This window comes from Brachypodium distachyon, chromosome 1, assembly GCF_000005505.3.
Source record: "Brachypodium distachyon strain Bd21 chromosome 1, Brachypodium_distachyon_v3.0, whole genome shotgun sequence".
Lineage (NCBI taxonomy): Eukaryota > Viridiplantae > Streptophyta > Magnoliopsida > Poales > Poaceae > Brachypodium > Brachypodium distachyon.
This window is the reverse complement of record NC_016131.3, coordinates 41,818,693-41,886,276: the sequence shown is the minus strand read 5'-3', so window position 1 is coordinate 41,886,276 and position 67,584 is coordinate 41,818,693. Positions and strand designations below refer to the sequence as shown.

At 47.9% G+C, this 67,584-nt stretch overlaps 8 protein-coding genes across 14 annotated transcripts; 2 read left to right on the top strand and 6 right to left on the bottom strand.

The window, feature by feature from the left end:
* Positions 1-5,964: 5,964 nt before the first annotated feature.
* LOC112270905 lies at positions 5,965-9,873 on the bottom strand. Of its 3 annotated transcripts, XM_024459510.1 has the most exons (4): positions 9,507-9,873; positions 9,302-9,452; positions 7,005-7,186; positions 5,965-6,932 (listed from the first exon to the last, which is right to left on the bottom strand). In XM_024459510.1, the coding sequence occupies exons 3-4, from the start codon at positions 7,184-7,186 to the stop codon at positions 6,635-6,637; spliced, it is 480 nt and encodes a 159-aa protein (XP_024315278.1). In that variant the 5' UTR covers positions 9,302-9,452; positions 9,507-9,873; the 3' UTR covers positions 5,965-6,634. The 3 variants fall into 3 exon arrangements, 2 of the variants coding, with proteins under 2 accessions (XP_024315278.1, XP_024315277.1); XR_002963508.1 differs by lacking the exons at positions 5,965-6,932; positions 7,005-7,186 and adding an exon at positions 7,459-9,214; XM_024459509.1 differs by lacking the exons at positions 9,302-9,452; positions 9,507-9,873 and having other exon boundaries at positions 7,005-7,056.
* Positions 9,874-14,142: 4,269 nt separating this feature from the next.
* On the bottom strand, positions 14,143-17,419 carry LOC100835309 (putative cysteine-rich receptor-like protein kinase 20). Its single transcript, XM_010229469.3, has 7 exons — positions 16,344-17,419; positions 16,105-16,203; positions 15,828-16,009; positions 15,443-15,653; positions 15,007-15,247; positions 14,756-14,906; positions 14,143-14,632 (listed from the first exon to the last, which is right to left on the bottom strand). Exons 1-7 carry the CDS (start codon positions 17,143-17,145, stop codon positions 14,330-14,332), a joined length of 1,989 nt encoding a protein of 662 aa, XP_010227771.1. The 5' UTR covers positions 17,146-17,419; the 3' UTR covers positions 14,143-14,329.
* A 9,859-nt stretch (positions 17,420-27,278) lies between these two features.
* Positions 27,279-34,882, top strand: LOC104581590 (proline iminopeptidase). 5 transcript variants are annotated; one of them, XR_002960737.1, is made up of 5 exons: positions 27,280-27,602; positions 28,201-28,337; positions 28,429-28,602; positions 28,805-29,331; positions 29,417-29,719. XR_002960737.1 is itself a non-coding variant. In XM_024455472.1 (4 exons), exons 1-4 carry the CDS (start codon positions 27,314-27,316, stop codon positions 34,865-34,867), a joined length of 723 nt encoding a protein of 240 aa, XP_024311240.1. In that variant the 5' UTR covers positions 27,279-27,313; the 3' UTR covers positions 34,868-34,882. The 5 variants fall into 5 exon arrangements, 3 of the variants coding, with proteins under 3 accessions (XP_024311240.1, XP_014755862.1, XP_024311253.1); XR_002960781.1 differs by having other exon boundaries at positions 27,283-27,602; positions 28,735-29,331; XM_024455472.1 differs by lacking the exons at positions 28,805-29,331; positions 29,417-29,719 and adding an exon at positions 34,745-34,882 and having other exon boundaries at positions 27,279-27,602.
* Positions 33,497-34,734, bottom strand: LOC100837443 (cell number regulator 11-like). The gene is made up of 4 exons (XM_024455513.1): positions 34,420-34,734; positions 34,235-34,306; positions 33,947-34,156; positions 33,497-33,852 (listed from the first exon to the last, which is right to left on the bottom strand). Exons 1-4 carry the CDS (start codon positions 34,469-34,471, stop codon positions 33,770-33,772), a joined length of 417 nt encoding a protein of 138 aa, XP_024311281.1. The 5' UTR covers positions 34,472-34,734; the 3' UTR covers positions 33,497-33,769.
* An 805-nt stretch (positions 34,883-35,687) lies between the features above and the next one.
* On the bottom strand, positions 35,688-36,737 carry LOC100837134 (cell number regulator 11). The gene is made up of 4 exons (XM_024455550.1): positions 36,615-36,737; positions 36,428-36,499; positions 36,137-36,346; positions 35,688-36,057 (listed from the first exon to the last, which is right to left on the bottom strand). Exons 1-4 carry the CDS (start codon positions 36,667-36,669, stop codon positions 35,981-35,983), a joined length of 414 nt encoding a protein of 137 aa, XP_024311318.1. The 5' UTR covers positions 36,670-36,737; the 3' UTR covers positions 35,688-35,980.
* Positions 36,738-39,576: 2,839 nt separating this feature from the next.
* On the bottom strand, positions 39,577-40,441 carry LOC100836826 (basic blue protein). The gene is made up of 2 exons (XM_003560779.4): positions 40,120-40,441; positions 39,577-40,033 (listed from the first exon to the last, which is right to left on the bottom strand). The coding sequence occupies exons 1-2, from the start codon at positions 40,307-40,309 to the stop codon at positions 39,825-39,827; spliced, it is 399 nt and encodes a 132-aa protein (XP_003560827.1). The 5' UTR covers positions 40,310-40,441; the 3' UTR covers positions 39,577-39,824.
* Positions 40,442-44,185: 3,744 nt separating this feature from the next.
* Positions 44,186-45,007, bottom strand: LOC100835000 (gibberellin-regulated protein 5). The gene is made up of 3 exons (XM_003563925.4): positions 44,844-45,007; positions 44,696-44,738; positions 44,186-44,582 (listed from the first exon to the last, which is right to left on the bottom strand). The coding sequence occupies exons 1-3, from the start codon at positions 44,901-44,903 to the stop codon at positions 44,401-44,403; spliced, it is 285 nt and encodes a 94-aa protein (XP_003563973.1). The 5' UTR covers positions 44,904-45,007; the 3' UTR covers positions 44,186-44,400.
* Positions 45,008-48,357: 3,350 nt separating this feature from the next.
* Positions 48,358-53,038, top strand: LOC100834693 (SUPPRESSOR OF GAMMA RESPONSE 1). The gene is made up of 7 exons (XM_010229467.3): positions 48,358-48,513; positions 49,748-49,889; positions 50,337-50,523; positions 51,224-51,738; positions 51,821-52,018; positions 52,188-52,526; positions 52,616-53,038. Exons 1-7 carry the CDS (start codon positions 48,506-48,508, stop codon positions 52,670-52,672), a joined length of 1,446 nt encoding a protein of 481 aa, XP_010227769.1. The 5' UTR covers positions 48,358-48,505; the 3' UTR covers positions 52,673-53,038.
* The last annotated feature ends 14,546 nt before the right edge of the window (positions 53,039-67,584 follow it).

Below are 67,584 nucleotides of genomic sequence, written 5' to 3'. Positions count from 1 at the left end.
TGTCGCCGTTGGGATACGACTTGGCTTCGGTGCCTTAGGCCATGGTTACGAGCCATGGGTCCTAGTACCCTTGTGAGGGTCGCTATCGATATGCCGGTAGTGATTCGGACATTTCGACCTGCCGTTTGGGACATTTCATGCGGAATTTTCCCTCTTCAGACTTCAGGAAGCTATGGTTTCCCGCGATTATTATGGAGCCTTAACCCGGTTACTATCATGTAGGCCCGCACGCGACGTGTCGCATACGGGTAGCATGGTTCTCCGAGGTAAGTAAGCTCATGCATAACTCGCTTATTTATGGTTCCCCTTAAATGCGTTTTAAGGAGCTTCCGGCCCTCGGGGGACTTGGTTGTACTTGGTGGATGGCCTCGAGGCATGCTAGGATCCACCAAGGAACAAGTCGCTAGTAGCGACCTATGTCCGTGGACATTTTTAGAGGATGCTCGGGCCAATGGAGGCCTTTCCGCGTTCCTCGATGAGCGGCACAGGGGCAGCGGCTCTTTTACGACGATGAATCGTGTGAGTGTCTCGTGTCACTCTTAATTTTTCCTCAAGGACTTGCTTTATTTATCCTTGCTTCCTTGTCTTAAGGTATGGCCCGATGGGCACTTACAAGCCTTATGTAGACGTGGTCTCGTTGGCGCTTATGATCCCTCGAAGTTTCGTAGGGAAGAGGCCGGTTGGGCGCTGATGATCTCCTTTCGGGAGCGGCAAGGATTGCCCTTGAAGGTCCTCCTTAGGCGTAGAAACGCCGGAGCTTGTCGCCGTTCCAGGCATGGACAAGATTTTGCCATTTCATATTCTCGAGGTGGTACGCACCATTTCTCAATACTGCGGCGATGCGGTATGGTCTTTGCCATTTAGGGTCGAGTTTGCGCTGGAGCTTTGGGTCGACATTCTTTTTCAGTACGAGATCTTCTTCGGAGAAGGCTTGTGATGCTCTTCATTTTCGATGAAGGCAATTGGGGTGACTTCTTGGAGCCTTTCGACCCGAGGTGAGCGAAACTCGACCTCGGCGGGAAGAACTGCTTCGGCTCCATACACCAAAGAGAATGGTGTTCGGCCCGTGGAACGGCTTATGAAGGTGCGTATGCCCCAAACCACGCTAGCAAGTTCATCTCCCCATGCTCCCCTTGCTTTGCTAACCATGTGCTCTACCCTTCGGCGGAGTCCTTGGAGGATTAGTCCATTTGCCCTTTCGCATGCGCCGTTGCTCTTGGGGTAAGCTACGGATGCGAAGTGCAGATTAATCTCAAGGCATTCGCAGAATTTGATGAATTCCGCACAGTCGAACTGTTTGCCCTTGTCCACAGTTAGCTCTCGTGGGACACCATATCGGCATATGATGTTTTCCCAGAAAAAAATTTGAACGGCCTGTGACGTGATCTTGCCAAGCGGCACTACTTCTATCCATTTGGAGAAGTAATCAATCGTCACCACGAGGTACTTGCAGGCCCCGTTGCATGCGGGGAAAGGCCTGAGGAGGTCCATTCCCCAGCGTGCAAATGGCCATGTTATCAGGATATTCTTCAGAGAAGTCACGGGCGCATGGATTGACTTAGCCATTTTCTAGCAAGCTTCGCTTTTCCGCAATATGGTGATTGCGTCTTGCACCATGGTGGGCCAATAGAATTCCTGACGTAAGGCTTTTGCCGCGGTGGTACTTGGCGCAAGATGGTGGCCGCATATCCCTGAATGGATTTCCAGGAGGAGCTCGGCTCCTCGGTCAGGAGTTATGCACTTAAGCAACACGGCCGCTCCTTTCTTGTATAGGATGCCGTCGAGGAGGACGTACATCTTGGCTTTTGCGAGCAGAGTTTTGGCGCTTGGGCCTTCCGCTTCTTTGTCCACCTTGCCTTTCAAGGCGCGGATAATCGGTGTCATCCAAGAGGGTGGATCGTCGATGACCATGCTGGTCTTTGAAGTTTCGTCACGGGTGCCGGCATCTTCCTTTATGGATGGGGCACGAATTACTTCAAAGAACGCACCGGGTGGCAGCGGTTCTTTGGAACCGGCCGTTCGGGCTAACCTGTCAGCCAGGTGATTTTCTCCTTGTGGAATGCGTCGCGCCTCCATGCCCAGGAAATACCGTTCCATCTTGCAAACTTCTTCGATGTATTTCTTCATTCTTTCATCAAGGCATTGATATGACTTGTCCATTTGGTTTATCACCAGTTGGGAGTCTCCCTGGATGAGAAGGCGTCGGACTCCCATGGCCTTGGCCAGTCGAAGTCCGAGAAGTAGCGCCTCGTATTCTGCCATATTGTTGGTGGCATTGAAGTCAAGATGGGCGGCGTACTCCAAGATCTTTCAGCGTTGAGGCGCTTAGAGCCGTCGAACCAATGTGGTTTGATATGTATTATCCAATGTGGTTCGGGGGCCACGGTCTTGGATGTGATTTCTTCGGGCGAGGCTGGTGGAGCATGCCACTCGGCCACGAAGGCAGCCAGGACTTGGGATTTTTTGGCCGTTCTCGCCGTGAGTTCCAACGAGAAAGGCGCCGATTCCGTTGCCCATTTGGCGATTCTTCCGGTGGCCTCCTTGTTGCCGAAGACTTCCTTGAGTGCGAAGGTAGTTGGCATCATGATGGTGTGGCCCATGAAATAATGACGGAGATTTCGAGAGGCCATGAGCAGGGCGTATGCGATCTTCTCGATCTGGGTGTACCGACCCTTTGCTCCTCCCAAAGCTTCGCTCACGTAGTACACCGGGCATTGTGACCCATCTTCTTCCTTCACGAGTGTTGGGCTTACGGCGACTGGGGTCACGGCGAGGTATAGGAGTAAAGGCTCCCCCTGTTTTGGGCTCGTGAGAAGTGGAGGGGTCGACAAATAGGTCTTGAGCTCTTCGAAGGTCCTTTGGGCTTCGTCGGTCCACTCAAAGTTGTTGAGGCTCCTCAGGGTTTTGAAGAAAGGGAGACCCTTTTCGGCTAACCGGGTGATGAATCGTCATAGGGTCGCCATTCTTCCCGCTAGGCGTTGCACATCTTTGACAGAGCGAGAAGGTTCCATCTCCAGGATGGCCCGAATTTTTTCCGGGTTGGCCTCGATCCCCCGTTGGGAGACAAGGAAGCCTAAGAGTTTCCCTCCTCGAACTCCAAATGCGCACTTTTCCGGATTGAGCTTCACGCCGTACTTGCGGAGATTGTCGAAGGTTTCACGTAGGTCCTTGGGATGAGTTCCTGCAATTTGACTTTTGATGACGGTGTCATCAACGTATACTTTGGCGTTCCTCCCCAATTGTTCCTTGAGGATGAGGTTGACGAGGCGTTGGAAAGTTGCGCCGGCGTTCCTCAAACCAAAAGGCATCCTGCGATAGCAGAAGGTGCCGATGGGAGTGATGAAGCTGGTTTTCTCCTCGTCTTCCTTGGCCATGTGACTTGGTGATATCCTGAATAGGCATCCAAGAAACTCAACCTCTCGCATCCCGCCGTGGAGCCGACCAGTTGGTCGATCCGAGGGAGCGGATAGTCGTCCTTGGGGCATGCCTTGTTCAGGTCGGTAAAGTCGACACATATTCGCCACTTGCCGTTGGCCTTCTTCACCAAGACAGGATTGGCTAATCATTCGGGGTGCCAAACTTCTCGGATTAGCCCGGCGTCAAAAAGTTTGGCGATTTCTCGCTTGATGACCCTTCACGAAGTGATGGAAGAAGCTTCGGAGGGATTCCCCCGGCTTTTGTTTCACGGCGTATAGCTCGTGAGCCTGTAAGGGTTCTTTGAAATTTCCTTGAAAGTTGGCGATGAAGACCTCTTGGAGGCGTTCCCACGAGTGCACGAAGTTCTTCCGCAGGTTATAAAACCAAGTTTGCGTCATTCCAGTGAGCGTGAGCGGAAAGAGGTTGCACATCTCGACGGGACCTCTCCCAGCGGCCCGTATGGCGGTGGAGTAGACATCCAAAAATTGAAGAAGGTTCGACTCCCCGTCGTACAACCGTATTGTGGGTGTCTTGAACCTTGGCGGAAAAGGCACGTCTTGGATCTCCCGTATGAGCGGGTTGCAGGTCGGCCGATTCTTTTGGTTGCTTCGGTGGCGAGGTCCTCCCTCGTCGCTTTCGTCGCTAGAGGGGTCGCTTGGAGAATGATCTCGGCGTTTTCTTGGAGGGTCGAAGCGTCGACGGGAATTCCTTTTGCTGCTGGCACGGGCTCTGGATTCCGCCACTTGCTCGTTTCCATGCACGCTGAGGTCTCGTTCCCCGCGAGGCGCAGCTTGAGGTGGTACCTGGTGGCCGCCTTGTTCGACCCTGACGGGGGGAGCAAGGGGCGCTTGCGGGGCACTCGCAAAGCGAGGTTGATTTTGAGTGTGTGCGACTTGGAGAGCACATTGCGGTGGAAGCCCCCAATAAGGATGATACCAAGGAGCTCCTTGGGCGCTCGCGGCGAGCGCCAGTGGAGGTAATCCCGGGTTGGAGGGGTCGTAGGCTGGGACTCCATGGTTTTCTGGCGCGGATCCTCCCGATGCCACATTGTTTCCTCCCGAAGGGTCACCACCGGTTGTAGGGAAGGTGGCGCAAAGCCCATCGAGCGAGGCATGCCGAGTTCCATATCCCCTGCGGGGGCGGCAACCGTAGGCAGCTCGCCGATCCTTGCCACTACGTTGGTGAGTGTCGAGGGACCGCCTACGACGGTTTCGAGCACCTCGGTTCCTTCCGGGACGGCCGGTAGTGGAGGGGCGACCGTGACTTCTGTCGGGGCGACCATGCTTGCGGCGACGTCCGGATTTGTGAGGATTCCTTCTTCCTCGGAGCCCCCGAGGCACTTGCTTTCTTCGTTTGCAACCGTGTAGACTTCGTGGCAAGTTGGGGATCCGATGAAGTAGGCTTCGTCGGGGCCATTAAATCTTCAATTGCGGCGAGGGTTTCCCACGGTCGACGCCACTGTTGTTGTTCTCGACAACAATTAGAGTAAGGGGTGCCAAAGCTCGGTGGCACAAGTACGAGTATAATAGTAGAGCGTGTACGCCAACCTTATAGCGAAGGTCGCCGTACACTTGGACAAGTTGACACATCGATATTTTTTGAATAGGTTCGGTCGACCCTGCGGGTGCGACTTAGTCCTATGTTAGGAGAGGTTTCGAGGGGGTCGTTAGCCAAAGCGTTCAGGTCGATCGAGGCTCCCCGAATCACTTAGCGAGAGGTCGAAAGGGGTCGCCTCGTACTTGGGCCGAACGAGCCTTCCTAAGTAGCGAGGTCGAGATACCCTTAAGACTCTAACCTGATTTCCTCTCCTTCGGGCTCGGGCCGAATGAGGCTTCCCGAGATCCCGAAACTAGAGCTCCTCTCAAAGAGACTCTCTAGCTCTCTCCCCTTGAGTTTATTCAAGTGAGAGTGAATGGTACATGCCTCCATGGGGGGTATGTATAGCCTAGGGGTCCATGACAAAAGACCACGGCTACGCTTGGGGGTGAGAGAAAAGTGGGGGTAAAATGGTAAAAGTAGTTTCTTGGTCCATAACTTTTGTGTGCACCATGTGGGAAAAGTGGGGCTTGGTCCATGGTCCATCATGGACTAAGGGCCCCTCCTCACACCTTTTTTGCCCCCTACTCTACGTCATTTGACCCGTTGACCATGGCATGAGAGGTTTGACTGGTTGACTTGTCATCCTTTGCCATGTAAGATTGACCGTGCCACGTGGGCGTCTTGACTCGTGGTTGGAAAATGTTGACCCAGTCGTATCGCCACATAAGATTTACGGCCCGGCCCATATAGGGGTTTTATTGTACTACGACACAACCATATTCAAATACATTATTTCAAACCACGCATTTTGAATATAATTTTGAATTATTCAAAGATGAAAATTGCCGACAGTAGTAACAAAAGTAGTGCAAACAGTAGTGCGAACATCAAACATAGTTCAAACAAACACCATAATATGAAATATCACATGACACAACTACCGAGAACTATGCAACTCCCACAGATGCTCGACAAGATCATCTCTCAGTTGTTCGTGTGTTTGCCTATTCTTAATGCCCCTATGAATCGCCAAGAACTCCTCTAGTAGAAGTGGATCACGGTACCCATAGTCCTCTTTGAGTCAGCACATTTGTATCCTCTTGATCATAGTCGAACTCCTCCTCCTCACCTCGATCATCGTCGATGATCATCTTATGCAGAATGACGCAAGCGGTCATGACGTACCAAAGAGTATCTGGGTCCCACCATCTTGCAGGACCCCTCACCATTGCAAAACGAATCTGTAGAACACCAAATGCTCTCTCCACATCCTTCCTCACAGCTTCTTGCACCTTTACAAAATGCTTCTTCTTATTACCTTGTGGACAAGATATGGTCTTCACAAAAGTAGCCCATGAAGGGTAGATGCCATCGGCAAGGTAGTACCCCATGGTATACTTGTTACCATTAACCTCATACTCCACCTCCGGAGATGTCCCTGATGTAAGACGTTGAAACAATGGTGATCGTTGCAGAACATTGATGTCATTTAGAGAACCTGGGAGACCAAAGAAAGAGTGCCATATCCACAAGTCTTGTGATGCAACAGCTTCAAGGATCATTGTTGGACCATCCACATGTCCTGAGTACATCCCTTTCCAAGCTGTTGGGCAATTCTTCCACCTCCAGTGCATACAATCAACACAACTAAGCATACCTTGAAACCCTCTAGCCTTGTTCATAGCAAATAAACTTGTTGTGTCATCCACCGTAGGTGCTCTCCAAATTTCTCAACCACAGCCCTCACAAAGTGCTTGAATGCTTCATTCATAGTGCTCTCAACAAGGCTCACAACATCATCAACATTGTCAGCTGGAACACCATATGCAAGCATGCGGAACACACCAACAATCTTCTGAACTGGAGTCGCCCCAAGAAGACCTACTGCGTTCGCCCTCTGTCTGAAGTAATCATCATGGCTCTCAACCTCATCCACAATGCGCAAGAAAAGATTCTTGGACATTCTAAACCTTCTCCTAAAGAACTTGTCATTGTACACTGGAGGATTTGCAAAATACTAGACCACAATGCACAAGTTGGAACCAAACCTGTCCCTTGGAACCACTGTACTCCCCGGTATTGCTCCACGCTGCTTCTTCTTGTTCCTCTTTTCCTCTTCCTCGGCTTCGGCAAGAAGAGCAATGGAGATGTACAGATCATCATCAGCAGCAGCAATCTCCTCCTCTTCCTCCAACCATTGCTCAAGTTCATCATCACTAGAGCTGTCCATCTGCAAAAATTGAGCAATGTAGCCTTGAATTTATTCATCTATATCCATTCATTCACATACATATGAATTTAGTTACACAAACACACACACATATTGAAAAACAAAGATAGAAATTTCACCTGGCCGGGTCGGACGGGAGCAGCGGGCGCTGGGCACGGGGGCAGCGGGCAAGGGGAACGAAGGCGGTGTTGCGGGAGTGCGAGGGCGACGCAGCGGGTCGTGGTGGCGGCGCTGGGGTTGAGGGGAGGCGGCGGTGCTGGCGGGGTCGAGGGGAGTGTTTGGTGAGAAAAATAACGAAACTCTAAGGCAGAGAATGTATTTTCTCAACACTCCGGGGGAATGAAAAGGTGCGGGCGTGCCAGTGTACTAATGTACACAAATAAAAAAAGACAAAGTAGGAAAACATGTATTTTATTAATCTCATGTAGAGAAATGAAATTACATGTTCCCTTATGAAAAGTGCGCTCTGTGTGGCCTGCTAGCACGCCCAACATGACATGGGCGATTGTAGTCTCTTGGTTCACAGGGCCTCGGAAAGCTCCCGCTTAATTACGTCCGCTGGTCAAGCCTGCAGACCACCTCCGATTAAGCTGCTACAATGGTGTCGTCTTCAAGTCTTGTCTTCTTGTGCTTGGTGCAAAAGATGGTGGTGATGAAGAGGAAGAGAGGGGTGGTACGACCCCGCTCCGTCGATGCTAAGCCACGACCGTTCGACCGTGCAGGTGCCGAACGGCATGCCACGTCGTCTTATCGATGTACGATGAAGGGTCTAGCTGACACGCGCCTTGTCAGCTAGACAGGCTGATGAAGTGGCCTTCGCCTCGTCGGTACCCAGCCTGTAAAATGTCCGCCTCGTCGGACCGGACAGGATGTCTTGCTTTTGCCTAGCGTCGGTGCCCAGCAAGAGCATGTGATGTGGTGATGTACTTCATCGGTACGCGAACATGTCGGTGGAGTGGCTTCACCTCACCGGTGCTTAGTCGGTGTTGGAGAAGATGCTTGGATGCCGGAATGCCATCGGCAATGCGAATGAGGGAGTAGACTTGATGTTGAATACGATGATGTAGATGCTATCGGAGGTGCAAGACCTCGTCAGGAGTTGGTGAAGGAAGCTTGGGCGCCTGTATGGCAGTGTCTCGACGGACACCATGTAGAAGGCCGCCACGAGCGACGATGTACTGCAAGTTGGTGAAGAGTGCGCCAAGACAGGCGCCCTGTTTGGTGGTGTCTCAGCAGACACCGCGTAGAAGGCCGCCACGAGTGGTGGCGTACCGATGCCAAGTTAGTGAAGAGTGTGCCAAGCCAGGCACCGTGTATGTGGTGTCTCAACGGACACCATGTAAAAGGCAGAGCGGCACGATGCTAACCTGTGAAGGATATGCCAAGGGTGGCGCCCTGTATGGGGGTGTCTCGGCGGACACCAAGTAGAAGGCCGCCACGAGCCGTGGGTGTCTTAGCATGGTGATAACCTGTGAAAAGTGCGCCGAAGCGGGCGCCGTCAGCTGCGGTGTCTCAGCAACACCGCGTAGAAGGCCGCCACGAGCGGCACCGTCTTGCACGACGTCGAGTCGGTGAAGAATGCGCCAAGACAGGCGCCCTATGTGTCGGTGTCTTGACGAACACCAAGTAGAAAGCCACCATGCGCAGCGGCGGCACGACACCGGGTCGGTGAAGGAAGCGCCAAGACGGCTGGCGCCTTGTGTAGCGGTGTCTCAATGGACACCAAGTAGAAGGCTGCCGCTAGCGACGAAGTTTGACAGTTGAAGGAGACCTCCGGGCCAACGGGCGCCTCCCGCTGACTCGAACAACCTGTTGCTGATGACGGCGGCGTTCAAGTGAATGCCTCTCGTGCTAAGACAACCTGTGCGCCAACTCATCCTGTTCATTGAGGTAGCGCTCCGCGTGAAACGGGCACTATGTAGACGTCGCCCACATCCGCACCATCACGCATGATGGTGTTCAGGCGGACGTCGACGGGTTGTGGTGAAGATGGCGTCCCGCATCGGGCGGGCGCCAGCATGTGGTACACTGCCCGGACGGCAATCATGAGATTGCTAAGCTCCATGGCATCTACGTAGACGAGAAAGAGAGAAAGATAGAATGATCTTTACATACCTTGGAGGCTTGCACGAGCACGTGTCGTTGTGGGCGTGGCCGCGGTCAAGACGGCCACGTAGCCTTGATGTCCCTGGACCTGCTCGCCTTGGGGGCGCCATGAACCTGTTCGTCTTGGCATTGGAACCTGTCTTGCTCGATGGTTAATTACCTGTACTCCTGTTCGTCTTGGCATTGGAACCTGTCTTGCTCGATGGTTAATTACCTGTACTCCTGTTCTGCATATGTGGCTTGACGCCGGCGCAGCGAGATGCTGCCCTCCGTCTTGGTCCTGTGATCACCTCGATGGACCTGTCCTTCTTTCATGTGCATTGGGGTGTGCGGCGTGTGCCGCCGTCTTGAGCGCGTGAGGCACGCTGCCCCTGCGTTTTGCCTCCTCGGTCGATCCCTGTTTGCCTTTGTACATGCATGCTCATCGCCTGTCAGGCTGTCAGCCAGCAATCGGCGACAGGCGAGACGGCATGGCTTCGATGCTACCGCCAGGCGCCGGTGCCCGGCCCGCGTCAGTTTCCCTTTCTGCCCTGGGTCTCTTTGTGCGTGCGTCTGGCGCGACTACTGCGCTGCCTTCAAGTGCCGCTAGGGCCTCCCCCTTAGCCTTGACGCAACAGCGACCTGGAGAGGCCTTGCGTGATGCATGCGGCCGGCCGAACGGCCTCCTGATTTTCAGATTCCATCTGTTTGGATCAGACGAGATATGCTAGCTAGCTCTTTATTTAAACTTTAAACCACCATTATCTTTTCCTCTGTGCTTATCCGGGCTCGTACGTATACGAGACGACCTGGCCCATTGCCTAGCTAGAGGTGGATGCTTGTATCAAGCATGCAACTATCCAACCTGCCTAGTTTGAGTATGCGTACACGTATAGCTCGAGGCACACACATACACGTAGCATTTGCGTGTCCTTCCTTTTCTTCTTTACATATAACTATAGTCCCTACATGTAGCTGACATTTTTTTCTTCTGAGTGGTGTATTGATTCCGCGACGAATTTTGGTACAAAATCTCGTCAAACAGGGAGGCGGCCGCGCGGCGGGTCGACAGGAGGCGGCGTTGCGGGAGGGCGAGGCTGGCGCGGCGGGTCGAGCTGGCGGCGCTGCCGGGGTCGAGGGCGGCGACGGACGCGGCCGACGGGGGCGGCGCTGGGGTCGAGGAGGGCGGCGCGTCGGGTGGGCAAGGGCCGCGGCGCGGCAGGAGATCAAGGACGACGACGCTGCGTGGGGGCGAGGGCGCCGGCGTTGCGGGAGATCGAGGGCGGCAGCCCTATGCGAGATTGAGGCCGGCGGCTTGTCGGGGAAAATGGGAAGAGGAGAAGCAGACGCGCGCGGGAGAAGCAGACCACACGGGAGGAGGAGAGAGAGCGAAAAACAAAGATAGGGGCCTCGTAGGGAGCCCCGGGAATGAGAGCCAAGAGGTGAAATCTAGGAGCCTTCCTATTTTAGGAGCTTGGATAGGAGCTCTGCTGAAGGCGTTTTTTTGGCTCCAGCGCCTAAAAGTGAGGAGGGCCCCTGCTAACAGGGCCCTGCTGAAGAAGATGCTCTGACTCAACGCCAAACTCTTTCAAATTGAGCCTGGATCATAAAAGGGGCCGTTCTAAATCCACCAAATCTAAAAATCCGGCTATGAAATCCGTAATCCCAGGTTTGTGCTCAAATTTGGAGCCCTTAAAACATTCTGGCCGCTAAGCTCCACCTTTTTTTAGAACTCCAGCTCTAAATTTCATTCTGGGTTGAGTTTTGGACCGCCTGTGAGTTTTGGACCGCCTGTGAGTTATGGGCCGACCTGTTTGGAGTTGAGGCTGGCCTTTTGCTGTTTTTGGCCTGTTTGTGCGCTGTTCTTTTACCGGTGTATTTATTTTGTGTTGTTTTGCACTGTTTTATTTTTGGCACATATTGCTAGCTTCGACATGTGCTATTTCCAATCCACAAGTACAGATGAAAAATATGACCAGAAAATAGTACCCGTTGTAGCAATATATGTCCTACAAATTTTATTTGTTCATACTCCATCCGTCCTACTACCTCCAATCTATGAAAAATGTCACCCACTTAGTACAATTTGTGTACTAAGTGGGCGACATGTTTTATGAATCGGAGAGAGTATAATATTAGGCTTATTTGATTATTTATTTATTTTGACCAAGTCCTTGACAAATAATTACTTTATTAATATGTAATTTATGTGACTTAAGTTGAAATCATTGTATTCGTAGACAAAAGTACTTACTTATGGTTATGATTTGGATCAGATAAGTCACATGTTAACGGAGTAATTTTGGGGTCAAAGTCTTGGTCAAATAAAATGAAATAAAACCCACTATAGTGGGACGGATGGAGTAAATTACATGCTTAAAAACAAAGACCTAACAAATGGTACTCACTGTCCTTGAGCAATGACTCTGAACATATCCATGATAGAAGCACTTGTCTACCTGGAAAAAAAAAGATAGAAGCACTTGTCACTCTTGTTACTTCACTATACCTATCAAATCGCTTATTCTGAGGGGGTCAGGTGCCTAGGGGCGGAGCTGGGGAGCGAGGAGGGGTGAGACACCCCACCCCACCCAACCACCCACCCACCCCCAACCCCCCAATGCGTCGCCACCCCCAACAGATTTCCCGTGTACATGCACGGGTACTAATTATGCAATCCATGAACACTTTGTCAAAAGACTTTGTTATTATTCAATTTGAACACTCTGCTCGTGAGGCAAACTGTGTGGCCCATGAATTGGCAAAGCTGGCGAAATTTGTCAGGGAACTTGGCTGGATGATCCTTCCCCTTGTATTATTTCTTTTCTAGCCTCTGATGTAACTCTCCTAAGTGATCAATAAAGTGCCTGGTTTGCTTTCAAAAAAAAATTAAGCTAAATTTTTTTTGAGCGAAAAACACGGCTTTATTGATTAATAGACATAGGTACAATAGCATCGTTCCATGGCTTGATCAGCCAAATGTGTCTACCGTGTCGGAGAGAAAGAACACTCTTAACTAAACTATGAGCATCAACATTCGATACTTGACTCTCGTGAACAAAAATAACATCTAAAAAATCCCTATTCCGGACTGCCACCTCGCGTAAAATGGCGCTATACTAGCACCTAGTTCCTTCAAGGAGGCCCTTGATAACCGCGGAAGCGTCTGATGCAATGTAAAGCTTCTGGATTCCCAAGTCCTTCGCCAGCGCTCCGGTGTCGCCGGTTCAGTAATGGCCGGAGCTAATTAATTACCTGGCCTATTGCTAGCTACTCAGAGAAAGGCCCAAGAGAAAAGAAGAGCCCACGAGCTGAGAAATAGCCCATGCGCCTGATTCCCTGAGGTCACGGCCGCTCGGCAGCACGCAGCAGGGCATCCGCCAGTTAGACTTCCTGCCGTTACCTCGTATCCCTTCGCCTTCCTCTTCTCTGTTCGACTGTTTCTTTCATTCTTCCAATTCGCCTTGCCATCTGCAGACGATCGAGTCGCCGGACGCCGCACGCACGTTCAGGTATGTAACCTGCCCGTTTCTTTTAAGTCTTCCTCTTCTCTGTTCCTTTCATTCTCTCAATTAGATGATGTTCCGCACATTGTTGCAGAAATTTTTAGTAAACATATATATGAGAAAATTAAGTAGAATGTAATATTCAAAATTAAAAATATATAATGAAATTGTAGATTTTTCACTCAGTGGGAATAACTTGATGAAACTACCATGCATGCATGTGCAAAAGATATGAGTTTTCCACTAAATAGATGTGAACAAATTAATGGCTGATGATGTCGCATGCTTGCATGTTTAGAGAAACTAAATAGGTGTGAACAATCTATGCAAATCCACGACAGTTAATTTGGGACGGAGAGAGTAGAAGATTCACCATCAATTTTTACAAATTAGCTATTAATCTAAATTAGTTGCTGGCCATTAGGAGGCCTATTGCCCAAGACCCCAAAAGCCTAAAAGCAACAAACTCAGGGTTAGCTAGCCCCCGCTTGGAAGATATGACTGTGACCCCATCAATCAATGCGACTGTGGCCCATACTCAGAGGTATTTCACAACTCATGGCTAGATTTAAAACTCAAGGTTTGTCACATATTACAATTAGATTCACACGAACCACCGACTAATATTAAATTGCTTTTTTGCGGATATATTAGATTGGTTTTGAATTACATGTTACAGAACTATACATGTTTCTGTTATAAGTTTGGTATGATACTATAGTGATTTTTAAGATATTGCCGTGTTATAATTGTTGTTCGGCAAAAACAATTTTTTTGCTCCCCCCCATCCCTATATCTAAATCCTGGCTCCGCCCCTGCATGTGCCATTTTTTGCTCTATTTGAAAGTATTGTAATCATCTTGTCTTTTATAATAAAAAAATTCATTTTTTTACAAGACATTCTTTTAGCATCGCACTGGATGCGTACCTGATCTGTAGTACAGAGAACGGAGGCATGGGAATATGGGTGCAACCGATTGGAGAACCTCGCAAAGGACATGTTCAACCAGGTTGGATGGCGTGCTATCTACATGGTGCGTGCTACATTATTTGTTGGTCTAATGAAGAATTTTCCCTTTGTATGACACGCTATTAATAATATAATTGTTGATGCAAATACACTCTAGGCGGTGAACTTTGATAGGTTTTTTCTTTATATACTAAATCTTTATGGATCGAATCATCATATTTCTGAAAGAACTTAACATAAAAAAGCAGGCTTTAGTACCATCCATAACTTTTATTTGCTTTTCTATGCTCACCATGCAAAATGCGTTTAGTTATGTTAGATAGAAAAGGCAATACTAAACTATATACGCGCAGCTAAAATTAGGTTAAAAAATCGTATTGTAAAAAAAATAAACATAATAGAAAATCAACGTATATTAACAACTAGTTCTGTACTCCAGCTAGGTAACCTCTTTCGTAGCCTTGAGAGTACATAATCTAACATTTCAAACAGTCCTTAAACTTACACATTATATAGCAGCCGCAACAATATCGTGAATACTACGTTGGACAGTACTACAAATCACATGAGACGACCAAAACTCTATCTAGGAATTGTGACTGACATCGTCATTTCATTAATACTGCATGACTCAGAAGCAGCGGACACCTCTTCATTTCCCACCCTTACATTGAAATATGCTGGCTTCTTAGGCTCAACCATGATTGTAGTCTCACTGCTTAGCATTGCAACAACATCTGCCATGGTAGGTCGATCGACTGCATTCTCTTGTACACACAACAATGCTATGTTAATGTACCTCATTATCTCCGTTGATTGACTTTTGAGATCCAATGATGCATCAACGAGATCAATCCACCTTCCCTCTTCCCATAATCGCCATGCCTGTTTGCAATTTTGTCACAAAACATGGGGTTGGTATTTAAATATACCATTTTCTAAACAAAACTTTGGTTGTAGAAAATGAACAAAAAATTTGCATGCTTAAGTTTGAGTTTATAAGCTCACATATCCAAGGAGATTGATGAAATCTCCACATTGTTGTTTACCAGAATTCCGCTTTCTGCTAAGGATCTCAAACATAACAACACCAAAGCTGAAGACGTCAGATTTAACAGAGAAAACGCCCTCCGAGGCATACTCAGGGGCCATGTAGCCACTGAAATGGTATAAGATACATGTCAAAATCACTGCATATGTGGTTGAACTACAATATAAATATTTGTAAGTGGGTTTGGGTTTATTTCTGTGAAACTTACTATGTACCAACCACTCTTCTTGTAGTGTTTCCTTCGGTGTTATTTGTGATGAATATTTTTGCTAACCCAAAATCAGAAATTTTTGGATTCATTTCGCTGTCCAAGAGAATGTTGCTTGGTTTAAGATCTCGATGTATAACACGCAACCGGGAGTGCTTATGTAAGTAGAGAAGTCCATGTGCTACTCCTTCGATTATGACTACAAGTTTGGACCAATCCAATAAATCTCTTTTATTTTCATCTGCACATCAATTAGAAATAAGAACAACATGAGAAAAGAGTAAAAAATTTATCAAATCTTAGTACTCCCTCTGTTCCATATTAATTGGCACGGTTACTAAATCCGCGCCAATTAATATGGAGGGAGTAACTTTTAGTCATCCTAAGGTGTTGGCAAATAATATCAAACCTAGATTGTAAAAATGTAAATGCATACCAAAAATGAAGAAATCCAAGCTTTTGTTTGGCAAGTATTCATAAACCAATATTTTCTCCTCTTCTTTAGAGCAACATCCCAGGAGCCTAACCAAATTTTTGTGCTGGAGTTTGGCTATGAGTTGGACTTCATTTTTGAACTCTATGAAACCTTGTCCTGAATGTGAAGCAAGTCTCTTGACTGCTACGTCCAATCCATCGGGGAACTGGCCCTGAAAAAAAGAATATTCAAAATTTAGCTTCTTCCCTGACTACACTCTAGTCCTCCTCTCCCAGATAAAAATTTAATTCGTCAGGACGTATAAGGACTCTTATCCATACGGTCATGTTAGCCAGTTAAATAGTTCCAAATAAAAGATGGAAATCTTATGGACAAACTAATTTACCTTGTAGACAGCGCCAAAGCCACCTTGTCCAAGTTTGTTTTCTTCTGAAAAATTATTTGTGGCCTCCATAACCTGTTCAAAGTCAAACGCCGAGAATTCTGAATTCTTCCCTTGCCAAACTAGTTGTTCCTCTCCTTCCAAATCCTGAGCACGCCTTGATCCTTGTGATCTCATCAATTTACCTGAATATATGCATGATTGCGAGCCGGTGTAATCTCTCTTTAATAATACGAGTACATGTTTAATAATATATCGTTTCAGAAAGTAATTACCATACCTTTTCTTTGCTTTGTGCGCCGACGAGAGTAAAAGATGAAGCACAGAAACGCTGCTGCCGCTAGAGGAACTACAACTACGGGAATTACCCACAGCTTCCCTGATATGAACATGATGATAGCAATTAGCATGCCAATTAAGCGAGTAAGCAGTAGTTTAGCTGTGACTCACAGACTATTTTTGTTTTTCTGGTACGTGCAGGCAGGAATTACAAGCAACCATGGGGAGTACTGTACTTACTCTTGTGTTTGGTGGCCGGAGACAGAGCTGGCGCCGGCGCCGGCGGGCCGATGCGTACCATGGGCTGGCCGCCGTAGAACTGAGACGCCTCGTACCTGAAATAACACCGTATGACATGAATCTGGCCTCCAATTCGAAGCGCCATGGTGGAGTTGACCATGTCGAGGAGGCCGCGCAGGCACGCCAAGCAGTCGCCGGCGGACATGTCCGGCGTGCACTGCGCCATGGAGTACACCATTGGGAAGTTTGTGCCGCTGTCCATGACGCCCGTGGCGAATCGTGGCATCGTGCTGCCGCCGCTGCCGCTGGCCGCTGCCGCCGCCGTCTCCACGGTCTCCACCAGCAGCTCGCGGATGAGGCCCGTGATGAGGCTGACGTCGCCGGTCACGTTCCTGACGTTGCACTTCACGAATGGCGGCGGCGTGCCGTCGCCGTTGTTAGTACGATCGAAGGGCGCGAGGATTTGGGCGTCGCCGGAGTAGACGAGGAGGCAGTCGCCGTAGTAGTTGGCGTCCTTGTAGCACTGCACCTCCGGGGGCGTGGCGTTGGACACCACCTGGAACGAGTTGGAGACACACTTGGCGCAGGCGGTGTCGTTGAGGATGTCGCCGCGGCAGAGCGACAGCGCGTAGACGACGTCGGGGGCTTGACCGAAGGCGGCCGTGGCGAAGTGAACCGGCGAAGAGGAGGTGTTCTTGGGGAGCGTGTCTGCGAGTACCTTGACGTTATCGCAGAATACATCGGCGGCTGCCTGCAGAAACGGTGTGAGGCCGCTGAGGAGGAGCAGCAGGATGATCGCCATGGCTGGCTAGAACATCTGCTTCGTCTTGCTGTTCTTCTGCCGGCCAGTCCCGCCGCCTTTATCTATCAGCAATTCTCCGACGGTCTAGCAGGAACTTTTTTCCTGTTAATTTCTGCACCGGTCAGTTGCTTTTACTTGTCAACAATCACGTTTACTCTGAAATCATCAAGGCAACAATCACGCTTAATTTCTTGAATCACTTGGTCTTCAGCAGGTCGTCATATCCTCGTGGAGTAGAATAGAAGGACTCTTTTTTTTTAAAAGATCACCCTTTCTCTTTCTAAGGAAAAAAGCATTTTTTTCTTCTTCTACAAAATAAGCATATTATATAAAAAATTCTGAAAAAGGAGGGCAACCGCTCAGCCTCTGCCAAATAGAAAAGAAAAGCTTGCACATCACCGCCTACCCTAGTGGCATGGTAGAGCTCAAATGTTTCGCCCCCACGAGGCCGAGAGGGTACCTTCAGCCTTTATTCAGCCACGAAAAAGTTGTCGAGACTACCTCATGGGCTCGTAGATTGCAGTGCAATAGTAAGAAGATAGCCGTGAGCTCGTGACGGGACTACTGTATTTCTCCATTCTGTAAAACTCTTTGGCTTTGAAGCTTAATTGGTTTTATGGTTGTTGAATCACCGAGTTTGTGTGCTTGGTCCAATCTCAACCAACGGAACAAATAACTATGCCGATCTTGTTTTTTTCGAAAAGGGAAAAAAGCTCTGGCCTCTGCATCAATCGATGCACACATTCATTTTATTACGAAGTTCAGTGTCACAAAAATACAGTTTATGCATCACACAAGGTTGACACAAAAATCAGCCATCAGAATAAAAGATACAAAAAATGCCTATGCATCATGCAGCTAGAATTCTACTAGTGGACCGCCATCCACCCTGGCTGAAGATATCCCGAGTGCACCCAGTATCCAAAAGCTCTCGTTGGTTCACAAGGAGTAGATAAGACCACAAACGGATCCAGTGAGTGGCCCTATAAATTACCTGAAAAAATTAACCACTCTAGTCTTGTTAAAAACAATATCATTTCGGCCATTCCAAATAGCACAACAAAAAGCAGAAACTCCCACCCGAATTTGAGCTTTCAGTTTTTTATGAGCACCGTTCAACCAATTCCCGAACATATTTGTGACATTGGTTGGAGGTGGCAAATTAAAAGATACATGAACAATTCGCCACACAAGATGAGCATATGGACATGTTATAAACAAGTGATGGATAGTCTCTTCTAATCTGCAAAAACAACATTGTTTACACCCATCCCAATTACGCTTAGCAAGATTGTCATTTATCAGCGGCACTTTTCTATAAAGAAACCACATAAAAATCTTGATTTTCAAAGGTATTTTAATCTTCCATAAATAATTTTGAGAAAAAACAATATTCCCATCCATTAAGTCTCTATACATAGACTTACCCGTGAATACCCCATTTGAATTAAGTTTCCAGGAAAAAGAATCTGGATCGGCAGAAAGGCGAACCATCATTAAACGGTGGACTAAATGTAACCAAGATGTCCATTTATTCCCTGTCAGTGTACGTCTAAAGTCAATATTCAGAGGAATAGATGTCAGAACAGTCGCAACCAAAACACATTTTCGTTGCACAATATTATATAACGATGGATATTGATGGGCAAGAGGTCTATCACTAAGCCAAGTATCTTCTCAAAACCGAGTGCTCATTCCATTCCCAACAATAAAAGAACCTCGATTAAAAAAGGCTGTTTTAACACGCATAAGTCCTTTCCAGAATGGGGAGTCTGCGGCCATAGCCTGAACTTGAGAAAGAGTTTTAGAACGAAGATATTTATTATGCAGCAACTCTTGCCACATACCCTCCTCATTAAGAAGTTTAAACAGCCATTTGCTGAGTAAACACACGTTTTTAGTATCCAAAAGCTCGATCTCCAACCCCCCTTGTTCTTTAGGACGACAAATAATATTCCACTTTGTTAACCGATATTTTCGTTTATGCTCGTCACTTTGCCAAAAAAATCTGGATCTATAAAAATCAAGACGCTTCCGTACCCCTTTAGGTATTTCAAGGAGGGACAACATAAACATTGGCATACTTGTGAGAACAGAGTTAATAAACACAAGGCGATCTCCATATGAGAGTAATTTGCCTTGCCAACATCCCAATTTATTTTCAAAGTGGTCTTCAACAGACTTCCATTCTTCGTTAAAGAGTTTTCTATAAGAATAGGGATACCCAAGTATTTAAAAGGCAAAGACCCAGACTCGCATCCAAAGAGACACTTATACTGATGTTCTTCATCTTTCGCTTGACCAAAACAAAAGAGCTCGCTTTTATAAAAATTAATCTTCAGTTCCGAAAGTTGTTCAAAAATACAGAGAATTAGTTTCATATTAATGGCTTTCTCTAAGTCGTGCTCCATGAAAATAATAGTATCATCGGCATATTGTAAAATAGACACTCCTCCGTCAACCAGATGAGGAATGAGACCCCCAACTTGGCCATCCTCCTTAGCCCTTGTAATGAGAATAGCAAGCATGTCGGCAACAATATTAAAAAGAATTGGGGACAAAGGATCGCCCTGTCTTAACCCTTTTTTGGTTTGGAAATAATGACCAATATCATCATTAACCCTTATCCCGACACTTCCCCCTTGCACAAACTGAGCAATCCACTCGCACTACTTTGGAGCGAAACCTTTCATACGCAGAACTTGTTGCAAGAAAGACCAATTAACTTTATCATACGCCTTTTCAAAATCAATTTTAAAAAGGACACCATCCATTTTCTTCCTTTGAATTTCATGGATAGTTTCATGAAGCACAACAACACCCTCAAGAATGTGTCTCTCGGGCATAAAGGTTGTCTGAGTCGGCCGAACAACCATATGGGCAATCCCAGTAATACGATTAGTACCGACTTTTGTAAAAAAATTGAAACTAACATTAAGGAGGCGGATGGGTCTATACTGTTGAATTTGAACCGCATCCTCCTTTTTGGGGAGGAGAGTAATGACACCAAAATTCAGCCTAAATAATGGGAGATCCCCTGACTGTAGCTGGACAAACATGGCCATCAAGTCGTCCTTGAGAACCTCCCAAAAACATTGACAAAACTCCGCAGGAAACCCATCTGGCCCCGGAGCTTTATTATGTTCCATCCGAGAGATGGCTTCATGCACCTCCTTCTCAGTGAAGGGCGCCACAAGAAAACCATTCTCCTCCGGAGACAACTGCGCAATATCGTGTGTCATATCCTCCATCATAGAGAAAGAATTTGGGACTGGTGCCCCAAAGAGTTTCTTATAATACTCAGAAATGTAGGCACACAAATTATGTTGACCAACAATAGTGCCCTCATCTTGTTCAAGTTGCAATATTTTTTTCTTCCTATGTTTCCCATTCGGGATGAGGTGAAAATATTTAGTATTATTAACCTCCCTCCTACACATGTTTAACCTTAGCCCGTCGAGACCACTTAGTCTCTTCATCACGTCTAAGTTTGGACACACGATCATTAGCATCCCTCAAAGCGTCCAGCTCGAACGCACATAAAGGAACAGATTCAGCTTTGACGTCCAAAAAGTCAATGATCCGCAAAAGCCGGTCTCGCTCTTTTTTATACAGACCACTCAGCTGCTTGGCCCACCCACGAAGAAAACTACGAAGGTGAAGAATCTTATTCTGCCACCTCTCAATCGGGGTTTTACCGGCAGTAACCGAGGCCCACTCTGCCGCTACCATGTCATAAAACCCATCCTGTCTAAGCCAAGACAACTCAAAAGAGAATTTGGCTTTGTTACCCAGGTGAGCTTGTTCACCTGAGTCAATGAGTAAGGGGGTGTGATCTGACCCCGAACGGGTCAGAGCCTGCACCGTCACCAAAGGAAACTTTTGCTCCCACTCAACACTTGTAAGAATACGATCAAGTTTCTCATACGTTGGAATTTCTCTATGGCTAGCCCAAGTATATTGTCTCCCCGAGAGAACTATTTCTCTAAGGTCGAGACTCTCAATAATAGCATTAAAAATAAAGGCCATCTAGCATGAAATTTTTTCATTATTTTTCTCTTCTCGTCAGCGAATAATGTTAAAGTCCCCTCCTACCATCATAGGGAGCGATTCCGACTCACATACTCGGACCAACTCAGCCAAGAAATCGGGCTTATGTGTTTCCTGAGCGGCACCATATACCGGAACCAAGACCCACTCAAACCCATCATGCTTTGATTTTAAACTAAATTTAACACAGTAGTCTCCTGTATCAACCTTATTAACCAGGAGGGAAGTAGAGTTAAAACCGACCAAGATGCCACCCGACCTGCCATGAGGTGGTAAACAATACCATGCAAAATCCCGGCCAGCCGCAAGGTGCTTCAAAAAAAGGGTTGCAAAATTAGATCTTCCCGTCTCCAATAAGGCAATGAAATCTAACTGCTAATCACGAATCATTTCAAAAATAAACCGATGCTTCACAGGGTCACGCAGACCCTCACAGTTCCAAAACATCCCTTTCATTTATGAGATAATCCTAGGTTTTTTTACTCTAGTACTACGACGCACAGCAGAATCAAAAGTTTTTCTCTGACGATGACGTGTAACCTTCACACGTTGGGGGCAAAAGATCCATATGATCTTCCCCTTCATCATTCTCCTCCGCAGCCAAATCTTCACAAAGATTAGACATTTTTGACACCAACAAATTATGAGGACATTTATCCTCATTATCTGTCTTACCAACTTCTTTTCCAAAAAAGTCACGGCACGGCCTAATTCAATATCTTTAATAGTTTGCACAAATAAAATTTCTTCAGCGCGAGAGTCCCCCAAAGAAACCCCAATCCTATGTGCTCTATCAATTAAATCATCATCAGGCATAGAAATAAAAGAAAGTGGAATTGCATTTGTACCTGATGCTTGCTTGCCATCACGGATCTGTGCCAACCGCATGGCACGTTCCAGCTGCGTATCATCCGCATTTGGTTGAGCTTGAAGCCACGCACTGGACCGTGTCACCGTGGGCTCCGGGATCCCACCAAAATCAATGACATCCTCCAGACTCACCGACGAGTTCTCCGCCCCAGCACGCCCTCCTGGCACACGGGTCAGAGAAGGGGTCCACACCGACGAGCTCTCCGCCCCCGTATGCCCTCCTGGCACACGGGTCAGAGCAAAAATCCGTGCCGACGAGCTCTCCGCCCCCGCACGCCCTCCTGGCACACGGGTCGGAGCAGAAATCCGTGCCGACGAGCTCTCCGCCCCCGCACGCCCTCCTGGCACACGGGTCGGAGCAGAAATCCGTGCCGACGAGCTCTCCGCCCCCGCACGCCCTCCTGGCACACGGGTCGGAGAAGCAGTCTGCAACGATGATGGCGACGAGCGATTCCGTGACCCCCCAGCCACCTGCCGTGGGGACAGAAAAAATCAGCCGGCGGTGAAGCCACCTGCTCCACATCACGCTGCCCCTCTAGGGGCTCCACCTCACTAAGTATGGAGCAGCGGCGCCCCTTGCTCGTGCCTAGATCGCACGTCAGCAGCAACCACCGAGCGAAGCTCCTTCATGGTAGCACCACGCCTACCAGGCGCAACCAAGTCACCGGCCACAGAATCAACGTCGATCGACCTGGACACCACGCTGCCTATAGGCCGTCCACCTTCGTATCTCGATCTGTCAACACAAGGCGGAGCAGACCCAAAACACGGCAAATCTTCCTCCACAAGGTCAGCCCACAGACGACGAGGAGCAGCAATCTTACACAGGACATCGGAGCTGAAACAGACTCAAGTGGGACCCTGGACATAGGAACCGGTGTCTCCACAGAGCCAATACGAATCATCACCACATCGGACTCATTGGTCGGAGAAGAAGAAGTGGGTGCCGCTGCACCACCACTCCCTCCAACCGACGAAGAAGTAGAGGTGTCGCCATCCACATTTTTGGCACGCTTACCACTACGATCATCTAGATTGGACTTCTCAGAAGCATCCTTTTTCTTATCCCCCTCGTCGTCACCCTCATTAGTATCATGCATAACTTCATCTGTAAGCCCCTCCTCCCTTGGTGGTCATTTCACCTGGAAAGTAAGCCTGTAGAGACCATCCTTGATGAACACATCTTTTCGCTCAGGGATACAAGTATAATCAACACACCCAATGAAGATACGCAATACCCCGTGCTCACATGTATAGGCCATGTCAACCTCCTTGGTCTTACCAAGCAGTGAACCTAGTCCCCAGAGAGCTAAGAAGTCCCCCTTCACAGCTGGGGGAATACCAGCAATTCGCACCCACACATCTTGAAGAAGCCAATTAGGATTCACCTTAGGAGACCACTCATCAAAAGTGATCCTACATTCACTCGCAGGAACATTAAATTTGCCAAATCTGATCATCCGCTGCAACTCAAGCTTGGAAGGAAATTGCACCTTGAAAACATCATCCTCAGACGAACTCACCTCCCACTCAAAATTATCATACGGGACAAACAACCGGAGCAGTGAAACAAGCTGAGAAACAGACAAAAGTGCCGAGAGAACTTTAGGCATATGTCTCCGTGATTGTCTTGATTCCATTTTTTACGGAAAGCTTTAGGCCATAAGGCATATTGCTTTATTAATAAAAAAAATGGTTTCACAAGTTTTACAATCAGGAGAACCTGCCCTGGGTCAAACTCATCTGGAAATCTTATTATGTTGACTTCGTTCCTTCGTCGCTGGACTCTGTTGGTTCCTTTTGGTGGCGGGATCTCACAGCTCTCATTCCCAACTTCAAGGAAATTGTCAAGGGTCTGCCTGGCAATGTAGTCTCCTTCTCCTTCTGGATGGATGGTTGGGATGGAATCCCCTTCTGTGAAAGGTTTCCCCGTGCCTTTTCTTTTGCAGTCAACAAGGATATCAACCTGAGAAACTTTTGGCAAACTCCTGATTGCTTTGATCTGTTTGCTCTCCCGCTGTCCAATTTGGCGTTTGAGGAACTCATGTCCATCAACCTCATCATTGATGATCTCATCTTGGAATTGAACGAGAAAGACCTTTGGGTGACCAGATGGGGTACTGGATCCTTTTCTTCCAAGCATTACTACTTATCCTGCTTCCCAAGGTTACTGACCGATCAACGTACCACCTGGCTTTGGAAGAATAAATGTGTGTCCAAGATCAAGGGTTTTGTCTGGCTTCTGATGAGGGATCGGCTAAACACCAGAGACATGATGGATCGCAGGAATTGCAACAGAGATGGGCTTCTTGACTGTGTCCTCTGCTATGCTTCTCAAAGGTAAACCTGCCAACACTTGTTCTTTGACTGTAGCTTCAGCCGAGAGTGTTGGCTCAAATTGGGGATCAGCTGGAATGGGCTGGGGTTCAATCCAGACATTAACCTCAGAGTGGCCGTCGCTAGAACCTCGGTGCCTCCTCTCATATACAAACAAATTTTCTGCACAGCGGCCTGGGAACTTTGGAAGTGTAGGAATGATCGCATCTTCAATAGTTATGTCCCTTCTGTGGTTGGTTGGTTGGCCAAATTCTTTCTTTGTATTAGAGCTCAGAGTTGTAGCTTTAGTGTCAGGGCGAAAGAGGCGTTGAGGGCCTTGCTGGTCTCCCTCGCCTCGGTCCCCTAAGTCCTTCCTCCTTTTGCTCCTTCTGTGGTGTCCCCCCCTTTAATCTGCTTCTGTGTTTGCAAAAAAATTTCTCTCTCTATATATAATTATATATACTGTCGGAGTCTCTCCTATAGTTTTCGGTCAAAAAAAAATGTTTATGTACAAATACGAAAGAAATAAAATGTCATCTAAATCTATCTAGCCAAGCCCTTAATTAGCCCATGATAGCTCTTTCTTTTGGCTCTATGGAAGACTAGGTTTAATTCATCCTTGAAAGTTCTTCTACATTGATAAAGTGATGGAGTGATCCCGTTGACTTTTCTTGTTTTCCAGATGCTCCAAGCCAGCAATGTTATGAGCTCCATGTGGAATGGCACGCCTACCTCTTGCTTAAGAGCCATAAGGTTATTGTGGATACTATTCAGGATTATAGCTTGGGCAAAGATATTTCCAACATGTGATAGCAAATTGGCAGATGAAGAATAGGTGATCCCTAGTTTCCAAGTGATGTTGATCACATAAAACACATGTGTGTGATTGGAGGTGGAAATTCTTCTTTAGGAGCAGTGCCCTAGTATTGAGTTTGTCCACCATGAGGAGCCACATGAAAACCTTATGTTTGAGCTGGCTGCATAAGGTCCAGAGCCATTTGAACGAGGGATCAATATCAATATGTGTTATAAGCAGCTTGTATGCCTTAGCCGTAGAGTATCCTGGAATCTTTCATGGGTATGTCCATATATCATTCTCATCTGATTGAGGGTGGTTGTCCAGCAAGTGAGTGAGCTCCTGGAACTGTTCATATGCTTCAGCGGACAGCGGATGATGAACATTGATTGTTACATCTGGGTTGTTTTTCATGTCCCCAAGAGTGATGTTTGGGTCAATGGCATAGGAGTGGAGTTTAGGCCAGGTGTTAGTTGATTGTCCTGCCATTTGTACTGCCGGAGGAGGACAGTCCTACCATTGTTGGCAGTGCAGTGAGCTATCTCCTTATATTGATCATGAAGCTTCTATGTATCTTTCCACCAAAATGATGCGCCTGTATTTGCATGTGGGGGGAGTCCATTTGTGCAGTGCTGTTCACAGACTAGATTAACCCAAGGAAGTTTGGTTTATTATAGAATTTATGCAGATTCTTCATAAGAGAAAATTACGTAAAACCACCACATTTGAGGCACTTGTCTAGGAAAACTACATTTTTTTATTTTTTTTCAAATCACCACCGTTTTTAGGACCGGAGGTACTCCCCTGCACTGATTTCGCAGTTGAGTGCGTTTTGGCAGTAAAAGTGACAGGGGCCCACCTGTCAGTGCCACCGTGGTGCCACGCTGGACAAGTCAACACATACGACGTCGCTGGGGGTGCGCACGTGCGAGCCGGCGCCATGGCCGGGGAGCAGGCCCTGCCGCAGCTCGTCTGCGTACGTGTGCTTCCAGAGCTCGAGCACTTCTTCTTCGTGTCCGGCCACGACTAGCGACCTCGCGTTCCTCGCGGAGCACTCCACGGCAGAGATCGTGGACGGATGAACGTTCGCTCGGAGGTCTCCTCGCGCGACGCGCTTCGCTCGGTGATTTCTCACGCGACGCCCTTGCCGCTACGGCGCGCTGACCCCTCCGCCGCCTCGCTGTCCCTGTCGCCCCGCCCGCGGTCCCCGTCCCCAACCTCCGCGGTCTTTCGCCGCCGCCGCCGTCGCCGCGCGCTACCCCCTCCACCGCCCGCCGTACCCGTCCCTGTCCACGACCTCCGCTGCCCCGAGCGCGCCCCTGCCGCTGCTCCAACCTCACGGCCGCTGCTGGCGCCACCGGGTGCTGCCCCAGCCGCCATGCACTGCCCCTTCTACAGCCGTGCCCACGGTCCCCATCCCCGACCTCCACTGCCGCCGAGCGTGCCCCAGCCGCTGAGGGCTGGAAGCCTCCCCACAGCCACCCACCCCGCCTCCAGTGGCCGCTGCCCCCACGCCGGTGCCTCCTCGTGCTCTCCCTCTCTGCTTGCTCCAGCACCACGCCCCCTGCCCCCAACGCTGCCGCCCCGTCGTCCGTCGAGCTCACTCGCCGCATGACGCCCGCGTCTTGCCGCCGCTCTTCATGCCCTCTGCGCCCCGCCCCTCTGTGCCCGATGCTCACCAATCCAAATCGAAGAGCAGGTCGAAGAGGTTTGAGATTCCGGCGAAACAACTTGTCGAAGATGTAGAGGAGGTTGAGGAGGTGGTGCCAGAGGAGATCGTGGACATGCTCCGCGGCCATGGCGCCGGCGCGCGCGCACCCCTGCGTCGTCGTCTGTGTTGACTTGTCCAGCGTGGCGCCAAGGTGACACTGACAGGTGGGTCCTCCCGTCAGTTTTACCGTCGCGGGAGTACCTCCGGACCCAAAAACGGTGGTGATTTGATTTTTTTTAAAAAAAATAGTTTTGCTATACATGCGTCTCAAATGTATGATTTTGCGTAATTTTCTCATTATTTGCCTTCACCGGTGGCCCGTGACCGGCTGACCCAACTCCCCAGTCCCCAGTCTCCCTCGAACAACCCGGCAACTAGAAAATTAAACCCGTCACCGCCGTTAAATAACGAATGGACGGCCCCGCATGGCCGTCAGATCGTCACTCCGTTGCGCGACCGCCGCCGCCGCGCTCGCACTCCACCACCAACAGCCAGCCTTCCTCGCCGCCGTCCGCCTCCGGCTTCGCCGGATCCCGACGAGGAGAGCCATGTCTTCGTCGTCGTCGGCTGCCGCCGCCGCCGCGCCGCACCAGGCCGGGACGTGGCACGCGGTGCCGGACCTCAGCCTCCGCGACCACCGTTTCGCCGTCCCTCTCGACCACTCCGCCGGCTCCACGCCCACCATCACCGTCTTCGCCCGCGAGGTCGTCGCAGGTGAACGGATCCCGCTTCTTCCGCTCCCTCCCCTCTCCCCGCCACGTTCTCAGAATTAGGGGATAAAGTAACCCTACGCATATCCGCTGCTAGATCGGTTGGTAGCGTAGGTTCGGGAGGGCGAGCAGCATGCCGCGTGCTCGTTCGATCCCTCCGTTTGTGCCGTGTTCTGGTCGGGGTGTACAATACATCCTGTGATTTATCCTGGAATCAGTAGGAGTGTATGATTTGGAAATTGTAGGAAGAAGAACATCGTTGCTAGATTTGAAAATGAATCATGCAGACCTTGGCGAACCTTTAGCATTGTCCAGTGCAACAATCATACTAAAATGCACCATTCAACTCGCTTTACAGGCTTTGCTAAGTCCTAGGTAAGGCGTCACCAGTGCAATTGTAGAGGTGATGTGCCGAGTGCATGGATCGATAGACATTCATGAATTAAATGCATGGGAGAATTCAAATTAAGCTTGATGTAATGTGTTCAACATTGCCGATTTGGGACACGTGCTAATATTATGTTTTTTTACTGTTTGTTGACCTGCCTCATTCTCGATCTGCCTGCCTTGAATCTTCATGACTCTCAAGTTTATCATTACAGCCGGAAAAGAAGAGGCACCTTTGCCTTATTTGATGTACCTACAAGGTGGACCAGGATTCGAAAGTCCTCGTCCCATGGAAGCAAGTGGATGGGTAAAGAAAGCATGTGAAGAATACCGCGTGGTGTTACTTGATCAGGTGCATCCCGATTTGTTTGCAGATGCTCTCCACTCTTTGTTTTTGTCCTTCTCTTGCTCTTCTTGTGTGCTCACATCCTTTTACTTTACAGCGAGGAACAGGATTGTCAACACCGTTGACAACATCATCTCTTTCACAAATAACATCTGCAGTAGAGCAGGTGGAGTATTTGAAGCATTTCAGGGCAGATAACATAGTTAAGGATGCAGAATTTATTCGTCTGAACCTTGTACCAGATGCCAAGCCGTGGACAATTCTGGGACAGGTACAGTATCTACCTTGACTTCACCTGTGCACTTGTTAGATCCATGTCATCACGTCTTCAATAAAGATCTACATTTTTAGTGGGATTAAGGTAATGCAACCGACTCACACATACTACTCCCTCCGAAATAAGTGACGTGGATTTGTATAATCTATACAAATCCACGTCACTTATTTCAGGACGGAGTATTTAATTATACCAGAGAAGTGCCTCCTCGTGCTCTCCCTCTCTACTTGCTCCAGCGCCACGCCCCCTGCCCCCAACGCCGCCGCCCCGTCGCACGAGCCTGCCGCCCCGTTGTCCATCGAGTGAGCTCGCCGCATGACGCCCGCGCCTTGCCGCCGCTCTTCATGCCCTCTGCGCCCCGCCCTCGCCAATCGAAATCGAAGAGCAGGTCGAAGAGGTTTTAGATTCCGGCGAAACAGGTCGTCCAAGATGTAGAGGAGGTTGAGGAGGTGGTGCCAGAGGAGATCGTGGACATGCTCTGGAAGCACACGTACGCGGACGAGCTACGGCAGGGCCTGCTCCGCAGCCATGGCGCCAGCGCGCGCGTGCGCACCCTAGCGACGTCGTCTGTGTTGACGTGTCCAGCGTGGCGCCACGGTGGCACTGACAGGTGGGCCCTCCTATCAGTTTTACCGTCAAAACGTACTCAACTGCGAAATCAATGTGCGGGAGTACCTCCGGACCCGAAAATGGTGGTGATTTGAATATATATTTTTTTTAAAGGTAGTTTTCCTAAACATGTGTCTCAAAATGGTGGTTTTGCGTAATTTTCTCTCTTCATAATGAGGGCCGTGTTCTGAATTTCAAGGTTGACGACACTCAGTCCTCCTTCAGCTTTGGCTCGGCAAACTAGTTACTATGCAGCAAGTGGTGGATTTTTTTTGGTAAGATCATGGCCTCTCTATAGGTAGTGTCTTCTATATTTGTCAATTTGGGTGATCACCCCTTTAGGTAGGACAAATGTGCTCATTTGAAAGGTAGGAAGTGATGAGAGGACAGAGCTGACCAGTTGCAGTTTACCTCCATATGAAAGCATGCTAGAGAAGCAAGTAAGTTGCTTTCAATTTGTTTGAATGTTTGATCATGGGCATGAACTATTCAATCTTTGGTTTGGTGGTGTTCAAGGAAAGTCCCAGGTATGTAAATGGGAGTGTACCAACTCTGCAGCTGAGAAGATCATTTTCCGTGACCAACAAATGTACTCCAGAGATAACTAATCCGTCACGCAGCAAAGTTTTCCACAGAACGTCATGACTCAGGCAGCTATAACTATTGGACATGGCCACCAAGGCACCAAACAATTGTAACAATTTCCACAGAACGTCTTAACTCAGGCAGCTATAACTATCGGGCATGGCCACCAAGGTACCAAACAAAGATATGTGCTTGTCTCTAGCACGGCGCCGGGCGGCCGGGACAACCGGAAAACAAATGAATCACCGTCAAACAAGACTGATTTACAACTAGAGAGACTGTGATTGATACCTGCAGGATCGTGTTCTCAAATGGTTGGTGCCACTTATTGTCCAATCATGTTTGGAAATCCCGGTCAAAAGAAGAACCCGGTTAAAAAAAATTATGTGTGGAATTTCAACCAGGCTCAATTGCCACTGGCTAGTTTCCTTGTGCGCTAGAGATATACAAAAATACGTGCCAACAGTACACACAGTATTAACCTCAACAAAGGAGAAAAGCGAGATGGATTATGCAAGGATCCCTGAGAAAAAAAAGTCCACAAGTATTTTCCTTGACCGCTGTGTAAACAGCAGAACCAAATCCAGTAGAACTGAATCTTTACCGCGTTGTTGCCGCGGGATTGGAATCACCGCCGCGGGATAGAAATCTGGAGCAAAATCGCTGCCGCGGTAGGAAAGCTGGACCGAGATGCAACAAAGGTAGTACTCCGTAACTCAGAATGACAAGAGAAGCCAACATTCAGCTTCGACTTTCTCATTACTTGTCACTGCCCAGCATGTAGTTCATGTACACATCATATAACTAGTTTACTAACACAATTCGAAGACAGACAAGAGCAGATTTGTTCGCATTATTAAGCATCACATTTTTTTTTTCGAGCGGAACTGGTTGTTGTATCTCGAGGCGAATCACCTGCCAAGCAAAATCTACCAGGTACATAAACTCTTTTTGCGTGGGACAAGTGGCCATGACTAAGGATCGTTATAATTTGAGGTGGACACAACTTCTTAGGATGTATGGAGTATGGTGACCACGAAGCGTAGCCGGTGATGTCCCTAAGCTCGAGAAGCTGCTAGTGAACAAACCTGATTGATATTTTGAAAATGTATCGTAATCATTTTAAAATTTAGGGATTTTTTTTCCTAATAATTAGCTAAAAAAATTGAGATCGATCATTATTAAAAAAGGGCAGCCCGGTGCATGTATCTCCCGCTTGCGCAGGGTCCGGAAAAGGGTCTGACCACTTTGGATCTTTTGTATCGATCATTATTATGAAAAAATAATCAAGATTAGTTTCTTTGTTTATTCATCCAATAGCTGCCAAAACAATATTCATCTATTTTGTGCCATTAATTGATATCAATTATATTTGATGCACTAATCTAATAATGAGCTGCAATGATAGTTTTTTCCTTAACTTTGGGAAATCAAGATAAGAAACATGGAATAGAGATAGATGTGTTGAAATGAAGTTACACCATATGGATCGACCCATAGGACCACCCATTTCACAAGGGTGGTCCTATATATAAGTCCTTTGGAGATTGGATCCAATCCAACTTAGTTGATACATCCACCGCATAGAAGATGATTTTTTTTGGCAAAAAAAGAGAAGATAATTGTTTCGTTAGAGGCATGGAAGATGATTGTTGTCATCAAGATTATGCGTGAGCGTGAGTAGTCTCCTTTGAGGCCACGAGTTTCTATGTACTCCCTCCTTTCCAGTTTATTCGCCGTCTTAGGTTTTTCTTTTTTCCCAGATTAAGTGTCATATTAGGCAATCGAGGAGAAAACGCATCAGCTTCTCAGCGCATTAACCTCTCCCCGTAACAGTTCACGCCGTCGTTGAACTGTTACGTATTCGTTGACAAAATTGCAGAACACAATGCTTGCACAAGCTGAACTAACCTCAGAGGTTTTGAAAAGCCGCATGAGCCGTCCACCTCAAACGGTGAGTAACTATGGTCATTGAACGCACCATGGCTGGGTAATATCCTTTGCAAGACAAGCTGTAAAATTGCTTCTCCGTCGATGAATCCACAAGGAAAAAGAACAGCAACCCGAAAAGACGTCGTGAGAACCACTGACTCCATGGCATATGTTGCAACGCCTACACCAGGATGATGAAGGAGTCAGGACACCAATCTTTTAGACGACAGCGTCACCATCGCCAAGACGCCACCGAGAAGCACACAAAAACTTAACAAAAGAAGGTAGCAAAATTTAATGTCAGATGTTGATCCATGGTTCCCCTCGTCTCTTAAAGCCAGATCGGCCGTGAGAGACGAGGGGAACCGCTAGAATTGAAGTCTCTTCGAAGACGACGGTGGCTAGGGTTTCTCCTAGGAAGATCGGAAGAATTCCCAAACCGTGGATAGGAATAGGATGTAGCAATGAAAAAGATCTTCAAGACGGCCTATAAGCCCAAAATCAAATACTAGGCCCTGTAGAGTGTAGACGCAACAAACGCAATCCGTTTGTGCAACCACGGAGCACCAGCCCAGTTTCAAAACGAAATCGCCAGCCCATGAACAAAACAAGCCCGATTGCGGCTCCTCTTCGTCACTTCTGACTTCTCCACGCACGCCAACGCCAGCCACCGCCGCCGCCCGCCGCTGCTGAAGGGCGGCATGGCCCGATGGTCCACTCCTCTCCTCGACGGATCCTTCTGACTGGAGGAGGCAACCGGCACTGAGTCGTTTTACAACCAAATCAAGCGCCTCCTCTTCTGCTTCCTATCCCGCTCCGCCCCCGGCCGCGCCGCCAACTAGCTCCGCAAGAACCCCTCCTGCTTCGGCTAATCGGCTTCACCAAGAGGATGGCGGAGCTCGTCGACGCCGACGAGACCGCCGTCGCTGCGTCCGAGACGGCCATGGTCAACTGCCTCCTCTAACGTATACGTAAAGGAGGGAAGTCAGGGATCGCCCGCGGACGCCGCCTCCAGGTCTCCAATCTTGCCGCGCCACGCGGCCCGCTCGGCCTCCCGGACGACTACCACCTCCGCGTCTTCCCATCTGTCAGGCATCGACGCTCTGTTCAACAGTTACATTCACTATCGTAAGTTAAACAGACAAGAGCAACTACGTAAGGATGGAGACTGATGGAACCAAACATACTGATGAAATCAATTAATGATGCATGCGATAAGGATTGGAAGATCTACATGGCTTGCATTTGAAATAATAACGCAGACTGGTGTTGTATGACCACAAAGAACTATACCCCCGAGGAGCAAATGTTGCTTACGAGAATGTGCAATTGAATAACTGCAAATGAGGATCACGATATTGCTTGATCTCTGACAATAGAATTGTAGCCTTCTTGTGGAGTGTATTTTGTAAAGCAAATATCGTCAGTCCAAGAAATGGAACTTTGATGAGCATGATTTAAGGTACAAGTTTCCTTGATTAATCCGTATCTTATGTTTTTTATGTTCTGTAGGACAATTTGACAATTTGTTATAGTTGAACTCTCTCTCTTGTTTTCATTTAGGCATTTCTGTTATGATGGCAGAACTTTCAGAAGGTTGTGCTTGTCTTGTCTAGTCATTCTGCTGAAATAACATCTTTTATTTCGATCATTTAAATTATGCTGAGATGATGCGCTGTCCTTAAGTAAGCAATTATTTGCATATGCCAGTTTGGCACTGAATAGCAGGCTAGCAAATCATCATTACAAATTGAGCAGTACATTACGGTGGGTATACAAATCCAATTACAGCCTGCTCATTGAGTATCAAATTACATAAATAGATATTGTATGAAAACAAAAGTGAAGTAATTAAATCGATAGATAAGGATACATAGAATGAGCTTAAACAACTTGAGAACCAAAGTGGCAAGGATATAGCCCTGACTTTATTTTTGTCTTGGATGGCTTCAGAAGATTGGGAATTGAAGATTAACAGAAAGCCATTAAAGAGAAGTGTCAACCATCATGGGCTCGCAACCATCAAGTTCTTGATTTAAACATGGTCTAAAAGAGCATCCATTCCTTGCTTTTCGGGTGCTGCCATGCCTACCACCATCTTGTTGTTCCCTTCCCATCCTGTTAATGTGATGTAACATGATTTAGTCATGAGGACATGTCTTTTGAACATCCATTTTTGGGGTCTATTTTTTCTTTCAGCAAGGAGAGATACCTTTGGACATATTGAAGCCGCGATTTTCAAGCTCCTTGTACTCTTGGCACAACGCGCAAGTCTCACAGCAGAAGTGAATGCAGCAGTCCATGAAGCGTGATTCTTGAAAGTTATTTTGTGCCTGCATTGAGGAGCGTTTGGTACAAGAATACAACCAGTTGCAGCCTATGGACCCCAGCAACACATACATGGTCCCGTGCATGCAGCATGCTGCAAACAAGGAGAGTCAACCTACAAGATGGGTGATTTTTATGCTTGAACCAAAGCGCAAATAAGTGAAGCACATACATGCTGAGCCTCGGTCCACAATCTCAGCAATGCGACCAAATGTAATGCAGGGGCACCAGCAAGTCAAACAACCTGCAAAGTTGGCAATGTAATGAAACACTATGCAATAATGTAATTGGCATACATTCTTATAAACGTCCCTGCACAAGATGTGCAAGAAGAACATAAAAGATAGCTCTTCATACAGGTGCCAAGATCTCCAAAGCAGTCATAAAGCCCAACTGACCACTTCCCCATTATGTTGTTCGCTTGTTAGGTAGATTGTGATCTGCAGAAGTGCAGAGTCTGGTGCCTGAGTTTCTTGATCCCTTTGGTATTTATAAAGTTATAATGACTTGCCCTTTTTCACAACTATACCCGAAAGTAGATTCCTGTGCAGAATTTTGTTGTTGTTTTGTGAGCTTTCTCTTGCTTCTTGTACTTAACGTTGTATGTTAATATTGTGTTTACAGGTTTCGCTTTTCACTAGTCCTTCCAAGCATATCATATTCAATTGTCTTTTTCTGCCAGATTGTTCCTTCGGAAAATCTTATGGTGAATCGGCATATGGCATCACCTTGGAGCTTCCAGTTGTTGTCTGGATTAAAAAAAAAGCTGTTCACCATGTTGATCCCAATTCGCAAGCGACAATGAGCGATATTAGGTCATGAGTCATGCGACCCTGGATTGAAGTGATGAGAAATTTCATTGCAGTTCTTTCCAAGGTTTTTTGGGGAGACTTTTCAATGTAAATTCGAGTTGGATAGGATCTGCTGCTCTGGAAATTTCCTTGATCGAGCTCGTACTATATCCTTAGTAGATGCCCCAGTTTTTCCATAGCTGTTTTCGAATTTATTAATTATCTTCAATTAGGTGCTTCTGTTGGCCGTTTGCCTTATCTTTTTGTTCTTCATGGGGGGCATTATCTGGCTCTGCTATGTATACTGCGCAGATGATCTCACCTACTTATGGCTAAGATATTAATGAATGTTACATAGTTTTGTTAAGTTGCCCTGCCTATACACTGAGATGTACCGTTCTTTGTATGCCAGAAATGCTTTTGCATGCTTTGAGCCAAAAAAAAAAACCTGATCTGGTCTAAACTGTCTACAGGACTAATAGGCTGCAGCGATGTTGATGTACAAGGATGATATGCATGCATGACAGACCACATGATCCATATTCTGGTTTGATTTTAATCTTTTACCTGTGGTTATATATTTCTTAGAGTAATGTTTGCTATGGCGTAACATTCTCTTTTCAGCATTTTTAGTTTTTATGAGTTTGTATAGATAGCAGAACTTTTTACAATTTATGTTCTTTTAATAGCCATTTTATTATAAAAGCATTTTAGTCAATCATTTTACGCATACACAGTAGATATCCATCTTAAGTACTTCTTTTGCCAGTTTATCAGTTAGTACTTGGTCGGAGACTCAATAGCGTTACGAATAGAGGTACATTTCATGTTACAGGTCCCTAAATTTCAGTACAATTTACCACCGTTTAATACCTGTAAAATGACGAAGCACATAGTATATGCTGCCTATGTTAGAACATAAACAGAAGTAAATAAAATTAAACAAAACCCAATGATACATAAAAGGAGATTTATCAACTAGATTACCAAACAGGGCAAGGCATATAAGCCGGGCTTTACTTTACTTTTGGATGTTGGAGAACATTGCGAGATGAAAATGAACAGAAAGCCATTTAGGGGAGTTATGTCCTCATCATAAACCATCAAATTATGGAATTATGCATATTCTAGAAGCACATCCCTTGCTTTCCTGGTGCTTTCATGCCTTGCACACACCCCACCATCTTGTTGCTTCCTTCCCATCCTGCAAATGAATGATGCAGAGTATGATTTTATCATAATAGCTTTTCTGTGTGCACTCTTTAAGTGAAAAGTAGAGAGACCTTTGGCCATGTTGAAGCCACGAGTTTCCAGCTCCTTATACTCTTGGCATAGAGCGCAACTCTCACAGCATAAGTGCACACAGCAGTCCATGCAGGGTGACTCTTGCAGATTGTATTGTGACCGCATTGCGGAGCGCTTGGTACAAGAGTACAACCAATGGAAGCCTATGGTTCCTAAGCAAACATACAGGGTCCCGTTCATGCAACATGCTGGGAACAAGGGGAGTCAGCCAAAAAGGTAGATGATTTTATTACTTTATCCAAACACAAATTGATAAATGAGACACCTACATGTGGAGCCTTTGTCCACAATCTCGGCAATGCGACCAAAGGTAACGCAGGGGCACCAGAAAGTTAAGCAACCTGAAAGGATAGGAAAGACAATCAAACATAAGACATGAGGTTTTCTTTTTCTTTTTCCCTTATGAATCCCATCCTTAAGAGGTGCAAGAAGAACAGAAAAGCTAGCTCTGCATACAGGTGCCAAAATCACCAAAGCAGTCGAAAAGCCCAACTGACCACTCCCCAACCATGGTGCTAGTTAGTTGGTAGTCTCTGAATTTGTGATCAATGGAGTATGGGAATAGATGGTGTGTTAGTATGTCTGCCCTCGTGAGAAATCTTTGATGTCGTTCATATTTATATACTAGTAATGATACTACAGTATCAATTAAGAAGATATGACAGAGTCAAGTTCTCTGACAACGAACTACAGTGCAGCATTTTTTGTTGTTTTATGGGCTTTCTCTTGGAACTTGACTGAATGTTCTATGTTCATTTTTTGTTTTATAGGTTTGGCTTTGAATCGGTCCTTCGAAGAATACCACGCTAGATTGACATATTCTGCTTTGTATCGTTCTTTCTGAAAATTCCATGCCCAATCAACATATGGCAGCTTTCTGGAAACTCCAGTTTTGTCGGTAACTTTCTGTGACTTCTGTTATTTCCCCTTATTTATTGTGCTGGCCAGATAATAAATAGATAATAGACCGTTCGCCATGCCGACCTCGATGCAAAAAACGTTAATCATGCCTGGTGATAATCTTGGTAAAGGTGTGACAGTTGTTGTTTCTCTCTACAGGTCTAAAACCCAAACATTTAATCAGATAGGAGTAAGAATGCTTTCTGCATAGTAATGCTGAGTTGCTAACTTCACAGTCTTCTATTATTGAATTGTAACATCATTTAGTTTGAAAGCGAGCCTGCCGAGCCACCGTATCACTTCATATTGAAAGTGAAGGGTGATAATGTTGGTAAAGTTGTGACAATTGTATTTTCTCTTTACAAGGCTAAAACTTAAACATTTAATCAGATACGAGTAAGAATGTTTTCTGCATATTGATGCTGACTGTGTGCTCTTATGTTATCGCAGTGTAATTTGAAAGCAAACCAATGTATCACTTCATATGGAGATTGAAGGGTGATTCATATGGAGCGAAGTGGTACCTTCTCAAACTTTCTGATACAGCGGATGATTTGCTTTTCATGTCGCCGATAAAAGGTGAAGTACTGGTAAATTCTATAGCATTTGAAAAAATTGGTTGCTGAATTATCCGCTTAGCCAAATATGATACGGAGTAACATTCATCAGGACATATATAGCCCCAGTTGCTTGCTCGATAGGAAGTAAGACGAGATGATTACCTTCTTCAGGTGGTGGGTAGTGGTAAAACGCACACCACTGACGAAAGAGGGTGCGCAACCAACCAAACTTGTTTATCAAATGCAACCAACCAACCAGTGTGTCGCATCAAGTCATCACATCCACTCTAACGCGGTAAACCAAAACATGCAGGCCAAATCTCAGCACAGCCGGCCAGATCCACCAAAAACATGCAGCCAAACAAGTGCATCGCCCCAGCCAGGCCAAAGGGCGTCTCCAGTGTTACAAAAACTGCGTCTTAAGCCTCCCATATGAATCCCTAGAGTGGATCTTAAGCATTGGGAGAAAACTGAAAGTGGATAGTAGTTTATAGGCTATAGCCCACCCGTAGTGCTAAGACGTGGCCATAAGGGTAAAATAATTGTTTTCTTTCCTCTCTCTTGGGCGTATTCATGTTTATTTTCCAAACAGACCTTAAAGCGGCCCATCATATATGCTATTGCAAACTGAAAATCGTACAATGCTTAAAACCTATGTTGAGTTTTAAGATGAGGGCCCATCCGTCAATCTCTTTGGATGATAGAAACTAATATATTCTATTGTATTATAAAGTATATGTGATGTAATGCTTAAGACCCACCCCCACAATGTTTATATTCCGTATTGTATTATAAAGTATATTGTGGCTTGTGGGAAATTTTGCTCAGGTATATCCAATATGTTGGGACCCACCTTATGACCCATTTTAAATTAAAACCGAGCAAGCAAACAACCCTTTACGCTCTGTTGCCTTCATTTTTTCCGTTCTTCAGTGGACATATTATCTATCGATTCTATCGTGCGTACAAGCGGTACAGATGAACTACCTGTAGAAATCCAAGAGATCAACATTTGTTCTGTCATACTTCTCGTCTATACACTACACTTACCTTTTTGCTGATCTGGACCAAACTGGGATGATGGGCTACACAATACTAAGTCAATGTACAAGCATGCCAGAAACCTAACGTACTCTTATAAAAGAACCAACTGGTGGTGGTACTCCGTCGCCTCCCCACCCACTTCTATTGCAAAAAGAAATCTCACCTCCTTATGATGAAAACAATTAAATATGCTAATGATTACTATAGTGATGATGTTTGCTACTAAAAATTGAGATAAAATTACTAGCAAGCGCAACTAATATAATAATAATTTTTTAATCTAATCTATCTTTAGCCAGCATTCAAATTTATTTCTACTAGATATGTCCCGCGTGTTGCAACGGAAACATTTTAAAGCAAATGTATAAAACAAATGCTTAAAATTGACTAAAACTAATGGAAAAAGATGTAAAAGTGTTCTTATTTTACATTTTAAAAATTAAGACCTAAGAAATATGTAACAAAATGGTGTACAGAACAATATAGTGATTCTCATAAGCCACTTCCAGAAAGAAGAATGCGTGGGCCTGCTCTCAACCTGAAATGATGTCTTAGAGTGAAGGTATTTGTTGTGCAGCAGCTCCCGTCATACACCTTCCCCTTCCAAAAGTTTTATGAACCACTTTCTTAGTAGACATCTTTTGTTTTCTACCTCAATATTTTCTACAGGAGACCCCCTTGATCACGGGCTAGAATGATAGTTCATTTAGTCAACTTGTACTTCCTTCAATTCATAAAAAGTGTCGCCCAGTTAGTACAAAATTTGTACTAACTTAGTACAATGGGCGACACTTTTTATGGATCAGAGTGAGTGCTATTATTATGGTCGTCGCTTTGCCAAATGAATCGTGACCGATAAAAAATGTAACCTCTTGCGAACCATCACACCCCGACGGGTACCTCAGATAATACCGTAGAGAACTAAAACATCAAGTTTTACTCGATGATAACATGATTGATATGCGCAGGTCACTACAAAATGTGAAACGACTCATAACAGAAAACATTTAAAAGAGAACACAACAAGGCACACGAGCAGTCAACGACGAGCGCACCACCATATAGGCATCGATCGATGGTATGATAATATACGCCCGCCGGCCTCTGCATTGACTCGATCTATAATAGGTGCACGCGCGCGTGGATCATGGATCGATCGATATCACAAGGCCTTGACGGCGAGCTTCATGTTTTTGGCGCAGTGGTCGGGCTGCCCGCAGATGAAGAAGTTGCTGCCCCTGCGCAGCGTGACCTGGTCGTTCCCCGTGCGCATCACCCAGCTGTGGGTGCTGTTCCTCGGCGCCTTGCACCGCGCGTACCCTTTGCCGCCCACCACCGTCACGTCGTGCTTCTCCTTGTCGTACTTGAACACTGTATTTTGCACACATTATTCACTATATGTACCCAATGGAACGAATGCAACAAACGGCGGGCGAAGACGATGAAAGGCTACTTACCGAAGACGTCCCCGGCGTAGAAGGTCTTCCCGGGCAGCCAGGTGGACTCGAGGTTCTTAGTCCAGCCGGCGCCGTCGCCGACCATGTACGTTTTCGCCATTGCTGTTGGCAGGAGCAGGCACAGTAGCACGGCGCCGGCGACGAGCGCGCTGGCGGTTGTACTTGCACTGCCTCTTCCCTGAGCCGCCATTGCTGCAATCTCTTCAGACCAGCTGAAATGAACTAGATCTAGACAGGCTATTTTGATTTAGATGCTTGGTTTTGGCTGCTTGCAGGTTGGGTGATCGAGTTCTGGTCATGTGGTCTTTATAGCCTAGCCTGATCGAGTGAACACGCATTAAATGCGTGTCCGTACGTGCTTACATGTTGCGCATAGAGCTCGGGTTAGCGATTAATTAGGGCACTTATTAATCGCGCCCTCCCAGAAATAACACAACCAGGGCATGTGATCTTCTGACACTGCTCCGCTAATCCTGCAAAGGGTTAGCGATGGCGTGTCCGTATTCAGGGACACTTGTGAAGCACTCCTTGGCCACCGTCGGTGCCAGTGCAGTAGTGCATCCCCCGCAGCTAGCTGCTCCACGCCCAAAATGTCAGATTTCATTCCCAGTCTTCGAGGACCTAGTTGACTTTGTTCACGATGCCTCTCGACAGCTGTGTGCACCGTGCAGCTGCAGGTTGGTGTGGAATTTGTCAAATTACTCCAGCTCGACCTGCGTGGGATAGTTTTTTGTCAGACCCGATCCGTATTCCACGCGGCAGCGCCTGCAATACGATTATACCAGCGGATACACCCTGCTTCCGTCAGTATCCATGTTTTCGGATGAGATATGGTCGGCTCACTCGGCTGCAGCATTATGCAGGCGTAGGGGTGAACACATGGAGTACGTGTATTCCGTCTTTTCCGTTAAACATGTTTTAAATACTCCGTACCTCGTCACGGAAAAGACACGGGGATTCAAACAGATCGCTATACTCGTTTAAGAGCTACTGTATTAATAACTTTTAAAATTTTAAATTTAAAATCTCAACCCTCCCGTCTTTTTTTTTTTGAGAGAGAGAGGAATCTCACCCCTCCTGTCGAGAAGAGAAAAACACCAAAAAAAAAACTCAAATCACCACTAAACTGGGCCAGCCCAAAGGGGAAACAATCACGGAACGTGCTCAGACAAGGAGATGAGCTTCTATATGCACTGCTCAAACAGGCTGTGGAGTATAAGCCTATAAGTAAGCCCAAATCAACTCACTGGACCAACCCCTTACAGCATCTGCCCATTAATTCTCTCCCGCGTGAGAAAAAAGGTGAGCCTAAAACAACCCAGGCTTCCTGATCGCGAGCCCATACAGTCCTATCCATTGTCGGCCCATGGGAATGCGTTCCAAAATTTCTCGGGCTCGTTTCTTTTTTCCTTCGTAGTGTCGGTCGATCCAACTGATGGAGCACGGTATTCTAAAAAAAAACTAATGGAGCACGGAGTTCTTATAAAAAATTAAACTACAGTAATGCTTTTTTCTTTGCGGAAAATAAATAAAAAATTAAACTACAGTAATGCTCTCTAAAAAACACTTCTCTCGTTCACACATGAAACTGAAAAGCACGTTCGGAGGTGCTTCCTGCAGCTTCTGGAGGGAAGCACCTCCCGACGTGCTTTTCAACTTCATGTTCTGCGGGAAGCACCTCCGGATGTGCTTTTTAGCTTCATATGTAGACGGGAGAAATGATTTTAGAGAGCTAGAAGCACCAAAAGTTGAAGCAGAAGTCCAAACAAACAGGACCTAAACTAACCTAATGCAGTAGAACGGTAAAATAAAACTAATGCAGTAGGTATGTAAGTGAGATCCGGCTCAACTCACCTTTTCAAAAAGAGTTAAATGCACTGGAGGTCTTAAAATTATTTCCGTGGTGTCATTTAGGTACTAATAGTATGAAAATGTAGTTTTGGGTCCTAAAAGTGCTTTAAATATGCCACCGACGGTCCTAAGCACGTCGGAGCAGGTCTGACCTGCCCACATGTCCCGTGCATTTAACTCTTAGAGCATCTTCAACAGGAGCCCCTAAAACAAGGCTCCTAAACAGCCTTAAGAGGCTCTTCTCAAATTTTAGGGTCCAAAAAAATATTAACATCTTTAGCAGTGGCCCCTAATTCACAACCCCTATATTCTTTATGACATATGGGACCCACTTGTCAAAGACTTGTCTTTTATTTTATTTATTTTATTTTATTTCCCTTTCTTCCCCGACCCTTCTTCAACACGCAGACGAACAGAGCGGCGGCCTACATCCTCCTGTGGTTGTCATGGGGATGCGCCATCGCACTGCACGGGACGACAGGACGGGCTGGAGCGCCGGCGTGGGCAGAGGCGAGCGGAGGGTGTCAGGGCGGGGGAGGCCATAGCGCCGAGGAGGAGAAGCCGCACGGGCACGGGTGCGGCATCGGCGGCACGGGGCTGCGGTGGCGGAGCGCGTAGGCAGGGACAGCAGGGGCGTGCCGCGACACGGCGACCGAGGCGACAGCGGAGGACCGCCAGCGAGGCCGAGGCGGAGCGGCCCGAGGAGAAGAGGCGACGGAGGCGGAGCGGCCAGCAGAGGGCTGGCGCGGAGAGGGAGATGCTGAGGGGAGTAGCGCGAGGGTCGGCGGCGAGGCACGGGGCGGCCGGCGACGAGGTGTGGGGCGGCAGTCGAGAGACAGAGGGAGAGGAGAGAGGAGATCGATGGGGGATTCCCTCGGGAGCCCTCAAGAACGAGGGCCAAGAGGTGAAATCAAGGGGACTTCCTAAAGTAGGGGCTTGTATAGGGGCCTGCTGAAGGCATTTTTTTTTACTCCAGCCCCTAAAAAATTAGTAGGAGTCCTGTTTAGGGGTCCTGCTGAAGATGCTCTTAGGACTTAGATGACACCACACCAATACTTTTAGGACTTCCATTCATGAATGCTTCCAGTGCATTTAACTCTTTCAAAAATTCTGCTCATAATTTGACTTGAAATTTTAGAGGTTGACGTAGAAACGAAGTATATACACAATGCATCCGTGAGAAAAGCAGCTTTCGGGAAGAGAGAAAAAAAAAGTGGCTGGCGTGGTGGGATTTTGCTTTATGCCTATATCCTACCATTTCGGCTCAATTTGAAATTTTGTAGCCTAACTTAAATTTTAAATTAACACTATGGCGAAAAATTCTTTCAATTGGACCACCCTGGATTAACGCTGGCTACTCAACTGGCGTGGTGTACTAGTCTTGGCCTCTTCCTTACACCATTTCTTTTGACGCACCAGTAAACTTGTGTAAATTCAAAACTCAAGTCTCCAAAAAATCATTGTCATTCCCTCAAATTTTTTTTTGCCTACTAGTGTCGTCGTTACCGCGGCCCTTAGAATAAGGATGCTTGGAATTATCCCTACTATAATAAGAGTTACAACAAACCACTATCCTTATCTTGACTACGTGGTATCGTATAAAGTCTTTTTTTTTCTGAGAATTTCTCTTTCCCTCTCAACTAGCTCATGTGCCTCTCTTGTTCTTACATCATTTTTGTAGGTACCTTGAATCGAACCGTCCTTATGAAGTCTAGAGATTAGGTTGTGTGAGCTCAAGCTAGTGTGTGGTTATTGAGTTGAGACTAACCTCACATTCTCTCTAGGAGTAAGATGGATCTCTCTACCGGTAAGGTGGAGCTAAATCTCACATCTTCATGCCACCACCTAATGTTCGGATAAGAATGCCACCACCTAATGAGTCTGAGATTTTCTGAAATATATTGTTGGGCTGGGCTTGGGCCTTGGGCCTTGGGCCAATACCAAAATTCCAACATAACCTAGATTAAAAATGTTTTAAGATATAGGTTAACTTTATTACTCCCTCCGACTGGTATTGTTTGTCTCAAATTTGCCCAAATACGTATGTATCTATGTGTAAAAAGCGTCTATATACACGTAATATTTAGACAAATAATTCCGTCCGGAGGTAGCAGTAAACTTAAATCAGAACCAAACAAGGCAAATCTGCCGCTTGATAGGTCCCAGACATGTGCTAATGTCTTCGTTCCTTCGCATCTAGGGAAACGCTGAATTATACTTGGACACTAAAATAGCAAATTAAATTAGGAATTACTCCACCACAGATAAATAGGAGGGGAATTCACATGTAACGAATCCTCGCTCTCCCTTCTCAATAGTTTCAGTGTTTAACATCCCTGTAGCCAGGGGCACGCACACAGCATAACCAGATCAGATCTAGTACAGCACAACCAAGGAATGATCATGAACCACGCGATGAGCAAAATCAATCTAGGGGCACTTGGGGCCTCCCTCCTTGGTCTTCCAGTTGTTGTAGCAGGGGCAGGCCCCCTTGTTGCCGTAGGTGCCCGGAGGCACGCACAGGCATGTGGCGCAGCACTTGTTGCAGAAGGTCAGGCACGCCTTCTTGTACTGCGTCCCCGAGCACCTCGATGAGCACTTGGACGAGCACTCTGCACATACACGCCCAAAAAAAGAAGGGGGGGGGGGGGATCAGCTTTTCTAAGGAAGAGCCAACATTGTCTCCAAAAATTGAAATTAAGCAGAAAGGAGAAGTACTACGTACGCCATGGCTTGAGCTTGCCGCCGCCTCCCGCTCCCATCACCTCCTGCCACAACCGAAATGAGAAGACTGGTCAGTGAGCATACATGTATGCATGGACAAGTCACAACTCGCAAGAGCTGAAGTTAGCCTGAAGGTGAAATGGGCTTACCACGGGGAATGCAATGGCGATCAGGAGGAGCGCCAGGAGGAGGAAGGAGATCTTGGCCATCTCAGTGCTATTGCTCGCTTCTCTTCCCCGTGTGCTTGAGCTGGGAAAGCAATGTGAATTGGGGACTCGAGATATTTTGGTGGCAAAAGAATGAATGGGCTGAGGTATATATGTAGGGCAGGAGGGAGATGGTGGGTGATGAGAGAGGGGTGAGCAGTTATTGCAGTGTGCTGTGGAGAGGACGGGCCGGTATGTTTCTCCTCCCGGCATGTGATGCGCCAGTGGGGGTGCTCAGACAAAGGTGAGCTACGCGTTGCAGGCTTGCAGCGCACCGCGGCGGCTCTTGCTTTTGCATTTACTGCTGTTTGCAAATGACGGTGAACTCGTTGCCTAAAAGGCGCAGGATAAAAACTAACACAAAACCATTCTTGGTTTCATGGCTTTAATTAGGGCTCGTTCGTTTTTTCAGAAATTGCCCTTGGATTGAGGAAGATTGGGAGAGATTGAAGGGAAATGAACTAAATTTCCTCTCAATCCCTGCCATTCCCCCTGGTTTTGTGGGGATTGGGCACAACCTTAAAGGATCCCTTAATTAAACACTAACTGGAAGATCTTCAAACAGAACCTGCATGCGGTGAACTTCATCAAACCAAAAGTAAAGATAAAGCTGAAAGCCTGATACGATATATCAGCGGTCCTTTTAATTACATTTTTTTTCCTAAGTGGTCATATCCTAATGCTTTGTTTAGGTCCGGTAGATCGCACAGCACATGGCACATGCAGCGATGTGTGCATGGGGATCACTGGGGTCCATCGTGGAAAGGGCGTCACGGAAGAAAAAAAAAAGTCGAGAAAATATCATGTGCACCGGCTCAGAATGGAATAGTGCAGGTCAATATCAGCAGCCATGGGACCACGGCGTACCTTTCCGTCGACGAGCTGCGCCTGCGCCCGGCGCTGGCGTTCCGTTATGGGAGAAACGGTGGACCGGCCTCTCCCCGGTGGTGTCCCTCTACCTCTACGGCGCTAGTAGTTGCCATTACCATCGCATGTGCTCGCCTGAATTCACGTGGTTGGTAGAGCCCCCACTCGAATAGCATGGCCTCGGTGCACCCAGCGCGAGACTCGCCCAGGCCCTGCCGTCAGCGAAGGAGCGCTCGTACATACATGCGTCGTGGTCGCTGAGTTGCCTGAAGCCCGATGAACTGAAGGAGCAAGTAACATGGGTAGCGGGCAGCTGGCAGGCGCGCGCGGTCGTCCAGGAACCAGGAGCCAGGAGGCTCCCCTTTCAGTTTCCACTCTCCCAGTTCTGCATTGTGGCGGTACAATTCTAATCTAATTGTTAAAAAGAAGGCTAAAATGTACTCGAGGTCTCTATTTCTTCGCGAAGGTGTCAAGTAGGTCCCTAATATTTGAAAATGCACGTTTAGGTTCTCATTGTTTGTTAAGTGATTCATCCCAGGTCCTCGCCTGTATGCACAACTCCGGCCGCATGACATGACTGCCACCTAGCCTTTGGGTCCACATGTCAGACGAAAACATAACTGATGTCGCATCTAGATTTTGGTTTTGCAAGTGATTTTTTTTCACCCACGTCATGGATTTTTGTCGCATAATGTTGCCGACCAAGTCGCGGGCACAATGTCAATGGCCCTAGGGTCTAGCTGAATGAAAAAGGTGTTGAGCCACCGTTTCCTAGGAGGTTGCGAGCTAGGCTTCATGACTGGCAATCGCAGCTGAACCAACCATGAGCTAGGACCATGCGCCCAACCACCGCCGCCTCCATGATCGGAAGTCAAGCCCCGCTCCGGCAACCCTCGTCTCCGTGACCTTGAGTCAGACCTCTAACCGCTTTGTAGCACAAACTTCATCGGACCACAATAATAGGATTGAACAACAAATAACCCTATTTCTTCGTTTGCTCTAAATATTTTCTCTTTCGACACGCACGTGACTCTGGGTATGGAAGTATCATAGAAAAAAAATCATGCTGGTGGAGATGGGAGTCGATCGAATCGAATCGAGATGGCCGCGTCATTCTTGCTGATCTAGTCGGGTGGGGAGAGAGAGAGGTAGGGAGAGAGCAATGAGAGAGAGGGAGAGGTGGGGCAGAAAGAGAGGGTGGTGGTGGCAGAGCAACTTACATGGCGGGTCCCACGCAATTGAAGAATACATAATCAAATTGACATACGGATCCAAATACAAACGTGCTCCCGAATCTCAAACAGTCAGCACCGGCCAAGATTTGGGGTGCCATCGCACCCTAGTGCAAACGGGAATTTCCCTGTTTGAGACTTGATATTTTACTATAAGCTTGTTCAAACTTTAAGAAAGATTGGACAAAAGTAGTACTCCTCGATGGTCTTCAAATGAACGGAATACCAAAGTCAACTGCCTAGAGCCAAGAAGGACCCACGCGGCACTGGCACTTGAAAGATTTATGTACTTTTACACTTGAAAGATTCAAACATATACATCTATAGTCTTAGGGAGGGCTAATTGGCGGATGACCGCCCGGGGCGGTCGAATTCTGACCAGTTGTTCCGACCAGGTGGACAAATGCAACGGAAAGAGGAGAGCCGCCGCCAAGCAGCCCGCCGGCCGGCCCTGGCCCAACCAGGGTTCCCCCGCCACCCGCGGCCGAAGCGCTCCGGCGACGCCTCGCCGCCCCGCCCTGCCCCCGCCACCACCCCCCCCCCCCTAACCCTAACTTGGTCATGGAGGGCTTATCTTGTCGGATTTTGTCACCTCCTCGCCTCCGCCGTCGCTGCCGGCTCCGGCTCGGCCACGGCTCGCCTCTGACGTCGCCACCGCAGCCCGCCCCGTCGCCGCCGCCTGCTGCTCGTACGCGAAGAGAGAGGGAGACGAGAAATGGCCGCTCGGGAGAATAGACGAGGGAAGGAAGGAGATAATGGAGAGAGAGAGGGGAAAGGAAGAGGATAAGGCAGTGGAGGTGGGCCCCACGCGTGACTGTCTCCAAAACGTCCACCCGGAGCGGAGCGTCGCGGAAGAGTTTTACCGTATAGTCTTTTCTGAAACTTTTTAACTTTAGAAAAACAGTTTTTTTTTCTTAAGGGAAGAAAAACAGTCTTTTTTTTTCTTTTAACTCGTTGCAGTCCAATATTAGGCATCTCCAACACGAGGTACAAGCATGTACTAGTCCTACGTGACGGAGAGATGAAAAAAAAAGCTAATACTAATTACTTGCAGAAGTAACAGCTGCGCACGGGTAACAAGAATGAAAAAAATGACACGTGGATCAATTAGAAAAAAAAAACAAAATAAAGATGAGAGAAAGTAACAGCTTGTTACATCGAAGCTGTCGTTGCTCATTGTGCGTGGTCTTCAAATGGACCGAAGACCAAGTGAACTCCCTGGAGTCAAGAAGGACCCACGCGGCACGCCGAATCCCCAATTTGTATAGATCCGGAGCACGCATAACGAATCATCTCGAACGTCCATAGTTCTATCGGATGGATAACGTTCTTCTATAAGTGAACCGTGTCGACCCAGGGTTCATACCACGTGAACTGGGTCAACTCCGATTAAAAAAAAACATAACCCACCCCACCGGCCCACCCACTCTCCACTTCAACCTCCGACGCCGCCCCTGCCGGAACCCTAGGAATCCGCGGCCTGTTGCCGGGGACGCGGCCGCCGCCATGACCGGGTGCGTTGCCCCTCCTATATAACTCCTGCAGCCCTTTACCCGCGCTGTGCTCCTCCGATGATTCGACTCGCCGTCGGGGAATGCGATCTGTCTAAGTCGGGAAGGGAGCTGTCTTCTTTTTTCCCCCTCCCCTTTTGAGGGTTGAGCTCGGGCTGTATTGAAAGGAGGCGTCTCTTTGGGACTGGAGACCTCACGGATCACCAAAGTTTGCGATTGGATGCACGATTTGGGCGTGGGAGTTATGGGATATCGTTTTTTGTTAAGGGTTCAGCGTTTTGTTATTGGTTTGTTTCGAAAGGTGCCGTCTTTGTTCTACCTGAAATGGGATAAAAGCCTCGTGCTAGGATCGCGTGACCGTCTGTGGTATCGCGGCTCGGTTACGTGGGTGTAAGCCGTTTATACTGCGGATCTACCTGAAATGCGGGATGTTTGGATGCTGTAGCGGCGATGGTTGGATTGCGTCAGTAGTTTGTAGCATTGCAGTTAAGTTTGAGATCGTCTGGCAGAAAAATGACGTTTCTGCATTGATCTTTGTTGAAAGGAGGCGGCATTTCTTTCTATTTCTGGGTAGCCGTGCACGTGCACTTTGTTCTGTAGCAAATATAGAGAACGTAAGCATCTGGCAGGAAGGAAGAGTGGAAGTCTTAATTCAAACAGGGCATTTATTGTTTCACTTTGACTCCAAATTCCTGTCTAAACTTTTCAGATGCCATCTTTTTCACCCTTGACAATGGGAAAAATGAGGTTACTCATAACGTTTATCTATTATAACACAACTAGCATTGAATATAAGGGTGATTTCAGCAACTGTCATTAGTCGTTAGCTTCACCACTGTCATGGTTCCTGGGTTCAAATAAGTATTGCTTTTGGACTGTCTTCAGGTTAGCACAGCTTTATTTTGAAAAAACTACACTGTACCCTCTAGTCATAAGTGGAGTGGAATTTGGTGCTGAATTTTGACAACGTGATGCTTGATCAATATTGGCATGAGAGGTGATTGTAATGGCGCTGTGCTTGCGAGATTCCAAATTAAGTCAGGTTGTTCCTTAACAAGATTGTCAGGGTCTGTTTAATGAAGTTATATGTTGCTGTAACCCACACTTGGTCTTGTTTTGGTTAATGCTGTTGTTAGGAGCATAAATATGAGATTGAATTTCAGATGATGTTTTTAGAGCTGTAGAGCAACTTTTCTATATTCATCTGTCTTAACTTTACTATTAATAATATCTGCAGGACATCCTGGCTGATTGATAGCCAAAGAATTGCTTCAAAAATAAAAAATGTTTCTGGGTCAATGGATCTCAGTAAACAAAAATGGGTGAGCAATCCAACTAAGGAGTGCCCAAGGTGCAGCCACATTATTGATAACAGTGATGTAAGAGCTGTGCATTTGCATTTCTGTTATGTAATATACCTAGCTACAGTATATACATCTATCGTTTGCATTTTGTTGTTAGTATGGCTGATTCATACTTTAAATAAACAAACTCCACATTCAATATTAACTGATTAATGTTATTGCTACCCTGATTTTTGTTCATGCATTACTCTATGCATCTATCTTAATAAGGCAGTCACTTCCTAGGCAGGAATGGATCCTGTTGTTACAATTTGCTATTTTATGACTTTCTCTGGTTCTTCTGTTCCATATTAAGTGTAATGTGAATGCTTCGTTTCTAAAGTTCTTTGAGTTTTTGTTGCAAGGAAATTTATTTGCAAAAACCAAGTACGAAATGACATTAATTAGTAATAGTAATGTCCAGTAAGGTACTGAAGTGTTATGTAACCGTAACCCCCTGATGAGTTAAGAGTTTTATTACAGGTTGTTCACCAATGGCCTGGTTTGCCAAAAGGTGTAAAGTTTGATCCATCGGACCAGGAATTGCTTTCGCATTTGCTGGCAAAACATGACAAAGCAGGTGCTGAACCTCACCCATTCATTGATGAATTTATTCCAACTGTTGAGGAAGATGATGGTATCTGCTACACTCATCCACAGAAACTTCCGGGTATCCCTTCAGTCTATATATTTAAAGTACCTAGATACCTCCTGCCTGGGGAATATTAAATATCTTGCATACAGTGAAAGAATACATGTTTCAATCTTTTTGGTCACTGATATGGTATTGCCCAGTATTGATAGTGAAGATGGCTAAGAGAAGACCAATTTTATGTTTTGAATTCGGATATGAGTAAATTGTCCTGTGTTATTTTTTAATTTGCTATCTGGTCTTTTAAAATCAAACACAAGATCCAGCATTTCTGTCAGTATAGCTGGTGTTGGCAATATGTGTTCTTACTTTACTTTATTTACATCCCTTAATACTTGTCACCCAGCAACAACCTACAACTCTATTATGACTGACTGCAAATTTACAATTCTGAACTGAATATGACGCTCTACTCCCTTTTTTTTCAAGTAAAGATTTCACTTCTTCTACTTGTATAAGCAGGGTTTTGTGGGAAGTTATGTACTCCCTCCGATCCATAATAAGTGTCTTGGATTTAGTACGCGACTTTGTACTAAATCCAGGGCACTTATTATGGATCGGAGGGAGTAAATGAAATGATAGGGTCGGTTAATGCATTCTTTAAGCATTTTTTTGACAGTTTTGACTATATAAGTGTGGTTTTTAGGAATTTACTCTATTTTATCTACTCTTCTTTCTTTGGTTTCGATACTGTTGAGTTGACTTTATACATTTCTAGGTCTTAAGCAAGATGGAAGTGTATCACACTTCTTCCATAGAACATATAAAGCCTACAATACTGGGACTAGGAAACGTCGAAGGATAAACACTGGTGATCTTGCCGATGTTCGCTGGCATAAGACGGGCAAGACAAAGCCAGTAATGGTTGATGGAAAGCACCTTGGCTGTAAGAAAATAATGGTGCTTTATATGAGTACTGTTAAAGGGGGGAAGCCCAAGAAGACTAATTGGGTGATGCATCAGTACCATCTAGGGACGGGGGAGGATGAGCAGAATGGGGAATATGTTGTCTCCAAATTATTTTTTCAGCAACAATTTAAGCCTGGGGAGAAGTATGCAGAAGAGTTAACCACTGCAGATGCTTTGGAAACTATAGCCGCTGAAGCAGATCTTCCCGACCTCCCTGAACCAGCCCTGGATGAACAAGGAGAAGAACATATTAGCAGTATTACTAACCAAGAGGTTCTTCATAACAATGAACATACCGCTGACCGGGAAGCTCTTCCTTATCAGGTAGTTACACATTCATGTTTGCTATATTTCTCTTTATGTTTCTTTTCTTCTTTATGTGCATCATACACTATTTTTTCCGCAGCAATTTAAGCCTGGGGAGAAGAATGCACAAGAGTTAACCACTGCAGATGCTTTGGAAACTATAGCTGCTGAAGAAGATCTTCCTGACCTCCCTGAACCAGCACTGGATGAACGAGAAGAAGATATTTGTAGTATTACTAACCAAGAGGTTCTTCATAACAATGAACATACTGCTGACCCGGAAGCTCTTCCTTATCAGGTAGTTGCACATTCATGCTTGTATTTCTCTTTATGTTTTTTTTCTCCTTTATGTACATCATACACTACTAGTCAAGTTGAGCTAGCATGGAAACCATATAAAGTTGTTTGTGGTAACTAAAATAAAGAATTCTATAAAGGTGATGCCTTTTTCTTGACCTAATATGCAGGAAAGCAGGAATTGTGACATAACCATGGAAGAAAAGGCTGCTGAAGAGGATGCTGCCTATCCATCCTCTGAGAAACCTGAGGATGGAGATAATCCCTCATCACAAGATCCAAAATGGTGGGATGGTGAATCCCAGTTTCTGTTAACTTCTCAACAACTGGCAGAAAGCTTGCCTTGTCTCGATGAGTTTCTTCAGAGTCAGACCTCAGGTGACGAGCAAGATACGATCAAGCCTAAACTAGCTGATTATGCCAACTTGCCAGTAGAGGATTTGAAGCAGGATCTGGAAAAATGTCATGAGTTGGGCCTCTCAGATGCTGACTTCCGATTGAGCCAAATCGTATGTGTTTGATACCTTAACCATGACTCGTCATGTCATATGTTGAATTTGCATTTTCTACCCACTGATAGCTAATTGTGCCCTTACAGGAATTTTCGCAAGACAGTTGCACGGCAGCTTGGGCTGGTGGCAATATGCTTGACTGACAGTGGCTCCAACGCACATTCTGTGCATGTAGAAATCTCTGAAGGCTTCTTTGCCAGATAAAGTAGAGTGATGTGCAGCAAGCATCACCAACTGTGGCTTTCAGCTAGGTAAAGTAGTTATTTTGCCTCTGAATCGGAGAGTTGATGTAACCCACTGGTTCAGGAGTCTTGGTGTTTATGCAGTTAGTTTTAGAGAAGGCGAAAAAGGTGTCATGCTGTGCACTGATGGCTGTTCAGCGCTAAGACTGCCTTGCCTAGCAGCAGCAGCATGTGTTCGTAAATTGTAACTATTAACTGCCTGAGTTTGGTTGAGAATCTTTATTGGTAAATGAGTAAGTGAAGTGCGGATGAGCTTTCCGATAATTATACTGTCCACTGCTTCGTCCAATCCATAATACCAATCCATAATAAGTGTGTTAGGCTGTGTTTGGTTCCAGAGTGGGGTTCCACTGGGTTCCTGAGGAGATGGAATGACTGTGAATCTTGTTTGGTTTGGAAGATGGAACGGAATGAAATGGTTCTATTTTGTGTATGGATGGAAAGATGGAATGGGATTGTATGAATGGCATTACCACCGGTGAGGTTACCTATGTACTGTGCATGGAATAGCTATTTTACATGTTTTGTACACCAGTACAAAAATTCGCCAGCCCCTTTGTATTTTCCACATCATAATTTTCATAAGAATACATCAAGCATAATATGCAAACAGATAGAGAAGAACAGCTCATAATAACAGCCCCCTGACAACATCACCTTACAAGTCTAACATCAGCCCCCTAACAACATCACCTTGCAAGGCCAAAATAACATCATTTTACATGTCCAAAATAACAGCCATAGGAATGTGTCCATACATCACATAGAAGGTTTGTCTACAAACCATACTAGATACTATCGAAGGTGTCCGTGACATACTTTGCCACCCAAACCAACTTGTTTTTGGTGCTAAGCGTGACAAAGGCCTGTGCAGTTCTCGGCTTGTCAGCAAGATAGGCATAGTAGTGCCATACAAGATAGGCCAAGTGTGCAAGATGACTCTCATTAATAAATCGAGAAAGATTGTCACCCTCTAGAAGACTTGCTAAATCATCCCAAAGACCTTCTGGTATTGCCTCAGGATCTTTACCACTCTTCTCAAGCGTTGTTGCAACCCTTTCAAGGCCAAACTTGAGTGTGGATAGCAGAGGATCTTCTTTTTTTGGGTCTAACTTTGCCTTCTTCCGTGCTGGTTTGGTATGAGAAGACTTACCTTGATTTGTTTGAGAAGTGTCACCTTGATTTGGTGACATATTAACCTCGGTAGCACTTTCATTGGGTGTGTCCTCGTCTTCAATGTCATGCACTTCCATAGAATTCAAAAGATCATTTCCAGACTTCGCAAACTTTCCTGTTGCCATAGATGCTCCAAAAATTGTGGCCATAGCATTATAGTGCTCAATGGGGGTATTCAAGTAGTTCGCATCACTTTTGTAGTCCTACAAAAACAAGGCATGTATCATCATGAATAGCACATAAATGTATACAAAAAATTAGAATCTGTCCAGCAGTTCAATAGTTGCAAAAACAAGGCATGTATCAGCATGAATAGCACTTGAATGTATACAAAAAGCTAGAATCTGTCCAGCTTACCTTGATGTGATTTGCATAGTGTTCAGGATCCAGAAGAATGGTGGAAGTATCCTCATCCCATAGGGCACCACTCAAATTTCGAAGCTTTGTAACATTGATCCAAACCTTCCTCCACTTTTTAAGGTGGTTGCTAACCTGAGCATGAGTGATACCTGTCTTGAAGTGTTCATTCAAAGCCTTTGCACAGTTGTTAAGATGCACCCTTTTGAAACCACTTGATGTTCTTACGCCAGTAGCCACAAGGTTGGCCAAATTACTCAGCATCATGGCAGACATTGAATTTGTCCACACAATCACTCCATCCCCCTCCATTGCTGTCTAGCAATAACAATACTTGAAAAATGGTTACAATCTGTCCAGCAGTGCAATCGTTGCAAAAAGAAGGCATAGATCACCATGAATAGCACATAAATCGATTACAAAAGCAAGAATCTGTACAACAGTTCAATACTTGAAAAAACAAGGCATAGGTCATCATGAATAGCACATAAATGGATTACAACCAAACTGACCTTATATTGTGTACGCCCTTCGTTGGGTTTATTAGGATCCTGTTGAAATTCGTGTCGCACTTTGACCAACAATTATTCAAGTTATATTTACTATATGTATATACAAGTTATAACATTAGAAAGAGTTTTTCAATACAAATCAAACAATATATCTTTTGTGCCGCAATAATCTCATACTTACCAATGTAACTTTTTTTATCAAAGTTTGGCATAAAATTCGGTGTGGGCTTTAAAAACCCAAACGGAGAGAGTACTAACTTGGTACAAAGTTGTACTAAATCTGAGACACTTATTATGAATCGGATCCAATCGGACCATGCAGTGTTTTCGTTGGACAGGGGTAGCAGTGAGATGACTCAGATCGGTTCCGTGGTCTCTGGCTCGCCGTTGCTTGTGTGCCTTCCAACTTAGAGACTCCTTGGCTCGTCGCTGCATACTGACCAGGTCGATAAGGTCCCTCCTTCGACCTCCTCCTTTTTTGACTGCGGCGTTCTGCCATACTTACCGATATCCCCACTGGTATATTTCCTCTCCTCTCTGCAGCAGCATCACGCTTTCTTTGCCCACCCACGCACAGCCCCAATTATTTCCTTCTCTGGTCGCTTGGTACAAACAACCGTTCGCTTCCAGGAACTGTTCCCAGCGAGGAAAGGGATCTCAGGGGGCAATCTCGTCTGCCCGGACTACAGAGCCAAGCCGCCGGTCCCTGCCTCCTCCATCTACCACTTCAGGCGACGAGAGGGGGTGAGGACCCCGGTGCTCCGGCCTGTAGTTAGGTTGGCATAGTATTTCTTGAGACGTTGCTTCTATGGAGGAGACGGCGCCGCGTCGGAATAATTTGCCTCTGCTCTTCCTCCATCTTGGCGTCGCTCTAACCGGTGGCGTCGAGGGGCAGGTGGCCCGGTCGTCTTGCCGATCTTTGGATCTGGCGAGATTCGTGTCTCGTGGTCAGCAGTCGGCAATTTTGCGGGTAGCAATCGTGTTGGTTGTTGTAGTTGTGTTTTCTGTCTTGTAATTGGATGTGTGGATGATGGCAGGTGGCGGCGTTCCTCTTCTTCGACTGTGTTGGATGAAGATGATGGCGTCGAGTTCTGGTGACCACGGTGAAGATCCCCGGCCGACGTGCCACAAAGTTTCGGTCTCGTCGCTTGCGACGGTCCGGTTCATCGGCTCGGAAGGCATCCTTATATGCGAAGGTGCTCTCCCAGATATTGGTATGGAGGTTGTTCGCCCCTTTTTTCAGCACTGCCATGGTGGCGTTGGAGGACGTGGGTGTACGACGGTTCGGCAAGGCACAAGTTTCTCCAAGAGTGGAATTTTATTTTTACTTCTTATGGGGTATTTTATGCAAAGTTGCTTGACAAGCATGTTTGTCTTGTGTCATGACTATTTATGTAATCTCCGTAAACGGTTTGTCTAATGTAATATATGATTGATTCAAAAAAATTTTATTTCCTTCTCTCTCTCTGCAGCAGCAGCCTAGCATGCCCGCAGACGCGGCCTGGGCTTGGAGCGCCGACGCCGGTACCTCATCGCGGATGAGCTCGTGGGCCAACCGTTGTTCCAGGCGCAGCTTGCCGCGGCTGTGCATGAGCTCATGCGCAAGGACGTTGCCGCGGGCTGTGGGCTCGGCTTCCGCCGCAGCCGCGGCCGCGGCCGTGGGATGGGCATCCACCCCAGGCATCGTGCACGCGCCCAGGTGCAAGGCCGCTGCCCCGGGCCACCGTGGTCTCAGCCTTCGCCGCCGCCACCTCCGCGCGCTGCCGTCTCTGCCCTTGCGGGATCTTGTGGTTTCTTCTTTGAATGTTTGTGATGTGATTTTTGAGTACCATCTTGTACCCTGGGCACATGACGAGGTACTAATTTTCCGTGTACTTCGGTGCTTTATTTACCTTCTAAAATTTATTTGTTTGTTGGTGATTTGGCCTTGGTACATGATGTACTGCTATGAGTTGATGTACACAGTCCTGATATGACGTGGTACTTGTGATGTGTATGCGATGTTCTCATCTCATAAGAGGTACCAAGTTTTGACAGATGCTCGTAATGTGATTTTTTTCATGATACATGTGATGTATCATACGATATACTCGTCTCATACGTTCATGTACATAAGGTACTTTAAAAAATGAAAAGAGAAGAATCTGGGTGGCTACTAGTTCCTCAGGTCTTCTCATAAGATGTACCATACGATGTACTTGTCTCATAAGTCTCATAAGTTCATGTACACAAACGTGTGCAACGGTAGGGGTAGATCCTGGGGGTACCTTTAGCAGCGTTCTTCTCTGCCCCGAATGGCCGAGCCCCTCAGGTCCCTCGTTTTCTTTAGTTTCTATGGTGAGTAAAACGAATGTAGGCCGGCTTTTGGAGAGCTAAAGCTATGAGGCTCCCTTCGCCTGCGCATCTGGCCACTCCGGCCTTTGCGGCCACCCATCCCCCCCTGCCCCGGCTGCATCCATGTGTCCCGGCGGCTCCTCTCGGACCGCCAGGCCCTTGCTCGCCCCTGGATCTGTTGGTTCCCCGTGCTCCTCCGTGAACGCTCCCTGCTCCCGCGGACGCCCATCCCGACAACGGGAAGTCACACTCCGCGCCAGCCTCGCTTCGCGCTTCCTAGCGGTCCGAGGAGTGCCCGCGCCTGCAATCCGTGTTGGTCAGCTCCATGTCGTCCCTTTCTTCGCAATCTCCATTCTTGGCAGGGCTCTTCCCTGGCTGGGAGACCGTCCGTGTCCTTGCCTCGTCCTGCTCCAAGCCGGGCTCGCTTGGCCTTTTTAAGGCATTTCAGGGGTCGCTGCTTCCGTTGCCTCAGCAAAGACCATGGCCGAGCTGACTGCCGTGACCCGCCGCTCTGCATCGAGTGTTGGTCTTGCGGCCATCTGGCTTCTCTGACTTCCCGCTGCCGGAGCGCCCGCCTGAGCCCTATTGCTTCCTCCGGCCCCGTTGCCAGTCCTCAGCCTCCGCCCGTCAGTCAGCGCCTGCGCTTCCCGGCTTCCCCTCCCACCGCCGACATGCTCAGCCGGGCCATCACCCTGCCGGCGCCCCGCCGCTCTGGTTTCCGCACCTCCGTCGTCATGGCTTCACGCTACGTGGAGCACCAGGCCTTCATCCTACGCAACCACAGCCTGCTGGTCAAGGTGGTGGATGGCCATCACGCGGCCAGCCCTCTGCTCGTCAGCAACGCGATCGAGGTGGAGCTTCGCATTCCCCCTCACTTGCTTCGTGTCACTCGTCACCTGCCGAAGGACTTCTACATCCACTTCGACATCCCGGCCGATCGCGCCGTTGCGCTCGGGCGCCTCGTCATCGATGGTACTACGTTCCTTCTCCAGCCGTGGCGTGAGGCTGTGCACGGCATGCTTCGGACCTTCAACCTGCACGTTCGCGTCTGCATCGAGAAGATGCCGCTCCACCTCTGGTCCATCAAGGGCGCCGAGTCGGTCTTCGGCAAGGATGTCATCGTTGACCGTCTGGACAGACGCACCTACTCCAAAAACGACACCAAGATCTTCAGCTACTGGGTATGGTGCTAGAGTCTCGACCGTATCCCGAGCGAGCACCACTTCACCGTTTTCCCGGAGGGCGCCGGTCACGTTGCGGAGATGGATGGTTACTCGCCACCGTGTCGGGAGGTGGCGCCTCCGCCTGAAGGTTTCCAATTCACTTCTCTGATTCACATTGATATTGTTGAGGATTGGTCTGTCCCGAAGGCACACACTCTGTCCAGCCGCCAGTGCGGCCTACCGTCCTCCTGCTCCGACGAGGCACCACCCCACCCTGCGGTTCAGCGCTCCTCCTCGACCGAGCGCCTCCCCGTCGCCCGCGCTTGCCCATCTCCTACCGCGACGCTCTGACACTTCCGCGCCGCGATGACTCCGGAGATGATGACGGCCACTGCCCCGACGGGGAGGAGCCGCGTCGTCCGCGCCCGCCCGTCTCCTGCCGTGACACCCTGACGCTTCCGCGCCGCGACGACTCCGGGGATGACGACGGCGTCCGCTGCCACGCTGGCCGCGGCCACTTCGAGCCACGTTCGTTCGCGCCTCGTGCCTCTGCCGCCGCTTCGAAGGGGGAGGGCGGCTCCCGCCACCGTAGCCGCACCCCCAGCAGCCGTCGCCGCCGTGCTGCGTCCCTGCCCTCGGTGGCCGATGTTCGCCAGTCGCTACCACCGCCGCCGCTCCCTGCGGGTGGCCCCCTCCCGTAGCGCTTAGCACCGCTCCCGGTGGTGCTGTTTCCGCCGTCGCCAATCCTGCGCCCTTGGAGCCCGTTGCCACGTCGCCGTCCCCGACCCGCGCGGCTGTGGCGCCTTCGTCCCTGGACAGTCGCTCCTCCATCTCCAGCGTGGATCCCCTGGCGGAGCGCATGGATGAGCTCTGGTTGTCCGTGCCCTCTGTGGACCCCATGATGGTGGAGTTTGAGGCCCTCTGCTCGGCCACTCTGACCTCGCCGCTCTCCTTCCCGCCCTGTCCCGCCGCTTCCCCTGCACGTGGCACCCTTGCCGTCGGCTTTGGGCATGGCCTTGGCTGCAGGGGCACTTCTGCCCCTCTCCGCTCGGTCCAGGCCACACCGACGACATGCTCCAATCGGCGTAGTGCGCTGCTGGCTCGGAGGCGGATGGTGTGATCCGCGCCTTCCCCGCCCATCCTCGCCGGCTCGCCCCCCGCACCTCCATGCCCGATCGTCGCCAAGGAAGGCGGCATTCACTCCGCATCGTAGCGAGCGCCAGGCAAGGAGGCCCTCTGCCACCCCGGTCAGCCAGCGTGCTACGGCTCGCCCTGATCGACAACAACGACTCGTGCCATGACGCTGCTGCCACTGCTCTGGTGCAGGGCTTCGAGGAACCGCTTGCCGACATCGACATGGATGGGATCGCTGTTCTCACCAGGATTGGCCGCGATACGCTTCACCGCGCCGCAGCCACCGCGGCCCAGGCCTTTGCTCCCAGCGTCGCCGCCACGACACACTAGTTCTGATGTTATGCAACCTATGTTCCAGTAGGCGTCGTCCGGCCTTCTGTCGTGTAGTTTTTAGCTTTGTCAGCTTCGTCAGTTTCGTCAGTAACTTCGTCATCGTCTGGTTGAGGTTCGGCTTAGGGAGACGATCATCTTGGGGTTATGTTAGTAAGGATCGTCTCCCTACCTTGTATGTCTGGTGGTTGTTCTTCGTTCATGTTAGTGTTCGTTCGTGCAAAATCTGGAGCTTGCTCTTGTGTCCTAATGAATGACGCCTTCTGCCCTGTGTTGGAACGTGCGCGGTCTCAACAACCTGGCGCGTCGCGCCGCCGTCTGCGAATTAGTGTCCTCGGCCAAGGCTGGCATTCTCTGCATCCAAGAAACGAAGATGGCTGCGATAGATGATAGGACGGCCTACGAGATCGCTGGTCCCTCCATGCGTTCCCACGTTTGTCTCCCCGCCGACGGCACACGCGGAGGCGTGGGCCATCTTCTGGAACTCTGACTTTGTTGACAACTCCAACCCGCAAACTCTGCAGTTCTCTATAACGGCCATCATCACTGTGATCCATTCCGGCTTCGCGTTTGTGCTGTCCTCCGTTTATGGGCCTGCGGATGATGCGCTTAAGCCTGCTTTCCTGCAAGAGATGAGGGCCATCTCGCCGGGCCCGGGTGTGCCGTGGCTGATCGCGGGCGACTTCAATCTCATCTACGAGGCCCGTGACAAGAACAACCTTAATCTCTGCCGGTGCCTTATGGGGCAATTTCGTGCTGCCATCGATCAAGCGGAGATCTTTGAGTTGCCTTGCTCAAATCGCAATTTTTCCTGGACCAACGAGCAGCAACGGCCAACCTTGGTGAAGCTGGACCACGTGTTCTGCAACGCTGCTTGGGATGCGCTTTTCGCGCCGTGCGCCGTTCATGCCTTGTCCACGACGCACTCCGACCATTGCCCCCTCCTTCTCGCTTGCTTCCGCTTGCCGTCCCACAAGGCTCGCTTTAGGTTTGAGAATTTCTGGCCTAGGCACAGGGGCTTTGATGCTGTTGTGCTCTCGGCCTAGTCAGAGGAGGTTCACTCAGCGAATCCCCTCCGGCGTCTCTGCGTCAAGCTTGGTCGGACCGCCCGTGCCCTGCAGCGATGGAGCAAAGGCCTCTTCAGTGATGCCAGCTTCTAGCTTCACCTGGCCCTCGAGATCGTCCTCCTCCTTGACACCGCACAGGATCTCCCCCGGCTTTCGCCGCTTGAGTTCCAGTTGAGGCACGCCCTGAAGGCGCGGGTGCTGGGGCTGGCCACGGTCAAGCGCGCCCGTCGGCGGCAGGCCTCCCGCCAGATATGGCTCAAGGAGGGCGACGCAAACACTAGGTTCTTCCATATCAAGATCAACTCCCGCCGGCGTAAGAACTTTCTGCATCAAATAGTCACCAATTCCGGCATCCACATTGCGCACGAGGACAAGGCGCACGCTCTCCTGGACCATTTCACAAAAGTGCTCGGTTATGCGGCTCCACGCTCCCGCTCGCTGGCCTAGCAGGTGCTGGACCTGCCCGTCCTCCCTCCGGCAGGACTGGACAACCCTTTCTCCATTGGGGAAATCTGGGATGCAATCGTCGCCTCCCCGGCGGAGAAGGCGCATGGTCCCGATGGATTCACTGGCACGTTCTACCGCACATGCTGGCCTACGATCAAGTTCGACATTCTCGCCGCCTTTGACCACCTCTTTCGGCTGGCCGGTGGCGACTTCCGAGCTCTCAACTCGCCGTTCATCCTGCTGCTGCCAAAGAAGGATCATGTGTCCACGGTTCACAATCTGCGCCCCTTCAGTCTCATCCATTCGTTCGCCAAGCTGTTCTCCAAAGTGCTCGCTCGTCGCCTCGCGCCGCTCATGGGAGAGCTCATCTCGCCGGCGCAAAGCGCCTTTCTCAAGTCTAGATGCATTCACGACAACTTCTTGTTTGTCTGCAACGTCGCTCGTGCCCTACATCGCCAGAAAAGGCACTGCCTCCTCATCAAGCTCAATTTCGCCAAGGCGTTCGACTCCGTTTCCTAGGAATATCTGCTTGAGCGTCTTCAGCACCTTGGCTTCCCAGCTAGATGGCGTGATTGGATCGCTCTTTTGCTCTCCACCTCCTCCTCCTCCGTGCTTCTGAACGGGTCGCCGGGCGATCCGATCTCGCACCGGCGCGGCCTGCGGCAGGGGGATCCGCTGTCCCCCCTCCTCTTCATTCTTGTGATCGACCCACTTCAGAGGCTCCTTCAGCGTGCCACGGAGCTCGGTGGGCTGTCACCACTTCCGTTGCGACAGGCCGCCTTGCGTATCAGCCTCTATGCCGATGACGCCATTGTCTTCTCCAATACGAACCGCGATGATCTTCAACTTCTACTTCATATCCTTGCTGACTTTGGCTTCGCTTCTGGCCTGCGCATCAACGTGGGCAAAAGTGTGGTGGCGCCCATCTGCTGCGACGGTGTCCATCTCGACGACGTGCTGCTCCCTTTCGCCGGTGAGCGGGTGGAGTTCCCGCTTCGCTACCTCGGGCTCCCCCTTTCCCTTGGTCGGGTGAAGATGGTGCACCTGCAACACATCCTGGACCACGCCCGTGCGCGCCTTGCTGGCTGGCGTTGTCGCTGGCTCAATGCCGGTGGACGTAGAGCTTTGTCCATCTCCGTCCTTGGTGCGCTCCCTGTGTTCGCGATGACTGCCCTCAAACTCCCTAAGTCCTTCGTCCCCTCCTTCAACAAAATTCGTCGCCGCTTCATTTTGGGCATCGAGGACAGCGAAATTGCGGGGGGCAAGGGCAAGATTAATTGGTCTAGGGTTTGCTCTCTGGTTGACAGAGGCGGCCTCGGTCTCCCCAACCTAGAAGCCTTTGGTAGAGCATTGCGTCTGCGCTGGCTATGGTTCATGTGGCGTGCGCCGGACAGGCCCTGGCACGCCGACTGTCGCACCAGTGGCACCCGGGGTACCACCATTGCGCAACGCGTGGGTCGCCTCGCTTGCTCCCCGCAAGGACGGCACCACGGGCAGCGCGGTGCGAGCTGCCTGGGAAGCCACCAGCCCGGCAGGACTAGCCGGGCTGCGGGGGTTGCCCCGAATGGCAGCGTGAAGGTTCCCGTCAGGGCGCCCCCCGGGAAGGTCACTTGCCGGGGAGGGTGTTCCCTGGCGCAGGCGCTTACAACAGGACCCGCGCCCAATGCAAGCAGAGTATTGGCATCACGTGGCTGCCCAGCAGGCTCCTTTTGCGCAGGGTTGGTCAGGGTGTGGAGTATGGCACAAGAAGCATTACATGCTCCGACAGAAGGGTGGTTCCCTGTCTAGTCAGCCCACAATGAGTGGCTCGCACTGAATCTAAGGCACGTACCGTCCTAGTTACAGCACTTTGCACCATGCATGCATGCCAGCGCAGCAAGGGCAAGCTGCCTAGGGTCTTTGCTCGACACTTGTCTCTCATGCACCGAGGCACCTGTGGTATTCCCTTGAGTATAACAGGAGGACCTGCGCCATCGGTCGGGGTTTTTGGTTCTTTCTAGGTTACACTCCAGTGGAGTTTGAGTGAGAGTCTTTAGTCCAGAAGTAGCAAGTAGCCATTTAGCAGAAAAGAGAAGAGAACGCCCGGGGGCTCTCTCGGCAACCTGTAAACACCTGTTCATTGGCTAAATACAAACTCAAAAGCAGGACGTAGGATTTTACACCTCCGGGTGGCCCAAACCTGGGTAAACAAGCTTGTGCATTGTACGCTCGTCATTGGCCTCGCCGGCGATCGCCGGAGCGATCCCCAACGCCCACTGCCGAACCAAAAAGGGGGTGCCTCGCATCCCTGGTGTCTAAGCCCCGGGCTACGACAACGACGCCCTGTGATTCCCTCGACGAGGATATATTCGCCGTTGCCACCCGCGTCACACTTGGTGATGGTGCTACGCCAGCTTTTGGAGCTCGAACTGGCTTGGCGGGAGGCTCCTTCGTTGGGCTTACCCACTTCTCTTCTCGCTTTCGCGTCGCAAGCGAAGATCCGTGGCGCAGGCCGTCTCCGGACACCGTTGGGTTCTGGATTTAGGGCATGATCGGCCCCCGGGTTTTTTCGAAGAGTTCCTCCAGGCGTGGAGGGAACTGCATCACGTTGAGGCCATCCTCCTGCCCGGTGTCCCAGACTCCGTCATCTGGATTCTCACGGCGGACAGCGTGTATTCGGCGCGTTCGGCCTACGAGCTTCACTTCATGGGGCGCTCCCTCTCCCTCCTCCCGCAGGTTGTTTGGCAAGTCTGGGCGCCCCCGAAGCAAAAGTTATTCGCATGGCTTCTCTTCCTCTACCGGCTATGGTGTGCCGATCTGCTGCAGCGTCGGGGTTGGCCTAACTGTTACTTCTGCCCCTTGTGCCACCGGAACTTGGAGACGCCGCTGCACCTCTTCCTCGAATGCCTCTTCGCTGTTCAGCTATGGGGCGAAGTGGCCCTCCGGCCAAACTGACACAGTATCGCGACGGCCCTTTGTGAGACGCCGGCGTCCATTCTTCTCTTCCAAGAGCTTCTCAATCAAGCCACCTCTGCCGGGCTCAGGAAAGGGATGAGCTCTCTCTTCATCATCGTCTGCTATTCCATCTGGCGAGAGTGAAATTCCTGAATTTTCAACGGCAAATCGGTGCATCTTCGTCAGCTTGCTGTGTTTATTAAAGATGAGGCTCAAGATTGGGCCTTCGCTGGCGCCAAGGCCCTTCGGAAGCTCCTTTGGGAGCCCCCTTGATCGTGTAATTTAGCCTTCTAGTTTCTTTTATTTCTCTCTTTTGATCTTTTGCCTCTGGCAACCTTGTACATTTTCTCCTCGGTTAATATATGGAAGGCCAGCATTTGCTGGATCTTTCAAAAAAGTAAAATGAATGTGATGTCTGCAAGATAAGTAAAATGGATGTGATGTCTGCAAGATAAGTAAAATGGATGTGTTGCTGTAAGGAATCGATCAATTTAGATGAATGTTGTGTTTGAATAATAAAAACACTGTAGATGTATGATGCGTTTGATTTTCATGATGTACGGTGTAACAATTAATGAGAGATTGGTGCTCGTAAGCTCAGACTTTTGTATTTTCTATTTTTTTTACGAAAAGTAGCTTGTGTATTTTCTGTTCAGAACTCAGAAGTATTATAGACACTTCACAAGACAATAATGTCAAATGATAGAAGCATAAAAGAACCACTACATCCATCCGGGTTAATAAGGCTTGGGCTTGTTATCACAAATTTAAGTACTAACAAAATATGTACCATGTTGCACAAAAAGTATATCACTAGAACCGTGGTCAAGTGAACTTTTGAATGATATTTTTTTTTCATATAACTTATATTTTGTTAGTTAAATTGGTAATCTCGGAACACACGCAGATGTTCTGAACAAAAATAGTAAATTGTTGTTGCTAAGGACCTTCTTTCCATGACACTTTCTGTAGGTCAATAAGGTTAAGTCGGAAGAAACTGAGACTGAGGCTGCGTTTGGCATTGCGGTGGATTCTCATAATCCCGTTTTTCTCATCCACTTTTCACTATTTTTCGTGTTTGGCTAACAAACTTTTCCCTATTTTCGTGTGTATTTTTTCACAGTAAATTATAAAATAAGTTCGGCACAATATAGTTCATCAACGCCAAACTGCGCCTGAGAAGAATCGATGACTGCGGAAAAGAGTTTCCCTACTAAATATGCTGAATTTGACTAGTCTAATGACGTTGATGTTAATAAGGTTACCCATCATTGTAGCACTGCCATATTTAATGTAAAAAATCGGTGTCTTGTGCTGGCTTAAGTTACAAATAATACTCCTGCCTTGATGAAGTTGGGCTGAGAATTTCGTGTAAGATTCTTCTTGTAGCAATCATAAGATAGGGATAGAAACCAACCAGAATTTATGTACCTATGAGCTATATTTGCGTGTGCCAATATATAGGTTGGGTGGATGATTTTAATTTTATCTTAAGCACTTGCTTGGCACCGGTGTATTTTTAGACACTAGTGTATTAGGTTTTTGAGAGGATTGGGTGTTCACCCAAACTCTCAAATCCCCCTTCCATCCAAAAACACTAGTATGAAAAGTGTTTTAATTGATATTTGATACAAAATAAAGTGTTTTGGGGAGATAATCTAGAGATAATCCTCTATAATTGCTCTCTACCAAACAACTCATTTTGGGTTTCTATTGTTCTAAATTTGGAGAAAATAAACCCTAGAAAAATGCCAAACAAGGCCTAAGGGTTTAGAAATTGAATCAACACAGAAACTTGGGGTGGCCAATCTAGTTAATGCTGGATAATCCTTGAGAATTAATTGCACATGAATTGTTTGTTTCAGATGTTTCACACACAATGATGCGCTCCTTGTAAGTTTATCTCTAGAAGTAGAATTCCCATCGTGACACTACTTGGGTAGATGTTCTGGCATTGCTATCAACAAGACCATGATGTTTCTCATGCACTCGGTCGGAAAGGGGCTTTTAGTTGTGTAGTACGGAGTACTCCGTATGCAGTTATGGTACCATATTAGAGATACAGGATCACGTGTTTTATTCAACTATACACATTTGCTAAGGAATATTGACCGAGCCATCAATACACATTCCCCAAATGATCAGATTAGGGAAAATGGCTTCAATGATCTTTGTTTTGTGGAGGGTAGGTGTTTAGGGTTTTTAGAACATTCGGAGAAAACCGAATGGTTCCAGCTTTGAGAATTGTACGTGTACCCTCTGCAGCCAAGGAGGGATTTTGCGTTCCTAACTTGTTGAAAAGTATGTAAGTGTTTCATTAACCTTTTTCGTATATATTTTATTCTCCGATCATGAAAACTGGGCACCAATGATCACTTACTTGATCCGGGCTGGTATGAGTGTCAATGGGTCATGGTTTTGGACCTGGAATCACCATGTTAGATAGCCAAGTTGGCATAGCTATTCGTTTTGGTCCCAAGTCCATTTGTTTTCGCCAAAAAAAAAAATCCACGTGGCAGTTCCAAGGCCATAACCATGACACACCAGCACCGTCATTTCCCAACCATTAGTGTTGCTGCAGAGTACCACAACCACCAGCAAACGCAATGAACAATAGAGAGGGACGCCTGATCCTTATTAATGCTTGTCTGAGTCAAATCCCTAATTACATTTTGTCCCTGTTGGAAATAACAAAAGGGGTGATTAAGAAACATGATTTTCTCAGGAAAAGAATGCTATGGCAAGAGAAGTTAATCAAAGGAAAATCCACTTGGTGAATTGGCCTGCTATTTGTCAGCCCAAGGACCAAGGTAGGTTGGGAGTTGCTGATTTAGAGATTATGAAATTTTGCCTACCGTGTAAGTGGATATGCGTAATTTTTGCCTATTTGTAGGGGCAAGCCATTGGCACTAGTGACATTCAGGAATGGGGATTCTCATTTTTGGGCTGGCACTGTCCTTATGAAAGACACATTTTCTTTACTATTCCTTAATTTAGAGTTACGTCAGTCCATTGTACGTCGTCCCAACCCCACCCACGCGACGTCGGCCTTTTTTCATTTTCACCCATGAATTTTCTTGCATTAACCCACACTCCACGCGTTCCTGAGACCCCGTACCGAATCGAACCCCCCACCACACCTCCGTATCCTCCCCCCATCGACGCTGCCGCTAGCGATGCGCCCCTGCCCCCTCCTTCTCTCCCTCCCGCTTCTGCCGCTTCTGCCCTCGCTTGACTGCTTGACCACCTCCGGGAAAGGGATCTGGCCATCCATCGCTCTGAGATCTCGCCCTCCACGCCGTCGACTTCTCCTGTGCCCGTGGCTAAAGGAATCGCACAACCTAGAAGGAAGGGATGCT

Bases quoted from the DNA above. Each gene is read 5' to 3' on its own strand.
- LOC100834693 (XM_010229467.3), top strand. The intron at 49,890-50,336 runs GTAAGAGCTGTG...GTTTTATTACAG, and splicing joins ACATTATTGATAACAGTGAT to GTTGTTCACCAATGGCCTGG. The intron at 51,739-51,820 runs GTAGTTACACAT...TTTTTTCCGCAG, and splicing joins GGGAAGCTCTTCCTTATCAG to CAATTTAAGCCTGGGGAGAA.
- LOC100837134 (XM_024455550.1), bottom strand. From the start codon at position 36,669: ATGGTTGGGGAGTGGTCAGTTGGGCTTTTCGACTGCTTTGGTGATTTT. The intron at 36,500-36,614 runs GTATGCAGAGCT...CTATCCTTTCAG, and splicing joins CTTTGGTGATTTTGGCACCT to GTTGCTTAACTTTCTGGTGC. The intron at 36,347-36,427 runs GTAGGTGTCTCA...CCTTGTTCCCAG, and splicing joins TGTGGACAAAGGCTCCACAT to CATGTTGCATGAACGGGACC.
- LOC104581590 (XM_024455472.1), top strand. From the start codon at position 27,314: ATGGCCGTCAGATCGTCACTCCGTTGCGCGACCGCCGCCGCCGCGCTC. The intron at 27,603-28,200 runs GTGAACGGATCC...TTATCATTACAG, and splicing joins CGCCCGCGAGGTCGTCGCAG to CCGGAAAAGAAGAGGCACCT. The intron at 28,603-34,744 runs GTACAGTATCTA...TTTTTCTGCCAG, and splicing joins CGTGGACAATTCTGGGACAG to ATTGTTCCTTCGGAAAATCT.
- LOC100835309 (XM_010229469.3), bottom strand. From the start codon at position 17,145: ATGGCGATCATCCTGCTGCTCCTCCTCAGCGGCCTCACACCGTTTCTG. The intron at 16,010-16,104 runs GTATGGTAATTA...GCATATATTCAG, and splicing joins GCGCACAAAGCAAAGAAAAG to GTAAATTGATGAGATCACAA. The intron at 15,248-15,442 runs GTATGCATTTAC...ATTGATGTGCAG, and splicing joins CTTGGATTTCTTCATTTTTG to ATGAAAATAAAAGAGATTTA.
- LOC100837443 (XM_024455513.1), bottom strand. From the start codon at position 34,471: ATGGGGAAGTGGTCAGTTGGGCTTTATGACTGCTTTGGAGATCTTGGC. The intron at 34,307-34,419 runs GTATGAAGAGCT...CCAACTTTGCAG, and splicing joins CTTTGGAGATCTTGGCACCT to GTTGTTTGACTTGCTGGTGC. The intron at 33,853-33,946 runs GTATCTCTCCTT...TCACATTAACAG, and splicing joins CGGCTTCAATATGTCCAAAG to GATGGGAAGGGAACAACAAG.
- LOC112270905 (XM_024459509.1), bottom strand. From the start codon at position 6,638: ATGAACAAGGCTAGAGGGTTTCAAGGTATGCTTAGTTGTGTTGATTGT.
- LOC100836826 (XM_003560779.4), bottom strand. From the start codon at position 40,309: ATGGCGGCTCAGGGAAGAGGCAGTGCAAGTACAACCGCCAGCGCGCTC. The intron at 40,034-40,119 runs GTAAGTAGCCTT...TGCAAAATACAG, and splicing joins CTACGCCGGGGACGTCTTCG to TGTTCAAGTACGACAAGGAG.
- LOC100835000 (XM_003563925.4), bottom strand. From the start codon at position 44,903: ATGGCCAAGATCTCCTTCCTCCTCCTGGCGCTCCTCCTGATCGCCATT. The intron at 44,739-44,843 runs GTAAGCCCATTT...CGGTTGTGGCAG, and splicing joins TCGCCATTGCATTCCCCGTG to GAGGTGATGGGAGCGGGAGG. The intron at 44,583-44,695 runs GTACGTAGTACT...GTGTATGTGCAG, and splicing joins CGGCAAGCTCAAGCCATGGC to AGTGCTCGTCCAAGTGCTCA.